The 55,335-nt window shown below is 43.8% G+C and overlaps 6 protein-coding genes and 1 pseudogene across 7 annotated transcripts; 2 read left to right on the top strand and 5 right to left on the bottom strand.

Moving 5' to 3' along the window:
- Positions 1-2,688: 2,688 nt before the first annotated feature.
- On the bottom strand, positions 2,689-5,843 carry LOC101761711 (calcium-dependent protein kinase 29). Its single transcript, XM_004960694.3, has 8 exons — positions 5,101-5,843; positions 4,479-4,602; positions 4,239-4,382; positions 3,988-4,140; positions 3,782-3,897; positions 3,531-3,698; positions 3,135-3,356; positions 2,689-3,033 (listed from the first exon to the last, which is right to left on the bottom strand). The coding sequence occupies exons 1-8, from the start codon at positions 5,680-5,682 to the stop codon at positions 2,836-2,838; spliced, it is 1,707 nt and encodes a 568-aa protein (XP_004960751.1). The 5' UTR covers positions 5,683-5,843; the 3' UTR covers positions 2,689-2,835.
- A 2,703-nt stretch (positions 5,844-8,546) lies between these two features.
- LOC101762404 (NLR family CARD domain-containing protein 3) lies at positions 8,547-14,013 on the top strand. Of its 2 annotated transcripts, none has more exons than XM_004960695.2 (15): positions 8,547-9,177; positions 9,363-9,437; positions 9,560-9,688; positions 9,781-9,854; positions 10,162-10,255; positions 10,517-10,559; positions 10,842-10,904; positions 11,338-11,567; positions 11,829-11,949; positions 12,021-12,121; positions 12,235-12,348; positions 12,552-12,722; positions 12,786-12,929; positions 12,996-13,141; positions 13,265-14,013. In XM_004960695.2, exons 1-15 carry the CDS (start codon positions 8,861-8,863, stop codon positions 13,411-13,413), a joined length of 1,971 nt encoding a protein of 656 aa, XP_004960752.1. In that variant the 5' UTR covers positions 8,547-8,860; the 3' UTR covers positions 13,414-14,013. The 2 variants fall into 2 exon arrangements, with proteins under 2 accessions (XP_004960752.1, XP_022681266.1); XM_022825531.1 differs by having other exon boundaries at positions 9,036-9,177; positions 9,279-9,437.
- Positions 14,014-14,346: 333 nt separating this feature from the next.
- On the top strand, positions 14,347-15,340 carry LOC101762803 (probable calcium-binding protein CML28). The gene has a single exon (XM_004960696.3). The coding sequence runs from the start codon at positions 14,694-14,696 to the stop codon at positions 15,201-15,203; it is 510 nt and encodes a 169-aa protein (XP_004960753.1). The 5' UTR covers positions 14,347-14,693; the 3' UTR covers positions 15,204-15,340.
- A 6,685-nt stretch (positions 15,341-22,025) lies between these two features.
- Positions 22,026-24,923, bottom strand: LOC101763211 (2-alkenal reductase (NADP(+)-dependent)). The gene is made up of 5 exons (XM_004960697.4): positions 24,531-24,923; positions 23,461-23,638; positions 23,037-23,203; positions 22,746-22,828; positions 22,026-22,623 (listed from the first exon to the last, which is right to left on the bottom strand). Exons 1-5 carry the CDS (start codon positions 24,783-24,785, stop codon positions 22,245-22,247), a joined length of 1,062 nt encoding a protein of 353 aa, XP_004960754.1. The 5' UTR covers positions 24,786-24,923; the 3' UTR covers positions 22,026-22,244.
- A 4,184-nt stretch (positions 24,924-29,107) lies between these two features.
- On the bottom strand, positions 29,108-30,997 carry LOC101763616 (2-alkenal reductase (NADP(+)-dependent)). Its single transcript, XM_004960698.4, has 5 exons — positions 30,664-30,997; positions 30,377-30,554; positions 30,057-30,223; positions 29,819-29,901; positions 29,108-29,666 (listed from the first exon to the last, which is right to left on the bottom strand). The coding sequence occupies exons 1-5, from the start codon at positions 30,913-30,915 to the stop codon at positions 29,288-29,290; spliced, it is 1,059 nt and encodes a 352-aa protein (XP_004960755.1). The 5' UTR covers positions 30,916-30,997; the 3' UTR covers positions 29,108-29,287.
- A 3,238-nt stretch (positions 30,998-34,235) lies between these two features.
- On the bottom strand, positions 34,236-36,107 carry LOC111256719 (protein GOS9-like). The gene is made up of 3 exons (XM_022825194.1): positions 35,909-36,107; positions 35,647-35,795; positions 34,236-34,247 (listed from the first exon to the last, which is right to left on the bottom strand). The coding sequence occupies exons 1-3, from the start codon at positions 36,105-36,107 to the stop codon at positions 34,236-34,238; spliced, it is 360 nt and encodes a 119-aa protein (XP_022680929.1).
- A 531-nt stretch (positions 36,108-36,638) lies between these two features.
- Positions 36,639-50,336, bottom strand: LOC101780259 (annotated as a pseudogene).
- Positions 50,337-55,335: the final 4,999 nt, after the last annotated feature.

The raw sequence follows: 55,335 nt of genomic DNA on the forward strand, positions 1-55,335 counted from the left end.
TATGAAAGTGACTACACCTAAAAAATATGCAGGATATTACTTATTTGGATTAGAATTTAGAGTGCACTAGCTATACACACGTGACTGCCTAGTATATATAGCTAATATAAGTAGAACCGTTCATGGTGGCCGCATGCATGCATATACGCCTGTGCACGTACGAGGCATGGGCATGTAATGCAAATTGCGGTGATGCATCGTGGAGGAATCAGGACCATGGAGAGCTGATGAGGCCCCGAGACTAACAGAGAGACTCGGACAGAAGGAGAGCGAACGAACTGCCTTAAAAACTAGAGAAAGTTCAAGTGGTATGAATCAAAGTTTGCTCTAAAGCTCAGAACAGAGAACCCAATCAAGGAATTAATTAGCAAGAAGGTTTAGTTGTTGGTAAATAACAGATGCAACAAAGGAGGAGCCCCGCAATAATTTACAGAGAAACCATTGTACACTCCCTCCGATCACAAGTAGAACAAATCAAGCTAGACTTATACTAAGACAAACTTTTTTCTTTTACTTTGCTCAGTTCAGTACATGTTGAAACAGAAGCTCTCATCACTCATAAGATTGATCGTTCAGCGCAGTGTCATAAACTTTAGTTCCCTAGTACACTTGCTTGCATGCCTTAAGACGTCACTAGGGTGCAAAGGACATCGTCTAAAAAAAGGAGACCAATCTGATCGTGGTTAACCACGCATGTTGGTGTTTCCTTTTCGAAAATGTACCTAAAGTTGAACATATATACATATATAGAGAGAAGTTATGCAGCTACGCATGCCATGTACAATGGACTCATGTTCTAATGAATGCCTGCCTGTTTTGTTAACATGCCGTCATTGTCCTTTCTCTCTGTTACTAATAATATCTACTACTTGATGCTCTTCTAATCCCTGCACGTTTGGTTTGATGCACATGTACCTAATCCAGCAACTAGTTGGCAAGAAAGGCGATGGGATCAAATACAGTATTGTTACTGTTGCTGGCTCATTCTTACTTTGTTCCAACTCCTGGTGCGTTCTTACTCCTTGAATTAACTTGGAGGTAACCATCGTAATAGTGAAGCTGAGCTTTTTTTTTTTGGAATATACTTAGAAGAGCTGCATAACATTGAATTGAGAAGTTGTGACGAAGCTAGTAACTAACCACGCCTAGCTTGGCAAGTTCTTTTTGAAACTCGCGCTTACTTGACAAGTTGGGCGGCTGTGCAAGTAAAGTGAGAGGATGGGCAAAACAATGAAAGGTAGGAGTAATTTTTTAAGATATATTTACTTCAATCTATCGATGGATATGGGCTGCTTACGGAAGATCATGAAACTGCAAGCTGGAATAGGACCAAGTTCTGGCAATGTTCCTGAGCTAATGGGAGAGCTCCTAGAGATATAGCTCCAAGTCTCTACAAATTGGCATGGAGGAAAAGCAAAATTGTGAGGGAGAACCTCACTGATCATAACTGGACTAGAGGTTTATGGAGGATGCAAATGCTGGAACAAATGGTAGAATTTATAATACTATGGGACTTGGTGCAGGATGTCCAATTCAATGATGATGAAGACCAAATCAAATGGAGATAGACTGCCAATGGATCATACACATCGAAATCTGCTTATGAGGCACAATTTAAAGGAATTTAGAGTACTTTTGAAGGCAATACCATTTGGAAGGCTCATATTGAAGCTAAGCACAAGCTCTTCACGTGGCTGTTAATACAAAGCAAGATCTTGACAGCTGACAAGATATTGGCCAGAAATTAGCAATGCAATATTAACTGTCCATTGTGTGATCAAGAACCTGAAACATCAGCTCACCTGTGCCTGCAGTGCGGCTACTCCAAGGAAGTCTGGATGCTAGTAAGTAACTGGACGTGGGGGGGGGGGGGGGGGGTATCACCATTCCAGCAAATGAAGATGAGGAAGTGGAAACATGGTGGACAAGATCGTCGCAACAGGCTAATCTATGGCAGCGTTCATGATCCTAATAGCATGGAATAATATGGAACGAACGAAACCGACGAGTTTTTCAAGCAAGGACTCTACGACCCTTACAAGTGTTCCATATAATTCAAGAGGACGTTAGGATGAGACAGAGAGCACGTGGTAACCCAGAACTGGGCAGTGTATCTTAATTTCTTTAAATGAGTAAGAGTAGACATCGACTCCATTTCTGTAATATTGAACCTTACGTAAATCTGAACTTCATTTTCCTTAAATGAATTAGCAGCGCTCCTGCTTTGTTTAAAAAAAATGAAACTGCAAGCTGGTTGGTTGCGCTTAAGAAATGTTCCGACATGATATGAACTTAAAAATTCGATGTCACAGGGATGGTGATCTTCCCATAATCCCATGGGAACTTACCTCCGCAACGGTAGGAAATGATCCTCCTGTTCGTGTGAATGCCACAGCGGGGAGGTTCCTCTCTCTAGCTCAGAGCATTTGCTCACAATTGGATGCCCCAGCCTTTTCTTCATTCCCGTTCATGGGCAGTGTGGTTGAAGTTGAGATCGTTCTTGGCTGGAGGTTTAGCTAGAGGAACTGCCTGCTCAGGATCAAGAACACGGACAGCCCTGCCTAGTGGTTCAATTTTTAGTGGCGATCAATGTGGGGAAGGTCATCATCTCTCTCTCTCTCTCTCTCTCTCTCTCTCTCTCTCTCTCTCTCTCTCTCTCCCCTTCATTTGTTTTTGAGAAAGAGAAAGGATGTAATTCAGGGAGTTCCTTGACATCTGCACCTGAAACAGGGTCGATGGTCCAGCCCTGCTGGTACGTTTGCATGCCAAAATGTGGTGACCGGCCTATACACAAACATGGAAAACTGGATACAGCTCTCGCAGCAGAGGCATCACTCAATCAACCGCTTGCTGTTCTTTCGGCGCCACGGCACCAAGTGGCCCATTGTTGATGTCAAGCTTCAGGGACACGTCCTTGAACATTTTGCGGCTGAGGGTGTTGTAAACCGCTCTCGAGTACTGCCGCGATGTATTCCTCCAGTCCATTCCAGCTTTCATCATCAGCTCAAATTCTTCGTAGCTGATCTTCCCGTCCTGTCGGAACACATTCTGGTTAGTTAACTACTGCAATGAATTTGCTTAATACTGTTGATCTGTTAAATAGTTTGCTAGTTCTTGTGAGGTGACAGCCTAACCTTGTCTTTGTCGACGTCCAGGATGATGTCGTCGATGGCCTTCTGATCGCCTCTTGGAGAGAGGGCCTCCTTCAACTCTTCGATCTCGATGTATCCACTCCCGTTCTTGTCGAAGTAGCTGAATACCTTGGGCAGGTGATCCTCACTACGGATTTTCTTCAGGTGAATGGAAACTGTCACAAACTCCTTGCAGTCCAGGGTCCCATTTCCATCTATGTCTGCCTAGAGTATGTAAACATAAGAGCATCTCAGTAGTCATTCAGATTTGTTTCCAGGTTATTATTTTTCTGAAATTTGTGCAGTTGATTAATCATTTAATCTATGGAGCAATGCTACACATTGGAAACTGTGGAAGATGAGATGGTTCAGTATATGTATAGCTGAAGAGGATCTTACAGCTTCCATGAGCATATCCACATCTGTGTCATGGACATTGTGCCCTATCGTTTGCAGTCCCTTCCTGAGTTCTTCGATTGTCAAGTGCCCATCCTTGTTGGTGTCCAACATGTGGAATAGCTCCTTGATTGCCTCAAGCTCTTCGGCTGGTAGGTACTCTGCCACCACCTGAACAACAAAAATAACTTCAGCTTGGACTTTGAGAACATTTGTATACAATATTTAGGTATGGGATGGTATTGACAGCTTACAAGCAAGGCCTTCTTCTTGAACTTGTTCATAACAGTAAATTGCTTCAGCCTGGACCTCACTGCTTCCCCAAGAGGAATGTTGGGAGCTGCACTGGCATTCTGTATCCAAGGATGCTCTTCATTGTTGTAGATCATAAATGGTGGTTAATTAGATTCAGCCAACAAACAATTTTTTGGAGCAGAAAAATATTGAATGAATAGCTAACCTAGAACCTGCTGGGCAGTCAACCGAGAATAGGCGCTCGGATCAAGCATCTTCCTGACAAGATCTTTTGCATTATCTGACACCTTTGGCCATGGCTCTCTCTCAAAGTCGATGTTCGACCGGATGATAGCCTGTGCAATCCCCTCATCAGTCTCTGCAAAGGATCAATGTACAGAAAGTCAATGAGTTGATGAACCAGATCACAATAATTAGGTGTTTATTACATCGATTCAGACATATTTATGAACTTACCAGCCCAGAAAGGTGGGACACCACATAGTAAGATGTAGAGTATGACCCCTGCGCTCCATATGTCGATTTCTTGTCCGTAGTTCCGTTTCAGGACTTCAGGAGCCATGTAGTAGGGGGATCCAACGATCTCGCTGAACCTGTCACCTGAATAGGAAGTGCTCACAATAATGTGAGAATTCTTTAAGGAATTTTTAAAATGTAAAATAATTGGAAGCTTTGTGGTTTCTGTGGACTTCCTACCTGGTTTGAAGCACACAGAGAGACCGAAGTCGATAACCTTTAGAGGGGAGTTCTCAGATGTGTTGGCATACAGGAAGTTCTCAGGCTTGAGGTCCCGGTGCATGACGCCGTGCTTGTGGCAATGCTGTAAGGAGGTAATGTTACCACATGTAAGCGTAGATAATCTCATGCCTTCGGAGAAACAGTAGGTCAATATATCTTTTGGTTTAATTTATCTTTGGAAATTTCTTTCTAATTTGCATGACAAAAATGTGTAAAACATGAATTTTGCAGATTTTGGAAGATGCATGGCAACATGATTCAGAACTTCTTAAGCATATAGTGTGGAGAATGCATCCAGGAATTTTATAGGATTCCATTGCTTATGTCAAGAACATCTATACATGCATTTAAATGTTTGCCTAAACTACAATATAAATTCTGAACCATGAATAAACTTTTGAACGATCAAATGTGTCGTTTGTTCAGTAATATATACTAGTATTTGTTTCTCATCTCATTTGACACCTTTCCTGTTTTGTTTCCTACATGCACCATCTGACCACATGCTAGTCAAATTTGTTTCCAACACATCGAACGCATGCCTACATGCAAGCGTCAAAGGTAGGAAATCCGCACGTACCAGGACGACCTCCATGATGGTTCGGATGACGGCGGCGGCGGCGCGCTCGGTGTAGTGGCCGCGCGAGACGATGCGGTCGAAGAGCTCGCCGCCCTCGCAGACCTCCATGACGAGGTGCACGGCGTCGCCGTCCTCGAAGGCCTCGCGCAGCCGCACGACGCTCGAGTGCTCCGGCAGCGACCGCATGATGGCCACCTCCCGCCGCACGTCCTCGATGTCCACGCTGCTCCGGAGCTTGCGCTTGCTGATGGACTTGCACGCCAGCACCTCGCCGGTGGTCGTGTCCGTGCACCGCCGCGTCAGCCCGAACTCGCCGCGCCCCAGCTCCTCGCCGAGCTGGTACCGCCGGAGCAGCTCCTCGGCGCTGGCCGCCGCCGCCAGGCCCTCCCCCAGCACGGTCAGCGGCGTCCATGGCTGCGCCGCGGCGCGCGCGGCGTCGGAGATCGAGGACAGCGTCGAGTGGGACCGCACGTTGGCGCCACCCAAGCGCCCGCCACGGTTACCGGCGCCGCCACCGCGGCCGTCGCCGCCGCCGCCCCGCCGCGGCTTGCATGACGGTCGGGCCACGCAACAGTTCCCCATCGGCGCGGCCCACGCTCGGCCGGCCGGAGGACGACGACGTAGCGCGTTTCAGTGGCCGCCGGCCTTCCTCTCCCTGGACGGACGGCGTGGATCTCTCTCTTCCTCTCCCTCTCTCTTGGGCAAGAGAGGATCGGAGGAGAGAGATGGAGGGAAATGGCGCTGCCGTGGTCGATGGTTTTGACAGAGAGGCAGCCTCTCTTTTCCCCCGGATCCTTCGTTCCCGTTTTGCCATTTTTGGGATTCTTCCATTGCTTCCATGTGATCCCGTCCCGTTCGCATTCTAGCTCCGTTTCAAAATTTAATTGCTTCAACAATTCTTTGTAAAAAAAAACTGCGACTGAAAATTTTAATGTCCACCGCATCAATAGTTATTTGCATTTATTTACCTTAATGTATAAGATGTAGTGTGATTTTTGCATTGTTGTCTCCTTAGATCTGTTGTCTCTCAGAAATTTTCAATATCTTCATAGTATTTAGATAATTATTATTGATTATAATACACTACTAGGTTTCTTTCTGGAGAAAGCTGTAACATAGCGGCGATGAAAACGTGCAGTAAAATGTGTTAAAGACAAGGAAATAGAATGGCATATGGGTGATGTGACCTATGAAAATGCTTTCTAGGTATGAGAAGAATGAGATGTCAAGGCTGGCCGCGGGGCAAGAATGGATTATCATGATATTGTTGCATGGGAATCTAAAGGCCTAAAATTTAGGTGTGGTCTCCTTTTCAAAAAAAAAAATTAGGTGTGGCAGGTGGACCTAGAATGTGCATATTGTACGTTTATGTTTTTTTTTTTGCAATATTGTACGTTTATGTTATGTTCTTTGTTCTATCTTTGGACCTAGAATGGACTTAAAATTTAGGCCTGCTGCTGCTCTCCACTGCTTTGGGCCAGCTGCGATTGCTCTTTCTTTGCGGGTTAGGCCGCCTGCTCTCCTTTGCCCTATTGGGCCGAATTGGGCTTGCTGCAGAGACGTGGTGGACAGGGCCACAGCCCACAGGGCACTTCCGAAACAATCAAGTGCAAACCCACCCTCCAGATAGTTTCTCTCTCTCTCTCTGTGGACCTATGGGACGGGTGAATGATTGAATGGGCCCTCCAGCTGTCCAGCACAAACATGGAAACCCAGCTGCAGATCGTCAATGGAAACCCGCAACAAAATTCTACCTCTGTATATTACTGAAGTAATCGTAGTAGCATTGGAGCATATAGAATGTCAACAGGAAATTCTACAAATTATCTAGTGCATTGTCAAAAGGAAATCTACAAATTACCTAGCGCAAATGCATGAGAAGACGACTAGCATATAGTGATTGTTAATGTGTAAAGAAATTTCTTTGGAGGCATCAATAATGCACGAAGATCCCTGCACTCAACAGTATTTGCATTTCATCATGATTTCCAACCGCGCTGACCTTCATGGATATGGGTTTATAGGGTACAATTTTTCTTTTTAGAGGAAGGTTTACACAAAAGGGGTGCTAGCAGTCGGCGAATTTTTTTTATTTTTTATTTTAGCATTTTGCAAAAATATATAGTCAAATAAAAAAAATTGTAAATCTAGGTCTATACCGCCATTTGAAACGGCTATAGCCAGATGAAACGATGGAAGGGTACTGTAGCATCCTTACTGCCGTTTCAACCGGCGAAATCACCCACCACTTGGTACTACACTTTCAAAAAATCATAACTAATTCATATCAACTCGGATGGAGATAAACATTATATGAAAATTGTAGATCTCGACGAGATTTACAACTTTATAGTTGAAACTTTTTTCATTTAATATCATATTGGTGTTCAAATAATTGACACAAGTTTCAGAACTATATTGGTGTTGATTATTTGAGCAATTAAATGGCTCCAAATGAAAACGGTTTGAACTACAAAGTTGTATCTCATTGAGGGATACAATTTTCATATAAAACTTATCTCTATCTGAGTTCATATGAATTATTTATCATTTTTTGAAAGTGTGCTGCCCAGTTTCAGATCTAAAATTCCAATTTTAGATCTAAAACTTGTGTCAATTATTTGATCATCAATATGACATCAAATGAAAAAAGTTTCAACTACAAAGTTGTAGATCTCGTTGAGATCTATAATTTTTATATAAAGTTTATCTCCATCCAAGTTGATATGAATTAGTTATGATTTTTTGAAAATATAGTACCGAGTGGTGGGAGATTCCGCCGGTTGAAACGGCGGTAAGGATGTTCCGCCGTTTCATCTGACTATAGCCGTTTCAAACGGCGGTATAGTCTAGATTTGCAATTTTTTTTGTTTGACTATATATTTTTGCAAAATGCTAAAATAAAAAATATAAAAATTAAAAAAATTCGCAGTCGGCCTTGGGGATCCCTATGCATCACACGGACGATGGGAAATTAGACGTTGCACGGCCCAGTAACGGCCCACTTGGCCACTCCTCTTCTTCCTGCTGGCCCCCGTCTGCGCCGCCGCTGCCGCCAACGCCGCCGAACTCCGGTCATCTTCTCCATCTCTGCTGCTCCCCCGCCCCGCCGGACAACCCTTCGTCTTCGGCGGCGGGAACCGAATCCGCCACCCCCACCACGCGAACTGGAACACACCTGACGCCCCCGCTGTTGCCCTCCGCCACCTGCGGCCGGCGGCGTCCCCGCCGCCTCGCCGCGCCGCCCAGCTCTGACCACCCCGTCCGAACCTCGACGAAGCTCATCACCCCCGCCGCCGACACCGCCCTTCCGGTTGTCTCCCACTGCCCCGACCGGCGGCCCGCCGGGCCAACAGGCCACCCCGGTCCTCCTTCTAAGCCGCCGGCTACCAGAGAATCCCACCCCCGAAACCCAAACCCTAACAGCGGCGGCGGCCGGCGTGCACTCAAGCTGTCGGGAACGGGAGCTGTCGCGCGGAGAAGAAGCTTGATCGGACGGCCCTGCACGCATGCACCAATCTCCAATTGAAGACTCTTCCCACCTTCAGGAAGTGCATAGGATTTCCGGTCGGCCTTGGGCCAACTCAACCACCAAATATAGCTAGCTTTCGGCCTGTCTATTAGCTAGGTCCACCAGGCCCCATCTCATAAACAAGGCCCACCAAGCCCACACCCGACGGGACGGCGGCGGCGGAGGCCGGAGAAGGGACAGCCGCACAGGAGTGGTTCGCGGGAAGTCGGAAGGGCGTAGCGGACGGACATGGCGGAGCTCGCGGATTTGGCGGCGGCGGCGGAGGCTCCGGCACCAAGCTTGCTGTCGCTGTGCCTGGACGCGGTCGCCGCCCATCTCACCCGCGACAGCGCGGGCGTAGGCGCGGACCGAAATGGATGGGCAGGAGGCTGCTGCAGCGGCGGCGGTCCCGGCGAGTTCGCAGAAGAAGTCGGAGAGGAGGCGTACGACGAGCACATGGGGCCGGAGCAGGTCGCGGAGGCGCTTCCCTGGGAGCTTCTGCACCGGCTGGCGTCCCGGCTCCCTCCCGCCGCTCTCGAGTCGCTCCATCACGCCGCCCATGCCGGGTACCCTACGCCTCTTCCCTTCTCTCCCAATTAGTACACAGCAACGAGAACGCCTCGTTCCTGTTCCCGATTCTTTTCTTATCCCCTTTCTACATCTGCAGTGTCATCTGGTGTTTTCTCTGACGAAAACCGTGCATCTTTATGAAGGAAGAGATAATCATTATGCTTATTATTCCCAATGCCAGATGCTGCTCTTCTGCTAATACAACTGCTGGACTTGGAGGGCAAAATGGTGACAGACGTGGGATAAAACGTTCAAGGTTTTTACACACATTTATGCAAAAATTGCATTTTGTCGATACTTTCCATATTGGACTGGAGACAAGGATCATCAGTGTTTTGCTTCCAATACCTGACATTTCTCATCTGATGGTGATTTCAGGTGCGAAGATTTCAACACAGCTTGGCAATCGTTGTTCAAACTTCGATGGCCCCTTGGTGTTAATGCTGGGCATGATAGTGTGGCCATTGTGGATTGGCAGCAACAGTACTGGGAAAAACATTTACAAGAGTACGCACTCGATGATCTGTGAATGGGTTTTATGAATGAAATGATTTAACACCTTCATCACATATGAAGTTTTGTTTTGTTACTCTTGGCAGGTGCCTGGATGAAGCTGCAGAGAGTGCCTTTCTTCCTTCTTTTTGTGGGGGTATTAGTGAGTCGAGTATATCAGGTCAGTATTCAGAATAATTCCTTCATGATATATCTACCATATTGTCATTTGTTTGTTATGTTGCTTGGTTAACTGATTAATTGTTATCTGCTGTGTAGCTTAGTTATAGAAACAAACCTCCACTATATGAAAATATCTTTATCTAACAGCGTGATACCTATTTCCTGTTAAAGTGACTTTTGCTGTTTTTTGTTTTTTTAGATTAGCAGAACTGACATTAACTACTTGAAAATATTTTTTACCTAAAACTTTGATTGCCCATGTACTGCTGCAATGACATTTCTATGTTTTGTTCATGATTGAGCAGCTAAAATCATGAATTTCATCTACCGCAGTGAGGACATCCCTCGACAGCATTCAAGATTAACAAATCATTTAAGCAGATTTGGTTGCTACACAAGGTGCCAGCATATGACAATTGTTGTTCATATTCATTTCTTTTTTAGCTCAACATTTTTTATCAGTTTCTGCAGCACTCGCCGATAATGAATGTTCAATTCATTAACATACATGATTGAGGACTTAGTATCTATAATTATTTGGACATGCAATGTTATATGTCCTACAGTGTCGATGTAACAATGGATCTAATTGGACCTGCTGTTTTTGTCATTTGTTAGTCATTTGCAGTTCTTTATATCAACTTTGCTCCTTATTTTCAGGTGCTTGAGACTGCAAGGTGTTCTTTGCACTGCAGAAACTTATGTAAGGGTTTAATTGCTGTTGCTGTATAGTAGCTTAGAGCTCCTTGACTGTCCACTCTCTTTTCTTTTATATAGCTGATGTTGTGAGTTTGTTGTTTCGGTTCTGCTCTTGTGTATGCATCCATGTTGTTTTGTCAAATGGGGGCATCTACATCATCAATGCAACTATCTTTATGAATACATTTGTCATCCAGATCATTGCATATCTTTTGAAATATGGTGAATCCTTTTTATGATGTTCAGATGATTGTGCTTTGACTGCTGGGAATGCTTTCTCTCTCAGGACTTGCTTCAACATTGCAAGCTGGAAAGATTAATGTTCATAAGAATTATATCAGAGCCTGAGGTAATCTTATGCCTGTGATATTACATTTGCCGTTGCATAACGTAGCATCTGGAACAACAATGGGGAGCATCATAAATTCATAACCATTCTCTGAAATCCGCCGAAAGGATAAAGAATGCTCGCTATTTTATTTTGGCATGTGCACAATAGTTCTCTTCAACCCTAGGAAAGACAGAATAATTCTCCAGTTTATTTTACATGTGCTGTCGCAATTCATGATACTATTAAGGCTAGGTGAATAAGCATTTCAAATAGGAAGTATATCAAAAGCTAAAACAAGCTGTAGATATTGTTCATCATTAAATTGTGTTGGTACTATCATTTTCTATATGGTGTCTAATTGTCCATCTGTTTTATGGTTCTTTTTAGTGATATGATAGTATGGAATTAGTGGCTCCAGTGGCTTAAGTTTCTTCTGAATTTTCATTGACAGGTTAGCAGTGTATGTCTGCTTCTGAGCTGCCATGCGGAGACACTGCTATCTCTTGAATTCATCCACTGCCAGCTTTATCCTGCTGTCATGGATAAAATATGCAAGGCTGTTTTGCAAGAGGGATCTCAAAGCCATGGAATCAAACAATTTAGTATTAAATCATCGCGTATCTGTGAAACCAAGCCTCTGACCATCTCAGCTGGTCTGTTAAAGTTTCTGTCATCTGGGAAGTAAGCTGCATGCCATTTATATTCTTAACTGATTTTTTTTAATTGATTTATTAGGGACTGACAAAATCGAACCATATTTTTAGTTTCTTTATTGTTCTTCAACAGCATTCCATTAGTATTAATCATGGGGGCGTTGACCACTTATGTGTTTCTGAGCTAGTAGTTGCTACTTTAACTTTTATGCACTGTTGTATTGATACTTAATGCAGTTCATCGCTATGTGAAACATTTGAACACTGTTAAATTCTTACGATTGTTCAGGTCGTTGCACTTGCTGTCGCTCCATGATACTAAGATGCAGTCATCATTTGCTCAAATGATTATTCACACTCTCCTTGAGTCGTCATGTGGTTTACAAACTCTCGAGATATCAGAAAACAATGTGGGTTGACAGGAAAACCTTTTCTTTGATCCTTTTACATCTTTTCTACCCGTTAAATTAGTTTCTTGTAGATTGCAGGCTGGCTTTCGAAACTGAACAGAAGTTCTACAAGCTCCTCATTGGCACTGAAATCAAATAATTCTTTGAACTCCCTGTCCGTTGTTAACCTGAGGTATTACTTTGTCCTTACCGACGTAGTTGTTCACAAAACTTCTGTTACTAGTTGTTTTCAGAATTTCTGATGGCCTAAGTGTGTTTCTCATTTCTTGATTCTTATCATTCCAGGGGAAATAATTTGCAACAGGATGATGTTGTAGATCTTCACAAAATTCTAATACAAATGCCTAACTTAAGAGATTTGGATATAAGTGGCAATCCAATCATGGATGAAGGTATCAGGTACTGGCTGACATAACTGAATGCCCATCTCCATAGTAATCAATACAGAAAGTAGAATGATGTTTTCATGTGTCTCTTCAGTTTCCTCTAGATATCATAGACAAAGCACAGTATTTCTGAATATTTGTGATAAATTGTTGCCTCATTTAAACTGTTTCTTGTTGAGTTACTGAAGCATTGAATAGCTGCATATAAAATCGCAGATCGTTGGTCCCTTTTATTTCATGGGCTATTCAAAAGGAAAATCCACTTTTGAAATTAAGAGTGGAGAATTGTGACTTGTCCAGTATTGGTGTCAGTGAACTTCTGGAGTGCCTCACATATGTTAAGCAACCACTTGATGTGCTATCTATAGCGGACAATCCTTTAGGGAGGTGAGTAGTATCTGATTTTCATGCATTGTCCTATTGTTTTCACTTATTGAAATGCACTTGCAGTTCTGTGGCAGCCGTATTGGCCAAATTCTTGGGTTCACATGTAAGGGATCTAAATATTGAAGATATTGACTTGGGAGCATTAGGTTTCCAAATTCTCGAGGAAGCATTACCAATGGAAGTAGCTCTTTCGCATATCAACATCAGGTAGAAACAAACACTGCCAATCAATATATTATCAACTTCCTGACTGGCTTCGTTTATATATTGCAGTAAGAATCGTGGTGGGATCAGAGCAGCATACTTTGTTTCTAAATTAATATTGCAAACGCCAAACCTCGTCTCAGTCAATGCAGCAGCCAACATTTTACCGCCTGAATCATTGGAGGTCATTTGTAACACCTTGAAGCAGAGGACATGTAATATAATAATAAAATAAATATTTACTAAATTCTCCTTGGTTTCTAACTACAAGGAAAATTCGTATAAGCACCCGACAATAAAGATTGATTGATAACTAACTGGTCTTCCCTTCATTTTAGGTAATTTGGAGCGAGTGGATCTGACTGGCAACTTTCATTTGTCAAGCACTAGTTTTCCTGCATTCCTTGAATTCAAGAAGCATGGAAAGCCGATTCTGGTTGTCCCATCAAACTTGAGCACTTGTGCTCCATACGATGATGACCCATGACTAGTATATATTGGTAACTGCTTAGTGCTTGTTTTGTCTCTCCAGAGCCATGCTGTTGCTGCTGTATTTGTTTTGTCATCTGGCATAGATTGTATATGGTTGTGATTGTTGGATCAGGCTGGTTTATTTCCTTGGCATTGGATAGGAATGATCTGTTCGACCTGGATTTCGAGGTGACCATTTTTAATACTGCAACTACATGCATGATAATACATCAGGCAAAGGGTAATGCCTTTGAAGTTTTAAGGTCATTTACTGCAAAAGGAGAACTGTGAGAACCGAGATTTTGGATGCATGTGTACAAGCTCTGGAGTTTGGACAGTGGTCTGTAACTGTAAGGCAAGGTGCTTATCCATGGAGCCTTATAGTTTGATATTTATAATGAAGATGTGTTGGAAACTAGGAGAAGATGAATGGAACTAAGGTAGCCTAATGGAAACAAGTTAATTTTTCGAGATGATCATGGCGCTCGGGCTTTGAATTGGTTTGCGTTCCATAGTATGTTGAATAGGTTGATGACTTGTGTATGTGTTCATACTTCATACGGCAACAAGCTAGATTAATTATCAAATAATGAAATTACACTACTCACCTTATGCCTGTAGTTTGTGTTGAATGATTGTCTTTGTTTTGTGGTTCCATTGTTAGTCTTTGATGATTACACCTGCTGATCCAAAATACATGTCTCATTCTTGCCAATTGAACTTTTTTTTAACTTTAACCATTAATACATCAATAATTGTACATTTACTGTAAAATAGATGTTGCTAAATTCATCATTCAAAATACATTTGTAATACTTAATTATGTTTATTTGAAATGTTACATTTTCACAGGAATTGCTAGTAAAAAAATTCACCTTATGGAGCAATGCCGATGTTTTAAACACAATTTATTTTAAATCTGCAGGGAGTAGGTGATTTTTCTAATCCAGGGCAGATGATGAGGAAAATGCAATGATGGTGTCCTCTACTGTCCTAACGATTCAGTTTTCTTCTCACATCTGGCATTCTGCACAACGAGAAATTAAATAACCTCTACACAGCCACTAAAGAAACATACAAAAATGGCAATTACCAAGCAGTTCAATGCAATGACAAAGATAGGCACCACAATTTCCTCCGCACCACACAATATTTTCTTCCCCGGTGAACAAAACCATTTGCCGTTCGTCTCCGGTGAACAAAACCATTTTATTTCCGGGAGTTGCGCCACACGTATCAAGATTCAAGAAACCAATCGAGTCCAGCTAGCAAGCTGATCGATACCGTGGCGCATACATGCAAGAGGAGAGGGCCTCGAGCAGCAGCATGGACTCGTCGGAGCTGAGGAGGGTGTTCCAGATGTTCGACAAGAACGGCGACGGGCAGATCACCAAGAAGGAGCTGGGCGAGTCGCTCCGGAACCTCGGCATCTACATCCCCGACGACGAGCTCGACGCCACCATGGGCAAGATCGACGCCAACGGCGACGGCTGCGTGGACGTCGAGGAGTTCGGCATGCTCTACCGCTCCATCGTCGGCGAGGGCCAGGGCGCCGACGGCGCCAAGCGCGACGAGGAGGAGGACATGCGGGAGGCGTTCAACGTCTTCGACCAGAACGGCGACGGCTACATCACCGTCGACGAGCTGCGCTCCGTGCTGGCCAGCCTCGGCCTCAAGCAGGGCCGCACGGCCGAGGACTGCCGCAAGATGATCAGCAAGGTCGACGGCGACGGCGACGGCCGCGTCGACTTCACGGAGTTCAAGCAGATGATGCGCGGCGGAGGGTTCGCCGCGCTAGGTAGGTGATCGGAGGATGGTCTTCCTGGCATTGTAGATATTCGATTAACAGCTTCGACGTGGTAATGTGGCAAAATCTGATTGCACGTGTGAATTAATTCTTTTTATATTTGGCTAATTCATCGATGTTTCTGTAATTCTTTTTGTTTTTTGGTTGGAATATTTTTCTTGGATAAAAGTATTGTTTAATTTATCTGTGTGTAGAAATTAACGAAGTCATCTGTGCGGCGGTACCTGTGAAATGTTTGTTTGCAAATTAATTGGCTCATAGGTTGTGAATTTGCCTCCAATCTTTCCTCTCGGTTTAGTTATGGATCCCTTTTTTTTTTGTATTGGTACGGTACGAAAATCAAATTCAATTTTATTCAGATCACGTGGCTTGTGATATCAACATTTCCCACCGTACAGCTCTTCGTGATCTGCAACGGAAGCTATACGTGAAAATCAAAGAAATGAAACGGAAAAAACTAGACTCTATCCCATTTTGCAACTGTGTTTCAAAAGAACAAAATAATGAAATTCCAAGCAGAAGAAGAAAAGATGGTTTCATTTCCCTCCCAAAATGGCGCCGTTTCCTTCCTCCGTCCTGCAGCAAAGCCCATGGAGGCCCAACCCGCGCAGACGGCCGACCTGGTTTTTAGGCAAGGCCCGGTGTCCATCGATGCGACAAGGGCTAGGGTTTTGCCGCTGCCGCATCCGGCCGGCTAAACCCCTATAAATACGAGGCACCGCCCATTACCCTCCCAGCCCTCTCAGCTGCGCCGCCATCCAATGCTTCCGTTCGTCTCCGTCTGTTCCCCTCGAGCAGCTGTGGTTTTTCTTCTCGTCTCGTTGCTTGCCCTTTTCCTCTGCTAGATTCAATTCAGGTTTTGCTCTGGTTTGTTTGCGCTGTTTTCCGCGAGTGATTTGAGGTGGAAGATGCGTTAGTCTTTTTGGCTTTCTCGGTGGTTTTGTTTTGGATTTGTTGATTTGGATCAGTTTTGGATTGAAAGATTCGGCACAAGGAAGCCAATTTGCAGAGCAAAGGGGCCAGAAAAGTGGCGATCTTTGCATTGAAGGTTGGCGACAACGAACTCGACCCTGCAGTTCTCCGTGCCGCGCAGATTTAACTCTGTTTTGTGACGGCCTCGAACAAGCTGCTACATCTTGCTTTGCCACGCAATCCAATGCTGTTTTCCCTTCTTTTTAAAGTAGTTGGTAAAAAAAACGATCTCTTCTAATCCGGATTATATATAAAAAAGGATTGGAAGCCAATTTGCAGAGCAAAGGGGCCAGATAAGTGGCGATCTTTGCATTGAAGGTTGGCGAAAACGAACTCGTACCTGCAGTTCTCCGTGCCGCGTATATTACTCTGTTTTGTGACGGCCTCGAACAAGCTGCTACATTTATTTTGTTCACCATCCAATCCGAAGCTTTTTAACCATACAGTTATTTCCGCTTGATGTGTTTTAACCTAATGAACAGACTAAAATAACCACATCTGTTGGTGCAAACTGTCTTTAAAATGAAAGGATATGTAAAATGAAAGGCTCAGCCAAAGATTATTGCAAATTGTGATAAAATTAACTTATTGTTTTTATTATAATGATTTTTTGTTTTAAGGAAAAGGATAATTTCTAAACATCCAAACATGCATCTTCTGATTCCTGCACGCTATGCTCAAGGTGGAGATTCAGACACGCGACTGCGACATATGAACCTGTGTAGGCTCTGCATGGATCGTGAAACTCGACACGATCGGTGCTGTTGTGCTCCATCGTACTTATCGGGTTCCTGAATGAGCCCGGATTCACCATTGCTACGTGCTCCTACATTGCTCCAGTAAAGCATCAAGATCAACGTTTAGCTGCTCTCTAATAACTGTAATTTTGAAGCATGATCAGTAGCATGGAACTGAAAGAGGAGATATCTCGTACAACATCTTGTGCCTTATTGTCTGACGGCCTAGCGTCCTTTCGCCGGTGGTATTATAATCTCTCCGCAGCTCTGCTCGACGAGATTTCTGCGTCCACGCCCATACCTGCACTGCACGTTGCAGCAGAGCGAGAAGGGAGGGAGTCATGGGTTCGAGGCGCCGAAGCTCACTGTTGCGGCCTCATCCCACTGACCTCTGGGCCCTGGTTTCGGAAGAAAATTCTCGCGGCAGTGCGGCACCACGATTACCGTGCGACACCGTCTATTTGCCTGACGCGTGGCACGCTGGCCCCACCAGGCGTAGGTGCATCCGCATCTGCCGTTCAACTACTGAGCCGATTCCACGTACATGGCATGCATCGAAGTCAGCTCCAAAATCAGATCGAGTTGCCCCCTCAACGTCTGCAGCTGCCGCCACGCCGTTCTTCACCGACGGCAAGGTCTAGGCGACTAGGCCTCCTCCCGTGAGAAGGGAAACAAGGAGCCTCCCATGGTGTCGTACCCCAGCCTAGGAGTCCGCTTCTGTTTCAATCGAATGGAGGTGCTGTAGGTATGTAGGTAGCAAGGGTGAGGAGCGAGCGACACGGTAGGTCATCGAGCTGCGCGGGCATAGCAGTCGTCCGTGCGAGCTACAAGCAGTGGTGGGAGTTCAGAATAATCCAGACGATTAAACGCAATGAATTGAGATCTCAACAGCAACTAATGCTTAAGCAGCAATGGTGTCAAGCCTCGGCATGGGTGTTGATCGCAGAAGGATAGGATTATGCCTGCTCATTGTTGTAATCCAACTCTAACCCACACCAATCCACATCAACCCAACTCATCCCATATTTATATTATCTAAATCCAAGCCAATCCACCCTATTATTTGATAGAAATCATGGGTTTGTTATAAAAAATTATGGTTTGCTATATAAATTTATGGGCTCATATATAAAACTCGTATATATTTGAAATAAATGTGAGTTCGACATGTGCGTTCTACGTCAAGAGTCGGACTCTAAAACTAAAACATCGTGTTCACACCTTAAAATTTTAGTGAAATTGATCGAAATTTGTTGGAGATGACAGAGTTTGACTGCCTGCTAATTTGTGCTAAATAGTATGGCTAAACATACATTTGGACCCCGCGTTAAGAGCCGGACTCTAAAATTAAAACTTCGAGTTCACACCTTAAAATTTTAACGAAATTCATCAAAATTTGTTGGAGATGACTCAATTTGACTGCACACTACTTTGTGTAAAATAGTATGCCTAAACATACATGTGGGTCCCGCGTCAAGAATCGAACCCTAGAATTAAAACCTCATGTTCACACTTTAAAATTTTAGCGAAATTGATCGAAATTTGTTGGAGATGACTCAGTTTAAGTATCCGCTACTTTGTGCAAAATAGTATAGCTGGACATATATATGGGCCCCACATCAAGAGTCGGACCCTCCAACTAAAACCTCCCTTTCACACTTTAAAATTTTAACGAAATTGATTGAAATTTGTTGGAGATGATTTAGTTTAATAATTAGCTACTTCAACGGAAAAGTATAGTTGGACTAAATGTAGGCCCACATCAAGAATTGGATTCTTAAATTGTTTTGTGAATCAAATCAATGCAACCCACTCTAAACCACTCCCAAACTATTTCCTCTTAGGAGGAATCCAAATCAAACTAAATCATTTCATGAATCAACCTATTAATAACCAATGTAAACAACTTACGAAAGAAATCCAATCCATTAAAACTATTAAACCCAATCCAATTAGCAGGGCTAGATAGGATCACGCTTCCATCAAATGCATTTGATTGCTGGACGGTAGAATCCTCCGGTCGATGAAAGCCGTGGATACAATAGAAAAAAATTAGGACATCTAATTTGTGGCGGCTGAATTCTCCATTCGACTGAGGATTGGAGGAGCTCGACCTTTTTTTTTTTGGAGGGGGGAGGGAAGCGGTCTGCAATCCGCGCAACGGGGAAGGATGGGAAGAAGGCTTGATCGCTGGGCTCGCGGCAGCGGTCTGCAGGCTGGATTTTCGCTGCAGGGACAAGATATGGTCCGCGTGGCACGCGTCGGGCATCCCGACAGTGTTCGTGCGGCACCGCCGAATAGAATTTCTTTCTCCTGGTTTCGCGCTCTCGTGGGAAACCGCCCGCGCAGGAAGCGTCTCGTCTCCCTCGGTGGCAAGAGTCAAGGCCCAGCGACTCCTCGTCCGTCGTCCCCCACATCCCATTCCCATTCCTTCCACTTGGTCCAGCTCCGGTTCCCATTCCTCCCTACTCCCTAGTCCCCACCCACATCTCCACTTCCTCCTCCCTCTCTGCAGTCTGCACTGTCCAGCTCCGGTTGCCTTGCTTCCTCAGTCCACGACCTGCTGAGCTTAGGTGAGGTGAAGGAAGCGCCATGGCCGCCGCCGACCAGAGCCCTGCTCCCAGCGGTGGAGATGGCACTGGCAGCGCCGCTTCTAGGTCCATCCTTCTACATTCTGGCGGCCTTGCCATTTGAGGATCTTCGCTCCAACCCGAGGGTCTTCTTACTCTCTCTACTGGTGGCCACTTTGGCGGCGATCCTCTGGCGGAAGCTCTGCCGGTTGGTTATCCTTCGCATGGCGCGGCGGTGCCCACACCTTCCGCTCTGGGGAGCTCCACCTCGCTTGGAGGGCGTGTCCTTCTTTTGGGGCTCCGCATTCAACCTCAAGGAGATCCTCGTGGTGCTAGGGAGGATGGTCCTCAGCTCTCTCGTCTCCGGTTCGATAGTCTGGATCCTGGTTTTCTGGGCTTGCATGCCCAGGAGCTCAATGCATATCAGGATCCCGATCTCGCTAGTGGTGGAGCTCCTGGCGCCACTGGGAGGCCTGTGCCTTCTAGCACTGAACAACTGCTGGCTCACAATGACAATGCTTCTGAAGAGGCTTCGGCACCAGCCCGTAAGGTGCCACGGGCGCCATGAGTATTCTATCATGGAAATGCAGAGGAATAGGAGGGCTCTTCCGTTTGATCGTGTCTACTGAGATCAGGTAATTTTTATTTCGGAAACTAGGACTAGAAAATCTTCTATTGTTAATAAGTTTGCTGTTTATGATGCTCACATTGTTCTAGTTGAAGGCTTTGCAGGAAGCGGCCTCCATCTGCTTTGGAAAGAAGATGTGTCCCTGCAAGTAGAATAGTCTAGCTCTAATGTGGCCTTGCAGGAGGCGGCCTCTGGCTGCTTTGTAAAGAAGATGTGTCCCAGCAAGTAGAATAGTCTAGCTCTAATGTTATCTTAGCTAGTTGAGATGTGTCCCTGCAAGTAGAATAGTCTAGCTCTAATGTTATCTTAACTAATTGTGAATATAAGCCAACTGCTATGAAGTTTATCTTAGCTTGTGTTTATGGTGATCCCTATCACAGAAGAACTTAGTCTATCTGCCAGGAGATCCATGCTTTTATTGCAAAATACCAAAATGTTCCTGCTTTCTGTATATGGGGATCTTAATAATGTGATGCATGCTAATGAAAAGCTAGGACCAAGATTTCGAATGTCTACTTTCTGTAATCTGGTTAAAGAATGTGGCGTTATGGATTTGGGTTATAGTGGTCCTGCTTACACTTGGTTTAATAAATAATTTAATGCTAATCCTACTTTTGAGCGCTTGGATATATGTTTAGGAAATGCAGAATGGTGTGCATCATTTCCTTACACAACAGTTTTCCACTTACCAATCATGAAGAGTGACCATGCTCCAATTTTAGCGGTCCTTCAATCAACCAAAACAAGAAAAAAAAAGCTTTCAGTTTTGAGAACTGGTGACTTATGGAAGAGGACTTTCAGAGAGAAGCTGCAAGTGGTTGCGATAAGTCCTCCTCACACCCTTTCCATCTTCAAGCAAAGTTCTTGTTGTGATGTCGTCTGATTTACAAAAATGGAGGAAAGCAAACCAAGTGTAAACTCCCAGCTACAAGCAATTGAAGATAGCATTATCCAAATACAGGGTCTTCCTCCTAACATTAAGAATCACTCCTTGGAACATGAACTAGTGCAAAAGCATCAAATGATCCTAGGCAAGCAGGCATAATTTCATAAACAGAGATAAAAAAAGTTTTGGGTTACTGAGGAAGATAGAAACACTCATTTCTTTCAACAAGCTATTCTCAAGCGGTCCTGCTCTTTCTTGTAGTTGAAAGCTTCGTCGAAGCCAAACTTGGTTTTCAGAAGATTGACAGAAATGATTCTTGAGATACATTGTTCATGATTGATTTACTGAAGAGATCGACCTTCTTACCAGTTAAATGTGCTGTACTGATGATGGCTACTACTCCAATGCAATGATCTACTATGAATATTTAAAATGAAACAAATGAGGCAACCATTAAAAACCAAAAAAAAATGTATGTAAGCAGGAGACTAACTTCAGAAAAACAGTAACTAGAGGAAGAGAACGAATTGTTAGCAGAGGGAAAATCAAGCGAGTTTTCACTTTTCACAAACCTATCAGAATCAGCACTGCCAACCTCGAAACAGCCTGTGAGCTTAGCAAGTTGCCCAACAGTCTGACCAACGGCGCCTGATGCAGCTGACATGAAGACATAATCGCCTTTCTTAGACTTGCCCACATCGAAAAATTTCCAGCCCAAGCAGTTAGACCGGCCATGCATGAATAAGGAAGAACAAGTATGAGTTCAGAGGAAGGTTTTCATATTTTCGTTGCAAAGAAAGAGTGGTTGCTAAACAATGAACTCATCAAGAACACCTGTGTAGTAGACTAGTAGGACAGAGGCAACTCATCAGGATGATTGATCTTGAAAAAGGACTCTGGATTGGGGATGAAAGTGTACTCCCATCCTGTAGTCCCTAAACCCGCAAACCCCCTTCCTCCCTCGTTTTCTTAAAAAAACTTTTCTAGATTTTTTTGAATTATAAAAGGGGTCTAGGTCATTCAGCACCTACAAAAGGGTTCTGTAGAATTTTCAGTGATATGGTCATGCATTTGAATTATTTTCAATTGTAGAAACCAATGTTTCATCTTCTACAAAAAGCAATATACAACCTGAACCCACACAAACTTCTAACATAAGCAGATGCGACCATAAGCACCACAAACCATCAGTTCCCAGCACGCCTATCTCTGAACGCTCAGGCAGTATTCAGAAGGATGCCCAGCACTCACTCCCGTGCGACGGCAACCAGTTGCTTGCCGACGTTGCGCCCGGTGAAGAGCCCAATGAGCGCCGCCGGCGCCTTCTCCAGCCCGTCAGCGACGTCCTCGACGTAGCTGACCTTCCCCTCCTTGAGGTACCCTGCCATCTCCTCCTCGAACTTGTAGTACTGGTTGAAGTAGTCGAAGACCATGAAGCCCTCCATGCGCAGGCGCTTGGCGACGACCTGGAAGAGGTTGTGCACGCCCTCCGGCTGCTCAAGGTTGTACTGCGAGATCATACCGCACACGGGGATCCGCCCGTGCACGCGCATGTTGTCCAGCACGGCCTCTAGTGTTTGGCCACCCACATTCTCGAAGTAGATGTCGATGCCCTCAGGGAAGTACCTGCAGAGCAATGGTACCACAGGAATGAGGAAGGATGTACTAAAATTCCCTGGCAAATCAGTGCTTGTCGTTGGTGCTGAACAGCTGAAGTGTACAAATCACAGGAAGATGAGCTCACGGACCTCCTCAAGGCGGCATCGAGGTCCTGCTCTTTCTTGTAGTTGAATGCCTCATCGAAGCCAAACTTGGTTTTCAGAAGGTTAACCTGAAGAATACGAGGTAATCAATCAATGGATGACGCCGTACTACTATAATGGCAATGTTGTATACCTATGATTATTTATTGATATGATACAAATGAACGAATGAAGGCGACTACAAGCTGCCCATGAGCTTGAGCAAAACTGTACATGCCCTTGAGCAAGAGAGCCACTCATTAGCAAATGGCAAAGGAAAAATACGATTTCACAAACCTTCTCGTCAGAACCAGCACTGCCAACCACATAACAGCCCGTGAGCTTAGCAAGCTGCCCAACAAGCTGACCAACGGCGCCTGATGCAGCCGACACAAAGACGTAATCACCTTTCTTAGGCTTGCCCACATCGAAAAATCCAGCCCAAGCAGTAAGGCCGGGCATGCCTGAGTATTTAGGTTGCAGCACAGTGAGAAAATAACTTTAAACTGTGTAAGAATAAAGAATTTCATATACGTTTTTTTTAAGGAACAACATGGTAACATTTGGTTCAGTAAAAGGCCGATGAACATTCAATTAAAATGAAAAAAACGTTTGTTGGTTGGATAAATGGAACAAAAAAAAAGATTACACAAGAAATTTAAGTTGCTTAATCGGAGGAAGGTCTTCAGGGTTGACATTTTTGGTTGAAAGAACAACTCACCAAGAACACCTGTGTAGTACGACAGAGGCAGTTCAGGGTGATTGATCTTGAAAAACGTTTCCGGTTTAGGGACGAGAGTGTACTCCTCCCATCCAGTCATGCCCCACACAAGATCCCCAACCTTGAAATCCGGATGCCCAGATGCCATCACCTTGCCGACACCAAAGTTAACCAAAACCTGCAAGATTTGTACGAATGGAGACCACAGAATTGTAAGGTCCCCATCTGAAAAAGATAAGTACGTGGATCCATCTCCAGTGCAGAAGATGATTATTAGAGTATTGAAAGAAATAAACTCCCAATTTCCTTAGAATAATCTGGACAGTAATTAAAAATTTCCCATCTTTAGCTCCAATTAGTAATTCGAAGAACAGATTTCCATGCTGATAAACCACGGACGGTCGCTTAGTCAGAAAATCTGGGCATCTGAACACAAGCTTCCAAATTCACCAAAGTTTCCCTAGTAATTCAAGCAAGATAATCCAAGTCCTCTAAAATTCCTATGTGAACCGTACGAATAAAAAAATCTCTTACTTTTTATATCCCCTAAAATCTAAGCATCATCTCTGGTGTCCGTTGACTAGGAGTCATCACAGAGTCTTAACGCCTGAAGAAACCACAGATGGTGGAGTCTCGGAGCATTTCAAGCAGTCTCCCTTTCTCTAATCAAACTAACATATTGGGAGAATTGATAATAAAGTAGCGATCCAGCAGCCTCTCTTTATCTTTCTCTTTTCCTAATAATTATTGGAACAAACCAGTAATTCACCCAACTCTCCTTAAATAAAGGAGGAGTTGTGACTCTCCCAATAGAGTAGTTGGATTGGGATGCGATTATTGGAAGACTGCAATAATAGAGAAAATGATATTAAGGTATTTTATTAACTAGTTATTGAGAAATATTTATTGGGGAACTGCTGCTGCAGATGCTATACAACACGACTTATCGGAGTAGTTTATGACCAGACCAGTAACAACAAAAGTTTTGAGTCTTTTTATATAGAGAAGAGAAGAGAGAAGAGAGGAGAAGAGAATAGAGATTAGATAACAGGGCGTTGCAGACACAGTACCTCCCCGGGGACGAAGTCCGGGACGTAGCTGGGGCGGTCGTGCTTGGTCATGCGGCCACGCATGTAGGGGTCGCAGGAGACGTAGAGGTTCTTGACGACCATGGCCGCCGACCCCGGCGGCACGGCCAGGTGCGCCGTGCCGGTGACCACCTCCATGTCGTCCTCCGACGGGAACCCCGTCACGTAGCGCTTCAGGATCACCATCTTGTTCGGCACCTCCTCTCCCGCCGCCGCCATCGCTCCGCCGCCGCTCATCTCAACTCTCCGGTACGGTGGTGGTTCCCCTTGGGCCTTGGCAACGCGGATATGGGGTTTGCAGCGCCGCTGTCCTAGGATGCGTTTCTGTGCCTTGCGAATTAAACGTGTCTTGGATGTTGGACGTGGAGACTGCGGGGACAGATGTTTCTGGGGCGCTCGACGCCGTTCGCGAACGCCTGTGGCGGTGGTTGGTGATGACAGCGTCACTTCGACGTTGCCGGGTGGTGGGGGGAAGCCGGCAGGCCCCGCAGATTTGGCAACTTCACACCGGCGCAGACCATTCGTCGTCTCTTGATGGGGTACTGGTACCAGAGACAACCTCCCGCACATCGAAGTTTTAACTTTTTATAGAAAACCAAAACAACCTATATTTTGAAACTGGCGAATGGGATTAGACATCACTCAAGGCGAGTGAGCTATTGTCGGGGGAACTGGCGCATTTTCTATGGCAACTGATGTCATTTACAAAAGGTTGCATAAAAATACGACCCAAGGGGAAATAATAGAACCTACAATCCATGGATTTTGCCCCGTGCTCAAAGGGTCAATGGTAAGAACAATGTCTATTATGTTCAGATCTTGGCTAAAACCTTTTTTTTATCAGTTCCTATGTTCATCTAATGCCATTTTTAACATGAACATTATACACCTCATAATGCAGAACAACCAGTAACTGTGCTCGCCATCTGGTGCCCGGCTTCTCTTGGTGTTTATGCATGTAATAACTGCAGGGGATCTTTGCTCCTGCCGAGATGTGTAATGTGTTTGTGTTTACTTGTGGCAGTGCCATCCTGTGTGAAATAATAAATATCTCGATTAGAGATTGTAATCCTGGATCCGAGCATGTGCTTGTGTGAAATAATAAAAAAAAATGTAGAGATAGGGGGCGGACAGGGGCCAGCAACGGAAGGGTGTAGTGAGGTGAGCCCGCCAGGTACCCCGCCTGAACGTACCTCCGCCCCTGAACGATCTCGACCAGAGATATAATTGTGATTTTCAACGGAATTATGCTACTTTCCTTAAGCTTGGGCAAAATTGTGTCGGTATGCCACTATTGATTGTTCACACGCGGCGCATATCGTGCTCTTATTGTACCTTGATTCCTTTATTTACCGAGTTTCATGCATACGTACTACCCAAATCAAAAAAAGATGCTAACTTGATCTTTAAATAATTTTTGCTTAATTCTTCCTTTGAAGATGTTAATTTTCTCTATTAACATTAACATTATGTTTTACTAATTAACTTCATACATCCATCATAAAAGACCTGCAAGATCATTGTGATGGTACATGCTATATCCTATTAGTCCTTTATTTTTTTATATAATGGAATCCTGATGTATCTGACTGATATGGAAGGATATGATCAGTTTTCATCTCTATCTTTAGTTTTCATCTCTATCTTTAGAATCTCTATCTTTAGTCCTCTATTTTTTTAAATGAGCTAGCAGGAGGGATGCTGCTATATTTAAATAGAGGAAAGCCCGACGGGCAGTAACAAAGGAAAGTTCTATATACTCTGTACACTCACATCCCGACTAACAATATGGGGGAAGAAAAAAAGGGCCCCGCTAGGGCTAACTAATGACGCCGGCCAACATGAATAAGACTAGTGTTTAGCTCCTGCCGCAATCCAAGTAGCCGCTTGATCTTTTATCTTAGCAACTATGCGACTGCTTGTTTGTTCCTGACTTTGAAAAATCCGCGCATTTCGCTCTGTCCAAATCTCCCACAACACTAGGATAATTAGGCTTCGTAGCCCTTTCGGCCAACCACCTGTGCACCCGCTAGAGTTGTCCACTAATCATGTAGCGAGTCATGTCGCTCCCAACGACTCGGGTCAATGTTTGTGCACCGAGTCCATGCACTCATCTCATTCCAAATTCTCCTCGTAAAGTTGCAGCCGGTAAACAGATGAAGTCATGTCACTTGTGTAGCATTACAAAGAACACAAAGCGGATTACTTGGCTATCCTTGTCTCACCAATCGATCCGCTGTCCAGACTCTATCCTGGATAGCCAGCCAGGTGAAGAACCTGCACTTGGTCGGCGCCCAAGGTTTTCAAATGATGGTCTTGAAATTAGTCGTCGTGGATCCAAAAAATTGCGCTTGGTACGCCGACTGTGAACTGTATTGCCCGTCTGGCGTGAGCTTCCATACAATGGTATCCGGGACTCTCGGTCTAAGTTGCACTCGGCTCACCTCAACCCATAGGCGGTAGTACTCAATAAAGTGTGTCACAGAGAAACCGTGATGTAGACGATTTAAGTCCCGAATCCAGGCATAGTTCGTCATGGCGTCATGCAGCGATCTATTCTTTCTTCAGGATATCTTAAATAGGTTTGGCACCATATCCCTCGGTCTTTGGTCGTTGATCCAACCACTTCCCCAAAATGACGTTTTCTTACCGTCACTAATTGTGATCATGGTGGCTGCTGCAAATAGCTTACGGTTAGCTTGCGAGCAAGGGACGTCGCATCCCTCCTAATGACTATCATCGTTCATCCATTCCTGCCATAGCCATAGCAGGTGCAGTACTCTTGAGAATTTACCATGATGTAGTACTCCGAGGCCGCCCCCTTTCTGAGGCCTGGCTGACCTAAGCCAATTAACCTTGCATTTGCCACCTGCGATGTTTTCTGTTCCCGCCCAAAGAAACTATTTCCTCTTAGCGTCGATGAGCTTCGTGATTTGTTTGGGTGTGTTTAGGGTTGTCAGAAGGCAGGCTAGGAGGTTAGGACCGATTTGATAAGCGTGAGTTATCCGGCTGATGACCTGTTTTTTCCGCTCCAACTACTAAGTTTGCCTATGGTCTTGTCCACCAGAGGTTGGAAGTCCACTGTCCTTAAGCGGGTTGTAGACAATGATAGACCCAGATACTTAATTGGGAAGTTGCCATTCTTTGCCGGGAGGTTTCGTAGTACTTCACTTAGTTGTATTCCTTCGCAGCGGATCAGGATTGCAGTTGACTTTTGGAAGTTTGTTTTCAACCCTGTTGTCTCTCCAAACATATTCAAGATGTGGACCAGCACGTCTATTTCCTCTTTTCTTGGTGCGACTAACATCGCCGCATCATCAGCATACATCAATATACGGTAGCACGGTCCACATCCACGTACCTTGCTCAGGATTCCCATCTCCATTGCCAGTTCCAACAACCTTTGTAGTGGATCAATTGCTATGACGAAAAGGAGCGGGGAAAGTGGGTCGCCTTGACATAAGCTCCTGCCGTGCTTGAGCGGTCGGTTCGGAACCCCATTTAGGAGAATGCGGGAGGAGGAAGTCGAGAGTAATGTCGCGATCCAGTTGTGCCAACGCATCGGGAAGCCCAGGTGTTGTAGAAGTGATAGCAAGTAATCCCACCTAATGGAGTCAAAAGCCTTCGCAATATCCAATTTTAGAAACATGGCAGGTACTTTGTTTCGATGATATCATCGAGCCGTACTAAGCACCATCATAAAGTTATCATGGCCACTCCGTTTCTTAATGAATGCACTCTGATATTTGGAGACAATTGAGGTCATGTGCGGCAGTAATCTTATTGCCAACGTTTTAGTGATGATTTTTATGAAGGAATGAATTAGGCTTATGGGTCTGAAGTCTTGAACAGTGTCAGCCCCCTCTTTCTTTGGTATTGGGATAATATTTGATGAGTTGATTAGTTGGAGACTGTTACAGCGTAGAGAGTAGAAAGCATTTGCTGCTGCCATTACATCGTGCTTGATAATGTCCCAACATGATTTGAGGAACAATCCCGTGTATCCGTCCGGTCCTGGTGCTCTATCACCTGGCATTTTATCGATGGCTCGTTTGATTTCAGCTTCTGAGAAAGGGGAGTCTAACGAGGATAGGTGATGTTGGTTAATCCCGAGTAGGCCCCAATTGAAGTCCTCTTGACGAGGCTGGGGTTGCTGCATGGTTACTTTAAAAAGTTTTGAATTTCAGTTGATTTTTCCTCATGTGTGCATACCCAACCATTGCCTTCTTTAGTCTCTGAATGAAATTTTTCCGGCGCCTGGAGTTCACTTGTTAGTGGAAGAAGCGTGTGTTAGCGTCCCCTAAGTTTAGGTTTCTTATTCTGCTAGCTTGGTTCTTATGCGCTCGTTCGATCACAGCCAGCCCCATGGCCGTTGTGTTGAGACGTCTGCGCAGGAGATGTTCTGCCTCCAAAAGTGCTCGATGTTCTTGCACCATGTCCAGCCTTAGGATAATCTCTAGGGCCATGTGCAGTTGCATTTTTGCGTCTAGTATGAGCTTGCTGCTCCACTCCCGTAGAGCAACGGCCATGTCGTGGAGCTTGTGGAACGGTTCAACACGTGAGATTGCGTATTCCATGCCTGTGTTACTGTGTCCCTGAACTCCAGGAGCATTGTCCAAAAATTTTCAAATTTGAAGGATTTGACGCCCGTCTCTCGGAGAGCAGGAGCGGGCAATGGTCAGATAACGAGGTGGATAGGGCATGCAGAACATGGTTGCTGAAAGCGACGCAACATGACATTACTCCCGGGTAACGGCGACCAGTTGCTTGCCAACATTGCGCCCTGCGAAGAGCCCAATGAGTGCTGCTGGTGCATTCTCAAGCCCTTCGGCGACGTCCTCAACATAGGCAATCTTGGCATCCTTGAGGTAACTCACCATCTCCTCCTCGAACCTGTGGTACTCGCCCAAGTAGTCCGAGACAAGGAAACCTTCCATCCGTACACGCTTGGTGATCAAGCTCAACAGGTTTCGTACGCCCTCTGGCTGCTCCAGGTTGTACTGAGAGATCATCCCACACACAGTGATGCGGCCGTGCACGCGCATGTTGAGCAGCACGGCTTCTAGCATTGTGCCACCCACGTTCTCGAAGTAGATGTCGATGCCCTCCGGGAAGTACCTAGGCAAAATGATATCGAAATTTTGGTTTGAGACTTTATCGCAGTCTAGAACGGAGGAACTTGGAGAGTAAAATTCTTTCAAAAATCATGCAAAGTCTACATGTTCCCAACGAAAGTCTTCAGTCTTCGGCATTGGGCTCAGATCACAAACCTCTGCAATGCAGCATTCAGATCCTGCTCTTTCTTGTAATTGAAAGCTTCGTCAAAGCCAAACTTGGTTTTCAGGAGATTTACCTGGAGAGGCAACATGCAAGCAATTTTCAGATAATGTACTAAATGTGTTTCAGATAATGCACTAGGTTGGAGATTTGGAGTGTTTGGCTAAGTTGTTCCTGGAACCAGTAGTAGAATGTAGATGATGCTGAAATAAAATTGTCTTCCATACCGACCTTCTCATCAGAACCAGCACTTCCAACCACATAGCAGCCAGTGAACTTAGCAAGCTGGCCAACAATCTGACCAACAGCTCCTGCTGCCGCTGAAACGAAGACGTAGTCGCCTTTCTTAGGCTTGGCCACATCATAAAATCCAGCGTATGCACTAAGCCCAGGCATGCCTGAATGTTGATTGATGTTGTAGCAGAGTTAGAACAAAAATATGTACTCTGCAATACTAGATGTTTTCAAAGAGGTATATTATTTCTGGGATTAAACATGGCATTTTTGCTTTGTAATAATGAAAGAGTAGTAAGCGCTCAGAATTAACTCACCAAGAGCACCTGTGTAGTAAGACAGAGGCATTTCCGGGTGATTGATCTTGGAAAGGGACCCTGGATTTGGGATGAGAGTGTATTCTTCCCATCCGGTTATGCCCCAGACGTGATCGCCAACCTTGAAATCCGGGTGCCCAGATGCTACCACTTTGCTCACACCGTGGCCAGCCAAAACCTGAATGTTCTTTTCAGTTGGTTACACAAACCTTGAATGCATGGAAGACAGCGTTGAAGCTGAACAGAGTCTGTGATTTGGTTGCTGGAGACAGCATTGCTATGGTTACCTCCCCTGGGACGAAGTCGGGGACGTAGCTGGGCCGGTCGTGCTTGCTCATCCGGCCGCGCATGTAGGGGTCACAGGACAGGTACAAGTTCTTGAGCACCACCGCCGCCGACCCCGGCGGCACGGCGAGGCGCGCGGCGCCGGCCACGACCTCCATGTCGTCCTCGGCGGGGAAGCCCGTGACGTGCCGCTTCAGGATGACCCGCCGGTTCGGCACCTCCTCGGTCCCGGCCGCCGCCGCCGCCGCAGCCATGGCTCCCTGGTTCGCTTGGGCGACGGATTGGGTGCTGCCGGTGGAATGCCGCTCGCTATCTTGGGGCCGTGGCCCGTGGCACGTTTTGCACGGGAGCGCTTTGGCCTTTTGGCGTGTGTGGATGGGAACGCCCGTGCGTGGCCAGCCAGACGGCCAGTGATGTGGAATTATTACGTGGAACACAAAGTCCAGCTCGCAGGAACAACGATTATTAAGAGCACGGAGCACAACTTCTTGGAGACATCAGAAAGCAAGCTCATGAAAGCAGCCTGCGAGCTAAACCTATAAACTTCATAGGGGATAACGAAAGGATTAAGCATATATTATTCAGCGATAAACTGACCATGACATGAAACATAACATCAACAATGACGACATAACGAAAGTTGGGAGACTATTTCAGATGTTGAGGCCGGCAAGTGGCAACACATGTTCTTGAATCAAATGTCCATATATCGGCAGCCCCCAGCAAGAGGTTTTTGAGCATTGAGCCCACAAAAGCAGATTAAAAAGAGCTGGAACTAAATTCCCAGCACATCCGGCCACGTGGATTGGGATAGGAAACGGTAAAGGGTTTTGCATTTCAGGTAGAATGCCAGGTCCGCCACTTGGATTCAATCACACAACCCAAGATCTAGCACTGGCGACATGGGCAACGTGACAGCGAACTCGGCCGCCAAATCAGACGACAAATTTTGCAGCAATTTTAATTTTTTTCCTTTTGGTCATGGTTCTGTTGGTTCTTTTCCTTTTGGTCATGGTTCTGTTGGTTCTGACCGGACGTTCAATTTAAAACTAGTTTTAGTGAAAGCAACAGTTTCTCCGTTTCACGCTGTCCTCCTTAATATAATTCTGAAAAGCACATTGTGTAAAGTAAAGGTCTAAAGGAAGTAGCTCTTCAGTTCTCCCGAGAGGCTAACAGAATTTAGTTCGGTTAGTCCGCTCTAGCATAATTAAAATTTCTTTTTACACAATTGCTAAATAAATTATTCTTTCCATCATTTATGGTAAAACCTGTGATCCAGTTTCATCTCGTGTAGTGGACCTAACACCTAATCCTCTCTGAATTCGTTCTCCTTACAATTTCATACTCACAAGATAAAAAAGGAAGTAAGTTTCTCAGCTGGTGAAAAGCTTTTGCAAAACCTAAATCATATTGCTTCACAAACTACATACAAAAGAAATTAAAAGATGGAGGTCATCAATAAACTTCTACTTTCTCCATTCCAAATTGTAAGTTGTTTTAACTTTTTTAAATTCATAGATATTATTATACATCTAGATATAATATATGTCTAGGTGCATAATAGTATCTATGAATCTAGAAAAGTCAAAGCGACCTACGATTTGGATAGGTTGACATGCAGCAGGGCTGTTGACATTCAGTACAATGTGCCGAATCAAGATGCAGTGGGTGGAAGCTGGGAAGGTTATTTTACTGGTCCATTCAATGGAACCTATTCTTCCACTATAGAAACTTGGCCACCTGCAAGCATACAGAGAAAGTTGGCACGTGGCAGAAACCCAATATTTGAGTCTTACTTTGAAATGTTTGCCGCCGATATATTATTGACATTCTGCTATGCATGGGTGCGATATCATTTAGAATAGAATCTTTGATACTTTGACTCTTTCCGTTATGGCATCTCAAAGTTCACATCATCCACTTGCAGGAGGACACCAAATCTAGGTGCAGGGATCTTAGGGTGCGTTTGGTTTTGGGACGACGTGGCTCGGATCGGAGCCAACCCATTTTTGTGGGTTGGAGTGAACCCAGCTCGTGTTTGGATGAAAAAGATGGAGAGGGATGGATTGAACCCAGTCTTTAGTTTGGTTGAGAAGGTTGGGAGGGTTGGGATGGATGTCCTTTTAACACCGTTCGTTGTGGGCCCCACCTGTCAGCCTCTTCTTCCTTTTCCCCCTCCCTTCCATCTTCCTTCCTCCTCTCTCCTCCCCGGCTCCTCCCCGGCCACCCGCGCGCCGGCCCCCACCTCCCCTGCGCCGCCTCCTCCCCGGACCGGTTGCTCCTGCGCCGCCCCCGCTTCCCGCGCCGCGCTGGCCATCCTCCCTCTCTTGCGCCGGCCGCCGGCCGCTGCCCCTCCCTCCCTCTCCCGAGCCGGCCTCCGCGTGCCGTCCCTGCCTCCGCCCGGCGACGCCCCTGCCTCCACCTGTGCGCCGCCCGGCGCCGCCAGCTCCTCCCCGCCACCACCGCCTCCTCACCGCCCGGCGATGCCGGCTCCTCCCCGGGCACCAGCAGCGACCGAGGGAGGCATGCGGGCGAGCGTGAGACGGAGCCGCACGACATCCATCTAGGTCCGCGCGGTCCGTCCATTTTGGAGGAATCTGCTCGACCCGGATCAAGTGGGAATATTCCCATCTGGGTTGAACCCGTTCCACATCGTTTTTCAACCAAACGTGGGATGAAGGGGGTTGAACCCGTTCCGACCCAGTCCAACCCAGTAACCAAACACACCCTTAATGTCAAACGTTTCTTCCATGAGTTTATAGCTCCTTGCTTTGGCAATTCCTTGGTGGAAAGCATTTATCCCATTTGAAAATGATGTCCTGTAGAACAAACAAAAAAAAGAAAAAATGGGTATATATGCAAATCTTACAGGAGCCACTTGTTAAAACAGAATATTAATTTTGATACCAGAAGGAGAAATTAGGTTTGTGTGACTTCTATCAAGCTGCAAGTTCGTATAATATTTTTGTACTCTGATGTGGCAAATATCCACTTCAGAGATTGCACGTGCATGGAACCTGGTCTTTCCATGAAATTTCAAAAGATAACTGACATGTTTGAAGAAGTACTCAAAAGTTTTCTAATCTCCCAATGCTTTTAAGTTCCTCTAGTTCCCAAAGCATTGAGAAACCACAACAATGCTGCCGTGGATAGTAGCAACCAAATTAAGAAATCATGATTCTCAGTTTATCATTACGTAATATGGAAAACTACATGAATACGAGGTTGAATTTTGTTCCTGAAATTGATTTTATAAATAGTAAAACAATTGACCTTGAATAAGTAGTATCCTCATATTTTTCCACAAACCTTCTACCCTGAGCATTGTTAGGTTATGGAGTTGGCTCAGGGTATTCATAATGTGGATCTAAGATAATGTCAATGACTAGTGAGTATAAGCCTAACAATTAAATGGGTCGATGATAGTATTGTGCTGGTGATGATATTCATTTTTAATTCCAAATGGAAGAATTTTTCGTGATTACACTCTAAAAGAGAGTCCAGAGAACTATCTCTTGTGAGTAACATAATGATAACAGTCCCACAAAGATATACGCAAAATGTATGCTTTGTCTCAAAAGACCATCTGAAAGTCCAAACATTTCTTAAAAATATCAGTAAAACAGATATAATTTGCAATCAGGTAGCTACTGTGCATTGACATATTTCAAACCTCCTATATATGTAGTACTTATCCATTCAGAATTTCTTGAAAAGATTGCTAGCCAAAGAATATATATATTCTATGTGGAGGGAAAGGTCAGTGCTATACGACGATGCAAATTACAACAGGGCAGCCCAGCATCACACCTGATCTCTCCTCTTGCTCACACTATAAATACCTGGCGCTTGCTTGCCTGAATTTCAAACCAACAAGCTACAGGCATGGCATGGGTAAACAAGTGATGAAGAAGAGGGATGCCTTACATGGTGATGAAGAGCATATCTCCCTTAGCCAAGAATGACTTGCCTATCTCTACTATGTCGTTCATCAGGGAGTCCTCATAATGGATGAATGGTGGATGATGGTAGGCATTCTGGTTAAGTGAGGGATTCTCTTCCACCATGCTAGGCTAGCCCTCTTTCTAATTCTCCCTCTGCACATCTAAGTGAAGTTAGGTTGTGTGATTTGGTTGCAATTTTGCTAGCTCTTCCATTGGTTCAAGTTAGAGTTGGAACCATTCATGACCAGTTCGAAAGCATTAGCAGTTTTGAAGAATTTAAGGTGAGAAGGGCATATGAAAGAAGTACATTAATCGCCAAATGAAATGGGTAGATTAATTCCATTATTGTGCTGTTTGAGAAGTGGTGGTTTAGTGATTGTTCTTCTTCATCATTTGGATATTGACTGCGAGCTGTAGCATTTACTTAAAAAGGGCACATGAGAGGGAACACCCTTCCCACCATAAGAGCAGGTACATATGCATTGACATGTAATGTTGAGATGATTTAACAAAAAATCTGTACAATGAGATGTCCCCTAGCAATCACTACACAATATCTTAATTTGTGCATGGAAAAAAGGGAGAAAATTGCAATTATAGGACTCGAAACAATGCGTTTCGCTATTATAGGACTCCAAACATCGACTTCGCTAAAACAACTCTTGAAACGTTGGCACTTCGTTGTACATGACATTTGATCTTTTTAATCACTTTTCTCAACTAAAATACATATATTTTGCCATGATGTGACCGTATTGCCCTTTGGACTTTTGTATCCTCGATCGATCGTATCTTTTCATCTCCCGATGTTTCATCTCTCCCTCGCGAAGCCCTGGCGGCCTCTGCCCTACCGCTCGGGGTCATGGCCTGGCCACGGCGCCTGGTGCCTTGGCCGCGCCGCCTGGTGGCCTGGACGCGCAGGCCGGAGCCTGGAGGCGATGTCTTGTCACTTCTCTTTACGGATGCACGTAGACACCAACGGCATCCAGCAGGGATCCGGACCTCCCGAAGAACCCGACGACGTGGGTGCCGCCCTAGGACGCTGAAGGGTGTTTGCCACGGGGTGCCGAACGGGCCGTGCTTGCCGACGTTGGTGACGAACATGAGCGACCTCACGACGGTGTGGCCGCCGAACGGGCCGTACGTCCCGGAGATCTCCTTGACGAACTCCCCCGCGCCGAACATATGACCTGCTTGCCACCAAGAAAGAAAGAAAGAAAAACTGCTTGACTTATGAGAACTACGAGATGCATAAGTCGTGATGATGAGCAAATGAGGAACAGGAACTGCAGATGGAACGTACCGCTGGAGCCGCCCCACGGCCCCGCCATGCGCGGCGCCCCGTCGACGTCGGCGTAGGTGAAGGAGATGGCGTCGACGGCTCCCTGGCAGCGGATGACGACGCTCTGGAGGCGGTGCGGCGCGACGCCAGCGGCGACGATGTCGTCCCGTGGGTCGCCGCCGCTGCCGCCCCACAGCCCGATCTTGACGAGCCCCTCCATTCTCCGCCGCCGCAGCAAGGCGAGATGACGAACAACGAAGGCTGGTGCTCAGCTCGGCTGCGCTGTGTTCTGTGCAGGATCAGAAGGGCAATACGGTCACATCATGGCAAAATACATGTATTTTAGTTGAGAAAAGTGATTAAAAAGACAAAATGTCATGTATAACAAAGTGCCAACGTTTCAAGGGTCGTTTTAGCGAAGTCGATGTTTGGAGTCCTATAATAGTGAAATGTATTGTTTCGCGTCCTATAATTGCAATTTTCTCGAAAAAAGGAATGTTGAGATCCTTTAGAAGTCTTTTGCGGTTCCAGCACACTACATAACAAAAGCCTCTGGTAGTCAACAATTACAGCCAGTGTTTTATGCCAATTTGTCATATGAAAGTTTATTTTCCATCTAAGCTCTGATCTGGTCCGAACTAAGTTTCATCTATGAGCGCTGTGAACAGCCCTATGAGCGCTGCCGGTGCCTTGTCAATTAAGCCCTTCAGTGATGTCAATCTTGCCATCCATGAGGTAACCTTCGGAGATTGTGCGATAGGATTACAAGTCAACACGTTAATTTAGCTCAGGACCGTGCATCGTTTTTGCTTACGGATTACGGTACACATTCGCGTATCACAAAAAATCAACAACTACAACAAGTCTTTGCATTGCACAATTTTTTTTTTTCACCACATGCATGAAACCAAACAAAGCAAATTTTCCCTTGCGACGGCCACGACCTGCTTGCCGACGTTTCTGCCGGCGAAGAGCCCCACGAGTGCAGCCGGCGCCGCCTCGATCCCACGCAGACGACCTTCCCTTCCTTGAGGTACCGCGCCATCTCCTCCTCCAACCAGGAAGCCCTCCATTCGGATGTGCTTGCCGACGAGCTGGAAGAGGTCGACGCCGTCCGGCCGCTCCAGGTTGTACTGCGAGACCTGCCCGGACACGGCGACCCGGCCACGGGGGCGCATGTTGCGCAGGGCGGCCTCCAGCATCGCGCCGCCCACGTTCTCCAAGTACACGTCGATGCCATGAGGGAAGCACCTGTTGCACGAAGGAGGAGTTTTCCATGTGATTCATGAACATAAAAAAAAGGAACTGAAAAGGTAACAGGTTTGTTGTCAGTCATGGCAACCGTACCTCTTCAAGGCAGCGTTGAGGTTCAGCTCCTTCGTCTTGTAATTGAAAGCGTCGTCGAAGCCAAACTTGGTTTTCAACAGATTCACCTGATGAGCGGCAGTAGCGGCATATGTTTCCTTAGTGTCTTTTGGAACAATGTTCACCAAATGACAAAAAGAAACTTCAGTTAGTTTAAGGATACCTTTTGATCAGAGCCGGCACTCCCGACAACGTAGCAGCCTGTGAACTTAGCAAGCTGCCCAACGATCTGACCGAGCACTTTTTTTTATTTTTAACCCTTTTTTTCTTTATTTTTAAAAATAACTTCAGTGGGGTTTAATTTGCGCGGCCTAACCCTTTTGGCCGCGCCAGCCCGCCTGGCGCGGCAGGAACATGCTGCCGCGCCACATGCACTGGCGCGGCAGCCCCCTGCCACGCTGGCGCGGCGAGCCGCGGCGCCAGGCGGGCGCCAGGCGGGCGCTGACGTGGGCGGGCTTTCACCGCGCCAGCCCGCCTGGCGCGGCAGGGCCAACACTTAGGCCGCGCGCCGGCTCCCTTCCTCCTCCCTCCCTCCTTTCTTCCTCCTCCAGACACACCACACAGCAGCACCTTGCAGCGCCGGCCCCCGCCACCCCACCCCCAAATCCACCAAAAATCCGGCGTTTTTGGTGGGGGAAAGTAGTGGGAATCGATTCCTGCTTCGTGTGGAAGGTATTCCCCTACTTATTCTCGTGTTTTACCGTTGCATTTGGTAGATCGGAGGATGTTTAGGTGACTTAGGATTAGGTTAGTGATTTGAAATTTTTATGAAATGCAATGGTGTTTTGTGTTAGATGATACGTAGTTCATACGCAATTGAGTCTCTGCCCGCGATATTGACGTGTAGAACTTGTTGAATGCTTCGATTTAGGTATATATTCATCCAATTGTGTGGTTTACATGACATGTATTTTTTTTATATGTTCAATTAATTAGTCTCATTTTTGTTTCAGTGTTTGTATTTTGTAGATTGAGTGTTTACATTTTATCAAAATGATGTATATAGCTAGTATGGATTACGTGTGTAAAGTTTATTTGTGTATTAAATTTGTTGCACTTGATTTACAGGTGAGATGGCATCGTTTGGTTCTGAATACAAACGGCGTAGGTGGTATGTGCGTTATGTGAGCGAGTCCAATGTTGCTGGTCCCGTACCTCCTGCTCTTCCGGTACCACTTTGTAGATGTGGCGCGCAAGCAGAGGTGAAACAATCAAGGCATCCAAAGACAGCCGGAAGAGCCTTCTATGTATGCAAATGGACTTTTGATCCATTGCCTGCCGCACCTTGCGATTTCTTTCAGTGGATCGATGGACCCGACAAATATGATCCTAGGATCCGCCTATTCCCATATCATAGCACAGAGCTTAAACCATACCATAAGTTTAGGCGTTGGGTTCCTCCTCCACCAAACCCACCTAGGATGACCGATGAGGAGAAGCAGGAGGCTGCTTGTAGGCGTGTGAGGGATCCTCCCATGTGCAAGTGTGGTGTTCCTGCTAAGCTTATGCATCCTAACTTAGGGGATCCACCTAAGTTTACTCCATTCTTTCGATGCTCCCTAAAGACTCATGTAAGTATATTACGAGAATATTAGTATGTCGTTTAGCTAGCAGTTATAATTTTGCAGTATATTGTTCATACTTTAACTTGATGTTATTGCTTGGTAGTTGGAGAAGCGTTTTGTAGTTACTTTACATCTGAGTAGTTCACGTCATGGGTTTTTTGCAGGATGGGTGGCCGTTGTGTGATTTCAATGAGTATATATACGGCCCAATGGCAATGTGGCCAACAGAGGAGGAAGTGCGGGAGTTTGAAAGTGAAAATGCACCGTGGCCATGTGTGTCCTCTCCTAGTGATAGATGCAAGTGTGGTATATTGGCAACAGAAGGTGTAGTGCCTTCTGAACTTGGATATGGTTCGTTCTGTGGAAATGCACATGGCGATTACTGGGTTAGTAACTACTCGTCTCTTATGTTTTATGAAGGTTGTAACTTGATTCAAATTTGTAAGAATATTGAATTGTTGTTGCAGGAGGGAAGGACATGTGATTGGGAAGATTTTTGTGGTCGATATGATTTGTTATTAAAGTTGGGAAATACATCGGAACCATGGAAGTTAAGGAAACAACAAGAAATTAAAGAAAAGATTAGGAAGAAGTATGATGTGCCTATTCCTGACGACGACTTGCTTTGGGGAAAAATATATCAAGATATGGTGCATGAGACTGGAGTGAAACCTAATGGACTTTATGCAAGGGAAACTATTATTAAGTATTGGAGGCAAAATAGATCCAAGTATCCACGACCTCTAACTGAAAATGAGAAGAGAGAAAATAGGAGGAAGTTGCAGGAGGAGAGGGAGTTGGAGAAACAAAGGTTGATGGAGGAAAGAGATCGCTTAGGTTATGTGGTTGATCCGAATGTGAAATACCCTGAGGGTTCATGGGAACAATATTTGCAACAAAAAGCGGCAAGAAAAAGAAGGCTTGAAATGGAAGAGTTACAACAAAAAGCGGAAGAGGCACAGATGGAGACGATGAAGGCTCTTGTTGCCGATTTACCTGTTGGTAAGGTTAATGTCGATAAGAAAGGCAAGGGAGTTGTTGTTGCCGGAGATGTTGATGATGATGATGATGACGACGAGTTACTATATGAAGGTGACTCGGACTAGATGAACGTGTTGATGTAGCTGGATCATGTTTCTTTGTAGCTGTGAAAACTATGTAGAACATTATGTTTATGTTTATTCTGGGAACTACAATTAGTTGTCAAAAACTATTTCATTCGCCGACTCTATTTCATTCGCTGAATATATATGATATTTCTTTTCTTTGAAACACAAATTCTATAACAAGGTTTGAGACCTTGTGTTTGTATCTATTTATCTTTTTTATACTAGTGGAATTTCATTGTATTGGGTTCTTTCTTAGATCTAAATGGAGTGGAATAGCCAAATAAAAAAAAGGCCTTTCATATAAAAATGTAAGAATATTATGCTTTAGATAAATACTCGAAAATCTACTGAAATCTAGTGAAACAGTAGGTCGTGTCTTGGCCTGGCGCGGCAGGGCTGAGCTGCCGCGCCAAACGCAACCTACTTTCAGTAGGTTGCGCCGGGGGCCCAGCCTTGCCGCGCCAGGCGGCCTGGCGCGGCAGGGGTGCGCTGCCGCGCCAAACGCAACCTACTTTCAGTAGGTTGCGCCGGGTGGGAGGCCCTTGCCGCGCCAGGCGGCCTGGCGCGGCAGGGGTGCGCTGCCGCGCCAAATGCAACCTACTTTCAGTAGGTTCCGCCGGGTGGGAGGCCTTGCCGCGCCAGGCGGCCTGGCGCGGCAGGTATGGGCTGCCGCGCCAAACGCAACCTACTTTCAGTAGGTTTCGCCGGGGGTGGTGGCGGCAACGGTGCGCGGCCGAGCCAATTTTAGTAAACTTTCATTAGGTTTCGCCCCAGGGGGGTGGGGCATCAGGAGCGCGCTGCACAATCCGAAACGTATTTTTGTGCTAAACATTTACGGAAAAATACACGAAATACAAGTACATCATGGAGCAAACATATAACATTGTACGGACATAAAAAAACGTAACAAGCAACTTAGTCTTTTACAAACGTGACATGAATAAACCTAACATGCTTAGTCTTTTACCAACTTAGTCTTTTACAAACGTGACATGAATAAACGTGACATGGAATAATTGGGCACATGATAGGTTCAGTGGCGTGACCGCCGCTCATACGGAGGGCTAAAAGGATCTCTTGGGCGACGCTCTCTCCTTGGATGCGTGGGCAGCACATTGGCGCTGCCAACGTCGGTGTGGTCCCGGGAACGACGACGTCGGCGTGGCAACCGGGTATGAGTTGCAGGTTCCTATTGAATAATTGGGCACAAATCATAAAATTTGTATGACACTTCGGGAGCGAACATTAAAATGTATAATTGAAATTGGAGGAACTTCTGAATATACCTGGCTGGACTCTCCCTGCGTCTGAGTCACAGGTGGAGCATCGTGAGAAATCTCGAGTTCCTCACCATACGTAGGGTCATCATCCTCAGACTGCTCACCTTCCGAGTCCTCGCTTTCCTGAGGGGATGCGGGTTCCTTACCTCGCGATCTCCTGCTAGGACCTGCCGCAGTGGACGGTGTTGCAGCCCTGGGGGTAGTCACCAATGCAGTCCGACGTGATCCTGAAGAAGTACCCTGGACATTGGCCCCGTCGTGCGCATCTGAGGATGTCATGCAGTTCATCCTCTGCGCCATTCGCCTGCAACTTTTACGAACCCTCTGCCATATATTCACGACTATGTTATTGATGGTTACAAAGATAGTACGAGTATAAGTGAAAATTTGTTTGGACTTCTACCTCTGCAAAAGCACGAAGCAGACTATCACCTTCCCCAACAGCGTGCTCCATAATCACGCCCGCCTCGTTAGAGAGCCTTGCAAGCTGTTGTCCCTGCACGCAGTAGTTTTCATTCCATAAGTGATCAATGTGACGATACTATAATTACAAACCGAAAGCTTACCATATAGTCGTGGAGAGGTGCACGCTCAGGCTGTGTCCCATGGCGTGTCACGGTGTCGTACGCGTCAGCTATGTCAGCGTCATCATCAGACGGTGCATCCTCAATGGGCACATTAGTCCAAGATGGTTTCACTTTGGTTCTCGTCGAAGTACAGTACCATCTTATGTACTCATTGTTGGGTCGCCAGTACGGTCCACCTTCAGGATCGCATCATTCCTTGTTGTTCCACATGTGGATGTACCGGTCATGCTTCACCCTCCAATCATTTTCCTTGTACCGCTTTCTGCGGTCGATACTGCATCAGAAATTAGAGAAGTATTAGTATAACACGTTAATTGCGTTAATTGAATACCCTCCAATAGTTATTTATTCCTGCGTACCTGTGCAGCTGCTGCGAAGTCGATAATTCCAAAGGAGGGCACGGTTGCATCCTCCCAAACTGCCGCATCACCCTATGCGGCATATGAAACTCTACCACGTAGTACAGTATCATTGGGGTCGTGCACCTCCACAGCTCTCTATCTCTGTAGCACGTCGGTGAAAAGACGATCTCGCTAAGCTGCTGACGGTCATACGGTTTCCATTCCACCTTCAAAAATTTTCACGCAATACTTATTTCATCTACCATTATATGCAAGTTAGCTTAAAAAACTATTATGGTTACCAAATTACCTGGTACTGCGTGAGAACATCAAACTCGTTCGTGTAGGCCCTGTAACGCCTATCCGGATTGCCACGAACGGGCCGCACATGCTTCCACACGTGATAGAACGTGGGAAGAGAATCGTCTCGATGCCATGGCTGAAATTGCAAGTAAGTCCAATTGGTCACATGATACAATAGTTTTTCGAACATTAACGTAGAAAAAGGAATTAGCCGTTGTGACTTACATCGACACGGAGGCGGGAAGGTCGACCCACGGGCATTCGCTCCCAAATCCATATCTGGAGCATATAAGTGCACCCTCCAACATTAGAATCTCTCGCTGTGCACCGGCAAGCCTCACATAACTGTCTGTACAGCCAGGCAAGAGCCGCTGAGCCCCAACTGTAAGTGGCTATGTTTTCCCAAACTTGACCTAGAATGGGGAGAACCATCCACGATACTGTGTTCCCAGCTGCATCTGGAAGGAGGAATGTACTGACAAAGTGCCATAGCCACACTCGAGCAAAGCGCTGCACGACCTCGTCATTTGCTCCCGGAGGACACACCTCGAAGTGCTCCCTCAACCATGCCGAGCTAACACCGGACGTCTTCTTCGAGCTATCTCCGCCCTCTGGCTCTGGCGGCCTAATCCCAATATGCATCTCGACAATATCACGCCAATTCTCATTCTGGATAATACCTGTCACTGGCAGCCCATGCAGTGGAAGGCCGAGTATCATAGCCGCATCCTGCATTGTGATGGTCATTTCTCCGAAGGGCATGTGGAATGTGTGAGTCTCCGGACGCCACCTGTCGACCATAGCGGTCAACAGTGGTCCTTCCATTGGAGGGAGACCCCCCACGACCTGAACAGCGATATCCAAGAAACCTGCTCTCTGCAGGTACTGGGCGTACCGCTCATCCCACCTAAGTGGTGAGTGCACCCTAGCCCTCAGTGGTGTCAAATTCTGCAAAACATTATAAGATTATTACCAAAATGAGAAGTCAATCCAATTGTGAATAACGGACTTCTAAAGTGGTAAGTAACACAAATATGATACAAATGACATTTTCAGTATGAAATTGTTTACACTCTACACAAGCGAATAGTAACGATAGGCACATCCTTAATTAATTTATAAGAACATTTCATACGAAAATCTTGCAATTCTCATCCTAAGGTATGCATTCATCAGCAAAAAATAGCAACCATTGTTATACCTCATTCATGTCCGCGAGGTGGTGGGCACGGTGGTGCAAGTCGTAAGCAGCCTCAAGAAGAGGGTACCCCGGGGCCGCCATCCTAAAAAAACAACATAAATGATCGTTAGTAAAAAGCTTTATTACATGATAAGTACGGAAAATATGATAATGTACGGAAAATATGATAGGCAACGCGCATACCCAATTGTTCGAATTACCCGGCCTATTACTGCTCGGTCTAGATTTAGTGCCTTTTGATTTTCTACTGCGGCATGTGCAATTCCTGATGATCTTGTGGCACTTGGAGCAACGATTTTCCGACTTGTCAATATCAAAATCACCAGTATCATAATCTGCAGAAAGCCTCCCTTCCGACACGTCCATCTCGCCTGTGAAACGCTTCTTCTGCCGCCTTCCTACTTTATTTCTCATTAAACTGGGGTTAGGCACGTACCCTACCCCTTCATATGCCGGCCATTGTGACGGATCTAGGTAAGGTTGAAAGCTTGATTCCCAAATTTTGATGGTGTGCTCCCTAGAGTACAACGGTGACATGTACATGGGGCTTTCAAAGTTAAGACCTCTTGCCTTGCAAGCTGTAATGAAGTGTGAACATGGAAGGTGCAACAATTGAGGAATATTGCAGGTGCACGAAACTTCGTGCAGATCCACTCTATAGTGTCGGCCTCCATGACTCTCACCCCCAATGTTAGTCGAACCGTAACTTCTTATAGAATACACCATCCTTTCTGGCCCGTACGGATCTGCTAAGTGGTGCACGGATCTAAGCTCAGCCTCTGATAAATAATTATCTGCAACTTGCCCAATTCTATAGCCTTGATCTAACATTTCACGCGCCTTTCCCCATCGGTTCACAAAGTAGGTGTTGCATTTTTCGAATGTGTATTCAATAATTCCAGCGATGGGCCTACTTCGGATGCCTTTGAAAACTCCGTTGAGTGATTCCGAGAAGTTCGTGGTCATAATACCCCACCGCATCCCTCCCTCATCGAAAGCCTGCGCCCATTTATCCTTGTCCCCCATTTCACCCTTCAACCATTCTTTTGCGTCGTCGTTCAAGTCCTTCACTAAATCTTCTAACTTCTCACGAAATTCTCTCTCTGTATGAACCGTGCATAATAATTTCAATTTTCCAATCACACGATTGCTCTTCTGCCGATGCGACATGTTGGCAGCAAAGTGCCTCATGCACCACCTATGCACAAGCGGTGGAAAACCATCAATGTGGTCCTTTGCACAATTTAGAAGCCCATGATGCCTATCTGATATCATACACACTATCCGTGAAGGTCCAAGAACATTTACCCGAACAAGTTTCATAAACCATGACCAACTCTCATTATTCTCACTCTCGACCAAGGCAAAAGCAAGAGGCACAATCTGTTGTTCTGGATCTACAGCAACTGCCATCATTAATGTACCCTTGTACTTGCCAGTCAAGAATGTACCGTCCACCAGTATCACAGGACGGCAATGTTGAAATGCCTCACTACATTGAGGGAAGCACCAAAATACCCTTTGCAGTATATGCTTCAACACTCCATTGTCAGGAACCATCATGCCACATGAGTCGATCCACCATTTAACTCCGGGATTGTAGTAGGTTATAGCTGAGAGTACCCTAGGAACCATGCCGTACGACTCCTTCCAGTCGCCCCAAAGCAGGGCAACAGCGTGTTGCTTCGCCCGCCAAGCCTTGGAATACTTCACACGGTACCCACTAAAGATGAAGATGGACTCCACGAGTGATGGCACCGATGTCTCGCTGTCTTTACGGATAATGCCTAGGATACGCCGTGCAAGGTACTTTGCTGTGCACTGTACATGCTCTCGCTTCGGCTGTAACGACCGACAAGTATGCGGTTACACAACATTTGAAATTCTCCATTGTCCAGTGCTTGATATTAGCCGAGACCATACACGCCAATGGCATCCTTGCTTGCACATCACATTGTATCTTAAGTTCTTGTCAGAGTGAACTACGCTAAAAGGTCTATGTAACCTCACCGCGTAGTCAGCCAAGAAAAACTTCAGCTCCTCAAGACTATTGAACTTCATCCCCTTCTTAATCACTGGACTCTCACCAATGGACGTCCCTTCGGCATTCACCATACTAGATTCACATATTGCTTTGTGAACCATACTTATGTCCTTATCATTGGGAACGGATGGCAGTTCGACATCACGTTCTTTTAACATCCGCAACTCACACTGGGTGTAAGAAAAACAATCGTCCATACGACGAATGCCTTCTACATCATGTACGGTTGCGGTGTCAAATTGCAGTCCATCCTCTTCATTTTCTACCCCGACGTTCTCATATTCATGCCCACCACTCTCAAATAGTGATTCCTCCTCTACCTCCTCACCTACTACCCCATCTTCCTCCAATTCACAATCTTCGGAACCCATAGAGACATTATCAACATCTATATTTGCTTCATCCCTCTTAAAAATGTTATTGGGAAAATCATCATTGGCAATAGCCAAGTCAAAATCACGTTCTGTTTCACCTAACATGTGATGCAACATTTCCGACTCCTGGGTACCATTATGGTTCACTACCGTCACTTCCTCCCTCATGACAACATTTGGGCCAGGCATACGAACAATTTCGACTATAACCTCCAAACATGCAACATTAGCTTCGTGCACAACATCCTTATAGTGCTTCCAATTCGCATCGGATGCTAACTTCATGAGAACATAATGAGCTCTAGCTTTCTCACAATCAAAACGACCTCTCAAACTTATCTCATCCACTCTACATCCATACTTCGTCATTACACGGTCAACTAAATCACTAAAACTTGGAGGACCTTCAAATATTTCAATTGACTCATTCATATTCTCTAACTCCCCATTTTGTTTCACAACACCACCATGAAAAAATCGAACTAAACGATCCATCTACAAAATACTAACATTTCACCATGTCATATACACTACACATTGCACATATTCGACATATCAACTACACACATTACATATATTGGACAAATTGCAAACAAAAAATACACATACACATTGCACTATACGATTCAATGAATATATCCTTAAATCAATAAGTTCTACACGTCAATATCGCGGGCAGAGACTCAATTGCGTATGAACTACGTATCATCTAACACAAAACACCATTGCATTTCATTGAAATTTCAAATCACTAACCTAACCCTAAGTCACCTAAACATCCTCCGATCTACCAAATGCAACGGTAAAACACGAGAATAAGTAGGGGAATACCTTCCACACGAAGCAGGGATCGATTCCCACTACTTTCCCCCACCAAAAACGCCGGATTTTGGGTGGATTTGGGGGTGGGGCGGCGGGGGGCGGCGCTGGAGCTTCGGGCTCGGGGGTTTCTGGAGGAGGAAGAAAGGAGGGAGGGAGGAGGAAGGGAGCCGGCGCGCGGCCTAAGTGTTGGCCCTGCCGCGCCAGGCGGGCTGGCGCGGCGAAAGCCCGCCCACGTCAGCGCCCGCCTGGCGCCGCGGCTCGCCGCGCCAGCGTGGCAGGGGGCTGCCGCGCCACGTGCATGTGGCGCGGCAGCATGTTCCTGCCGCGCCAGGCGGGCTGGCGCGGCCAAAAGGGTTAGGCCGCGCAAATAAACCCCCGCTGAGGTTATTTTTAAAAATAAAGAAAAAAAAGGGTTAAAAATAAAAAAATGTGCTCTGACCGACGGCGCCTGCTGCCGCTGAGACGAAGACGTACTCACCTTTCTTAGCCTTGGCCACTTCAAAAAGTCCAGCATACGCAGTAAGGCTAGGCGATTCATGAGGTTTTGCAATTGTAAGTTGTAACACATATAGTTATGAGGAAAGTCGGCAGTTGAATGGAACAAAAAGTGGAACAAAAAGGTAAGGAAACGGACATGCCGGATATTCAACTCAGAGGAAAAGTTTTTCTAGTAAATTTTATTTAGGACTTCGAACATTAGTACTTGCTTTGAGAGACCTAGTTCATCAACCCATGCTCCCGCACAGGCTAACAATTTCAAAAAAATATAGTTATTTAAAATTTAGATTTCCTAGCTAATATTAAAATTATTTATTTACGATTCTTTTATTTATTTAATATTCTTACAATACTCCGGTTTTGATTTATTTTAATTAGTAATTACTTTATACACTTTTTCATCTAGATTAATATTTTTTTAACTTACAACACACCTTTATACATTGCATTTAACACTGAAAATCAGTATTTTTCATCGTTTCCTTCCATACATGTATAAATGGTCTACACGGTGACACACATCATGCGTATATATACTTGAACTTAGTATTTCTATATTAACAATGACATAAATAGATAATTTAGAATCATATATTTGTTTACTTTTGGATATTTCTATGCAATGAACATGCAGATAATTAGATTAAAATTTAGGTGCTTACTTTATGTTATTTTTAAAGTGGTTAGTTTAGATATAAATTTAGAAAAGCATTTTAAGTTATTTTTATAATAGCATGTATGGATAATTTAGATGAAGATTATGGATTACTATAAATTATTTTTTTATAATGTGGAGGTGCTTTTAGGGTTTATTATATTTTCTAAGAAAATTACCCACCTATGCTATTATGAAAGTTTACAAATCTATGCCATTAGAATTTTTTTTACAATGATAGTGGTGGGTAATTTTTATAAAATATAATATACCAATGGCCAGATTATTAGGGTCTACCGGACTCATGCCCATATGTTTTTGAATGTTTTGTGAATTTCCTAGCACGCCTTGTGAAAAATAATGCGCGGTCTCCAATTTTTAAAAATAAGGGCACATAGCTTACTACCAAAATTGTTATCTTGAACTCTCTCTCATTTGTTAAATATGCTAAAATAATACTTATATAGATATATGATTATTATCTTCAACCGATTACTTTATTTAGTAATTACTCTACAACGTTTTCATCCACATTTAGAATCTTTCTTTTTTTCACTTTGCATTGCAGGTATGCGTTTGAATTTGTTTAATGGACTCTGAATTTGAGCTATATTTTAACATGAAAATATATATTCTCATTACTTCCTCTATATATTTATAAATGGTGACACATATTATGTGTATATAACTTAATTATTATTTTCTATATCAATAGTGTAAGAATAGACAATTTAAAATCATATGTTGATGTAACTCTAGGTATATTTTTAATGAAGTTGATTTGGATTCAAATTTTCAATAACGGCATATGTGGTTGATTTAGATATAATCACCACTATTTTTATAATGTTAGTGGTGGGCAATTTAGATGCAAATATAAGGGGTTATTTTAAATTATTTTGTATAATGGTATAGGTGGGTAATTTAGATGAAGATTAGGGTTACTTTAGTTTATTTAATATAATGCCAAATGTGGGTAATTTAGATATAGATCTAGGGTTACTTTAGACTATTTTCATAATGGCACATGTTGGTAATTTTTTAGAAAATACAATAGAACTAATGGCTTGAGCCTAGCGAATTGATGACTAGATGTTTTGATTTTTTGAGAGAATTTTTTTCCCAGCGTGTCCACATAGGATTTTAGGTGGCTTCGTATGAAGGCTTCAAAAGGAGACTCCAATTAGTAATAGTAAGATTGGTTAGTGCGACGAACTCACATGAACGCCGGTGTAATAGGACTCTGGAAATTCGTGGTTGTTACAGAACATTGGATTGGAGATCAGGCTGTACTCTTCCCACCCCGACACACCCCACAACAGATCGCCGGGCTTGAAGTCCGGGTGGCCAGATACCACCACCTTGCTCACATTACAAGTATCCAGAACCTGACAGTAGAAACGCTCAGACAGCGAAAACTTCTGAAGAAAGAAAAAATTCAACAATTTTAAGTCGCATAGAACAGAGTTGAGTAAGCTTATGCATTATGCAACTTAAAATATTAACCTTCGCTCTATGTTGATGGCTGCTTAGGTGCTTTCTGAATCCAATTTGAACAAAATATTATGGCTGGCAAATCAGTCCAATTGAGTGTCCAAAGCTCTAGGTCTAATGCATATTTCCTTTTTAAGAAAGTGAAATGGTTTCTCAACAGAATGTACATGTACCGATTTGGGAAAGGAAGACGCTTGGAATGAGTAAGCAGAGACTGATGATTTGCCCTGTGAGGACTGAAGTGCTTGTCCAGCCGCTCGATCATCACGGACAAAAAGTGTTAGCACTTTCTATTCTTTTTTTTAAAAAAAATGAACAAGAGGCCATTTTTAGTTGGTGTTTAGTTTTTGCTCCACCATCCAGATAGCATCAAAACTTTTGCAGGTCAAATTTTATTGTACATTTGGTACATTCAAATTTCACACATGCATGATTCATCAATCCATTGCAAAAAAATGGAGCAAAAAAAAAACTTAGCTGGTAATTTAGTTAGCCTTACGACGTGACCAAAAAAATATACGAAACCCCAGTAAAGAAATATGAACAGGGTCCCAGCATGCTCAAAACACACAATCAATGAATCAATGCTGGTGTGTACCTTCCCAGGGACGTAGTCCGGGACGAAGCTGGGGTCGCAGTACCTCGTCATGCGGGTGCGCATGTAGGGGTCGCACGAGAGGTACAGGTTCTTGGCCTTGAATCCACGTGAATGAGCCCCCAGCGTATCCACATGGATTGGGCTAGGACTTAGCCTTGATAAATACCCACTCCGTTCTAAATTATAGGTCTAAGTCCTTAATAAATACCCCATCCGTTCTAAATTATAGGTCGTTTTGATTTTTCTAAGATATAGTGTATATCTAGATGCATAATAATATATGTGCACTTAGAAAAATCAAAACGACCTACAACTTAGAACGGAGGGAGTACTAGGCTATAAGCCCTTATCATTTATACATTCTCATTGTCGTATTTGCATCCTTGCTAGATTGATGGCACCGAACTGTTTGATTAATTTCTACATGGTGCAATACACCTAGAAATAGATTATGTGTTGATATGTATACAACAATAACATAACCTTTCAGTCCCAAGCAAGTTGGGGTACAGGGACGGACTCAGAAGTCTAAGAATTTGTATTCAAAAGTTTAAAATGTACAAAAATTTGACTATTTTAGCTTTATTTTGTAACTTGTATAGTTAATTATACCCTTAAATACTATGGATTAGAAAAAAAATAATGGGTATTTTGAATACTCCCGGGCTTGCCCCCGTTAGGGTAGGCTAAAAAATGTGTTGATATCTTACTATTACTAATTGGAGGCTCCTTTTGAAACCTCCCGGTGAAACCACCTAGAATCCTAGGTAGACACTTTAAAAAAAGAGAGAAATTCTAGAAATTCTAATAAAAAAGCAAAATATCCGGCCATCAATTGGTTGACTCAAATCATCATTACCATTAGATCTGTTATATTTTCTAAAAAATTACCCACCTCTGCCATTATTAAAATAGCCTAAAGTAACCCCCTAAATCTATATCTAAATTACCCACCTCTACCATTATATAAAATAAACTAAAGTAACACACTAATCTTCATCTAAATTACCCACTAAATTGCCCACTACTAATAATACTTAAAAAATAAATTAAAGTAACCCCTAAAATTTGCATCTATATTACCTACTTATACCATTATTAAAAATAACATGTGGTAACTCTAAATTTGAATGTAAATCACCTTCATTAAAAATATACCCCAATATACACCAATATATAATTTTAAATTATCTATTATTACACCATTGGTATATAATATAATAATTAAAGTATATACACATGATGCGCGTCATCATTTATAAATATATAGAGGAAATGATGAGAATATAGATTTCTATGTTAAAAATATAGCTCAAACTTAAGGTTAAATAAACAAATTCAAGTGCATACCTGGGATACAAAATGAAAAGATAAAAACTATAAATATGGATGAAAACGTTATAGAGTAATTACTAACTAAAATCTATCAAGACTGGATCCACCTATATAAGTATTGTGTTAGAATATTTAGCAAATAAGATGTAGCTCATGGTAGCAATTTTTGTAGAAATGTGGTCTCATTTTCTTCAATTGAAGAAAAACAAAGATGAATCATAGCCATTGGTAGATTATATTTTCTAAAAATTTACCCACTACTATCATTTTGAAAATATTCTAAAGTAAACCCCCAAAACCTATATCTAAATTATCCAACTCTGCCATCATAAAAAATAATCTAAAGTAACACCAATAATATTTATTTAAATTACCCATGCATCTCATTATAAAACATAATTTAAAATACCATTCTAAATTTCTATCTAAGTTACATACATGTTGTTATTAAAAATAACCTAAAGTAAATATCTAAATTTTAATCTAATTATCTTCACGTTCATCATATAGAAATATCCAAAAGTAAACTAATATATTATTATAAATTACCTATTTATGTTATTATTATTAATGAAATATACTTAGTTAAGGTATATATGGATGATGGGAGTCACCATATAGATCATTTATACATGTATGGGAGCAAGTGATGAAAAATATTAATTTTTATTCTAACATAATATATGGAGGTGCGATCCAAAATGAAAAATGTATGAATGTGAATGAAAAGATGCATAGAGTAATTACTAATTAAAAATCAATCACAACTGGATAAAGATAAAGTACACATCTTTATGAGTATTGTGTTAGAATATTAAAGAAATGAGAGAGTAGTAAGTAAGCAATTTTGATTATTAGCTTGGAGTTTAATTTTAATAATTTTTAAATACAATAAATTTAAAAGGTAGTATATTATGAATTATTATCAGAATATTTGATCATACAAACATGTTTGCGGCTTTACGTCTTTTGATTCAAGTATTTTGGCTGGATTTCATGCTCTAATATATATGACTATGCGCTGCATTATTTTTCAATACTATTCACATTTGCCTCCATATTTGTACCTATAAAAATAATCCAAACAAATACGATATGATCATAGCAGCCCATGTTCGAATTGCTATTTTTTGTCTTAAAGCAGGGAAGCCCAACATAGTAAGTCTCTCACTAGTCACTACCAAAACTCAAAAGTAATCAAGTGGGCACAAACATACACCATGCAAATATCAGATAGCACACCCGAGTTAATCCTTTTACATGACGTGAGGATGGAAGTGTAATATAGGTGCTATGTATATGTGCATAATTCCACATGAGGATCTACGCTGTAAGAAGATCTTGTGTGTGGTGTGTTACAGATATTATTTGGAGAATAAAATCTCACAGATGCATGCATATCGTGGGGTGGTTCTTCGAAGTTTAGGTGGGATATCACAGATGGTAAAGAGAAGCTTGGATTGATGAAAAACATACTGCTGGAGTTTATTTAAGTTTTCATTCCTTAAACTGGTTATCTGAGTTGTCAAGCACGTTATGATTTACCATATCACAAAAGTACATTAAGAAAATATTCCATTCCAACAAAAGCAACATAGTCTCCATGTCTCAGTATCTTTTTTTTTCCTGAAAAGAACATTATAAAGGGCTAAAGGCAGTAGCTCTTCGGTTCTCCCAAGAGGCTAACAGAATATCTTTCAGTTAGTCCCTACATTTTGTTCTGTCACATAATTAAACTTTCTTTTCCAAAACTATGGTCCATTATTAGCTTTTTACATCATTTATGGTAAAGCTGGTGTTTCCATTTTCATCTTGTAGTGCACCTAACACCTAATCCTTAATGAATTCGTTATGCTTGAAATCCATGCTCGCAAGATAAGAAAAGGAAGTAAGTTTCTCAACTGGTGAGAAAGCGTATGAAATAACTAAATCATATTGCCTCTTAAACTACATACATAAGAGATTCAAAGATGGGGCCAAAAGGTCAAGTTGATCCTAAAGATATCGATAACTCCAGAAAAGGTGTGTTCCAGTGAACCATATGCATCATAGGTTGACTTGCAGGCCTGTTGACTTAGTTAGTGCAGTGTTCCAAATCCAGATGCAGCGGGTGGAAACTGGGAAGGTTATTTACAGGTCCTTTTATTGGAACTTATTCTTCCACTAGAAACTTGGCCACCTGCAACTGCAAGCATACCGGAGATAGGTGGCACTTGACAGCAACCCAATACTGGATTCTTGCTTTGACAAACTTTGCTGCTGATAAATTATTGACATTCTGCTATGGATTGGGGCGATATCATTCAGAATAGAATCTTTGATACTATGACTCTTTTCATTATGGCATCTCAAAATTCACATCAACCACTTGCAGGAGGACACCAAGTCTAGGTAGGGATCTTAATGTCAAACATATCTGCCTTGAGTTTGCTGGTCTTCTCTTTGGCAATTACATGGTTGATTGCAGCATTTATCCCATTTGAAAATGATTTCCTCTGAAGGAACAAACAAAAAGAGAAATGGAGTATATATGCAAATCTTATAGGATTTACTTGTTAAAACAGAATAAATCAAAAGGAGAAATTAGGTTTTTGTGCCATCTATCAAGCCGCAAGTTCATATAATATTTTCTTACTATGATGTGGAAAATATTCATTTCAGAGATTGTCTGCACAAGGAACCTCTTTGGTCTTACCATGAAATTTCTTATAATTAACACTTTTTGCAGAAGCACTCTATTTTCTCAATTTCAATTCTTTTAGTTTCCTATGTTTCCCTTGCATTGAGAATCAAACAACAATATCTTAGTTAGTAGTAAACAAACTAAGGCATCTTGATCGATTCTCATTTTATCATTACATAACGTAAATAGGAGGTTGAATTTTGTTTCAAAAACTAGTGTTCAAATGTAAAACACTGAACTCATATAAGTAATATTGTCTCATATTTGCCTTCCTTTATCTGCAAATAGAGCCACAACTTATAGTTTAGCAATTAGGGGGTGATAGCATTCTAAGACAACATCAACAACTAAAGAATATAAGCCTGGCAATTAAATGGGCCAATGGTAGTCCTGGTGATGATACCCAATTTTCATTCCAATTGGAAGAATTTTTTGTCATTCTCCTCTAAGGGAAGAGTCAGGAAACTCTCTTGTAAGTGATCGGCCGTACAAGGGTAATGGTCACATAAAAAATATGTAATATTTATGATTTTCTCATAGATCATCTAAAAGTCCACGCATTTCTGAAAAATCTATGTAAAACGATTTTATGAACTTGTGTCTAGTTTAATTGACATACTGCAAACCTCCTACATGCATATTTATCCATTCAGAACTGATTTGGCTAAGCTAGGATTTTCTTGAAAAGACTTCTTGACAGAGAATATATTCCATACAGAGGGAAAGGTCAGTGCTATGGGATGCAAATTGCAACAGGGTGCCCAGCTCTATCTGATCCGATCCCTCCTCTTGCCCACATTATAAATACTTGGTGCTGCCGTGCCTGAATGTCAAACTAAACAATCTATGGACCGCATGGGTAAACAAGTGATGATAAGGAGGGATGCCTTACATGGCGATGGAGAGCCTATCTCTCTTAGCCAAGAATGGCTTGCCTATCTCTACTATTTGGTTCATCAGGGAGTCCTTATGATGGATGAAATGTGGATGATGGCAGCCATTCTTGCTAAGTGAGTGATTCTCTTCCACCATGCTAGGCTAATCCTCTTTCTAATTCTCTATTCCCCTTTTTGCATGCCAAAGTTAAGTTACGTATGCGATTTGATTGCAATTTTGGTAGCTCTTCGATTGGTAAAAGTTAGCGTCAGAATCATTCATGACCGATTAAGACTTGAGAAGCATGGCTTTGAAGAA

Source organism: Setaria italica, chromosome III, assembly GCF_000263155.2.
Source record: "Setaria italica strain Yugu1 chromosome III, Setaria_italica_v2.0, whole genome shotgun sequence".
Classification (NCBI taxonomy): Eukaryota; Viridiplantae; Streptophyta; class Magnoliopsida; order Poales; family Poaceae; genus Setaria; species Setaria italica.

Coding starts and splice junctions, on each gene's coding strand:
- LOC101761711 (XM_004960694.3), bottom strand. CDS start 5,682: ATGGGGAACTGTTGCGTGGCCCGACCGTCATGCAAGCCGCGGCGGGGC. Junction 4,603..5,100: donor CCATCATGGAGGTCGTCCTG/GTACGTGCGGAT, acceptor ACCTCCTTACAG/CATTGCCACAAGCACGGCGT. Junction 3,034..3,134: donor TGGACGTCGACAAAGACAAG/GTTAGGCTGTCA, acceptor GTGTTCCGACAG/GACGGGAAGATCAGCTACGA.
- LOC101762404 (XM_004960695.2), top strand. CDS start 8,861: ATGGCGGAGCTCGCGGATTTGGCGGCGGCGGCGGAGGCTCCGGCACCA. Junction 9,689..9,780: donor TGGGAAAAACATTTACAAGA/GTACGCACTCGA, acceptor TACTCTTGGCAG/GTGCCTGGATGAAGCTGCAG. Junction 10,560..10,841: donor TTTGCACTGCAGAAACTTAT/GTAAGGGTTTAA, acceptor TTTCTCTCTCAG/GACTTGCTTCAACATTGCAA.
- LOC101762803 (XM_004960696.3), top strand. CDS start 14,694: ATGCAAGAGGAGAGGGCCTCGAGCAGCAGCATGGACTCGTCGGAGCTG.
- LOC101763211 (XM_004960697.4), bottom strand. CDS start 24,785: ATGAGCGGCGGCGGAGCGATGGCGGCGGCGGGAGAGGAGGTGCCGAAC. Junction 22,829..23,036: donor GTGCTGGTTCTGACGAGAAG/GTTTGTGAAATC, acceptor CGTATTCTTCAG/GTTAACCTTCTGAAAACCAA. Junction 22,624..22,745: donor CTCGATGCCGCCTTGAGGAG/GTCCGTGAGCTC, acceptor ATTGCTCTGCAG/GTACTTCCCTGAGGGCATCG.
- LOC101763616 (XM_004960698.4), bottom strand. CDS start 30,915: ATGGCTGCGGCGGCGGCGGCGGCCGGGACCGAGGAGGTGCCGAACCGG. Junction 29,902..30,056: donor GTGCTGGTTCTGATGAGAAG/GTCGGTATGGAA, acceptor TTGCCTCTCCAG/GTAAATCTCCTGAAAACCAA. Junction 29,667..29,818: donor CTGAATGCTGCATTGCAGAG/GTTTGTGATCTG, acceptor CATTTTGCCTAG/GTACTTCCCGGAGGGCATCG.
- LOC111256719 (XM_022825194.1), bottom strand. CDS start 36,107: ATGGAGGGGCTCGTCAAGATCGGGCTGTGGGGCGGCAGCGGCGGCGAC. Junction 35,796..35,908: donor GCCGTGGGGCGGCTCCAGCG/GTACGTTCCATC, acceptor GGTGGCAAGCAG/GTCATATGTTCGGCGCGGGG.